Below are 72,089 nucleotides of genomic sequence, written 5' to 3'. Positions count from 1 at the left end.
TATATGGTGAACCAGAACCCAATGCTCAGTAGAGAAGAGATATGGAGATGGAGGGATCACATTGGTATCACCATAAAACTGTGTAATGTGTGAACTATCTGACTGGGAGCGGCCTGGCCAATTTCTACTGTATAGAATTATTAAAGGCAAAAGAATGTTGAAACTCCAAATATTCAGCCCCAGGCATAGTACAAAGCTCAAGGGCATTCTATGACTATGCTGTCAGAATCTGTCTTTCAGCTGGCAGCAATAGCAAAACAAATGAACAAACAAGAAATAACAACAAAACTCTCTGAGACTGTTCTGCAGAATTCTGAATTACAGCATCAGTTGAATTCACATGTTAGGGTTTGTTGTTGTTGTTGTCGTTGAGTCACTAAGTCACGTCTGACTCTGCAACCCCACAGACTGCAACATGCCAGGCTCCTCTGGCCTCCACCATCTCCTGAGTTTGCTCAGATTCATGGCCATTGAGTCAGTGATGCTACCTATCCATCTCATCTTTTGCTGCTTCCTTCTCATTTTGCCTTCAATCTTTCCAAGCATCAGATCTTTCCCAATGAGCTAGCTCTTTGCATCAAGTGGCCAAAGTATTGGAGCTTCAGCTTCAGCATTAGTCATTCTAATGAATATTCAGGGTTGATTTCCTTTAGGATTGACTGGTTTGATCTCCTGGAGAAGGCAATGGCACCCCACTCCAGTACTCTTGCTTGGAAAATCCCATGGACGGAGGAGCCTGGTGGGCTGCAGTCCATGGGGTCTCAAAGAGCTGGACACGACTGAGCGACTTCACTTTCACTTTTCACTTTCCTGCATTGGAGAAGGAAATGGCAACCCACTCCAGTGTTCTTTCCTGGAGAATCCCAGGGACGGGGGAGCCTGGTGGGCTGCCATCTATGGGGTCGCACAGAGTCAGACACAACTGAAGCAACTTAGCAGCAGCAGCAGCAGGTTTGATCTCCTTGCTGTCAAGAGTCTTCTCCAGCACTACAATTTGAAAGCATCAATTCTTTGGGTGCTTAGCCTTCTTTATGGTCCAACTCTCACATCCAAACATGACTACTGGAAAAAGCCACAGCTTTGATGATACAGTTTCCCTAAGTCTTGTATATAAAACACAGGACACTGATCTGAAAGAATGGAAACCTAGAAACTAGACTACAAATATGTGGAAGGATTTGCAGTCTTTTGATTAGCATGAAGTCCATTCTTTCGTTGGAGCTATCCTGAGGATGCAGCCTCGGTCCTTGTCTGATGAAGTTATTCTGTTCTTACTGGAGAATACCACCCCACGTGACACAGAAAGAGCCTCCCCGGGAAAGAAAGGGATCACCCTTGATTCTCTGCGTGGTCCTCAGATTACTAGACCTTGGCATGTCCCAGAGGATCAACTGCAAAATGAAATGGTAGTGGAAGGCTTGTACTGCAAAAGAACTGTAGGAGTTTTCTAATTTCTATCATAAAAAGTCTGGAGGCACATCTGTGGGGATGGATGTTTAGGATACTAACCCAAGAAGGAAGCACATGATTAATGTCAGGTTCAACTGATAACTGTAGGTACAGGTATGGTGAGGTTTGAAGGTAAACATGAAAGTGTTAGTCGCTCAGTCATGTCTGACTCTTTGTGACCCCATGGACTGTAGCCTTCCAGGCTTCTCTGTCCATGGAATTCTTCAGGCAAAAATACTGGAGTGGTTTGCCATTCCCTTCTCCAGGGAATCTTCCTAACCTAGGGGCTGAACCCAGATCTCCTGCATTGCAGGCGGATTTACAGTCTGAGCTACCAGGGAAACCCTGGTGTTAGTTTCCCATAAATGCTGTAAAAAAAAGTATCACAAACCAGTTGACTTAGAAAAACAGAAATATTCTCTCAAAATCTGGAGGCTTAGATATCCAAAACGAGGGTGCTGGCAGGGCTGTGCTCTCTCTGGATATTCTAGAGAAGGAGCCATCCTTGCTTCTTCCTAGTTTTTGGTGGTTGCAGACAGTCCTTGGCTTGTAGACACATCCCTCCAATCCTTGCCTCTCTTCTTCCTGTGTGTTCCTGCTCCCTCCTTAACTCTCTCTTAAAGACCCCCTTCTGTAAGGACAACAGTCATTGCATCGGGATCTGCTCCAATCCAGGATGACCTCACCTGAACTTGGTTACATCTGTAGCATTCAATTTCCAAATAAGCTTCATTCATCAGTACTCAGGAGACATCTTTTGTGAAGACATCATTTAACACAATATAGAAGTAGTGTAACGCACCAGCCTGAACAGCTGAGAAGGAATCTAATATTTTTCTTGTTGGTTGACACTAGCCTGGGCTCAGAATGCAAAAGGATGTCCCCTATCACTGAAAGCACACTGTTTAATTTGTAAAACTGCTAACCAGAGTGGCGGTGGGAAATGTCCCTGGAGATTAGAAGCCGGAAGCCACACGCAGCAGTCAGAGGAGGAAGAGAAGTGGACACAGTAAGCAGAAGGGTCAGTTTGCTCATCAGAGGTCTTTGCTGTGGTTAATTGATCGTGGGGTTCTTGAAATGAAAACCAGATGGCAGTCCACTGAGGCCTATTTGACTTGTAAACTGACATAAATATGTAAGTGAGTAGTAAAGGTCTAGGTCTGAATCATGACTTGAATTCTGTGGTTGAGAGTTCCCACACTTGAGTCAATTTATGACTCAAAGTCCTTGGGCAGAGGAGGGGGCTTAGGAAGAACCTGTAATGGTGTCATAAGTGCGTGACATGGACCTTCCTCCCAGTTTTACCCAGGGGACCCTCCCTGTTCACAGGCTTATTATGCACAAGGTAAGGGAGGGGGCCAAGGTCTGGTCTCCTGGGCACTGGCTCTGATCTGACACCTTGCCTTGGTCCATGGGTTAGAGGGGATTGGTTGGATGGGGGCCCTCACATGGTGGTGGGGAGGGTCCAAGTGAAACCTGTTAGCCCTCCTGTGGGCCCCATGCTGGGACCATTTATTGATCATTGCCCAGTTCCAGGGAGAACACTTAGTATCCTTGGCAAGAGGTAGGATCCACTTACAGTTCATTGACCCATGGAATCAGGGAAGACCCATGGAGCTGGAGAGAACTCATGGACCCAGGAGAGCCTGTGAAACTCGGGACAACTGATGGATGGGATCAGGTGGAAGTCATGGGCTCAGAGTGAGCCTGTGGACCTAGGGGGAGCTGCAGAACTAGAGCTCTAATGGAGGGGAGGCTGAGTGAGAGGACTTCAGCCTCCCTCTTTGCCTCCAGGTGATGTCTTCACTTCCTGGAGCCTGGGGAGGTGGGTGTGGCTACCGGAGACCTGGAAGAGGCTGCCTTGGTGATCCTCATCATGTCCACCTAAGCACCTCCAGCAGCACTCAAGGACCGGGTGGGGAGAGTGGACACTTCACCATTGCATTAAATCCTCTGAGGGCAGTATATTATCATTATTATCATTTGATGCTGGGAAAGATTGAGGGCAAGAGGAAAAGGGGACGACAGTGGACAAGATGGTTGGATGGCATCACCGACTCAATGGACATGGATTTGGGTGGACTCCGGGAGTTGGTGATGGACAGGGAGGCCTGGAGTGCTGCAATTCATGGGGTCGCAAAGAGTCGGACACGACTGAGTGACTGAACTGAACTTTACAGATGAGAAAATCCAGGCTTAGGATGTTTCAGAAACAGCCCAAGTTCCCAGAACTGGAAAGGCTGGGCTCTGAACCCAGTGGTGTGACTTCAGTGCCCCAATCCTACCCATCTCTGAAATGAAGAAATGAATGTATTTCCAGGATTCATCCATCTCACCCTCCTGCTTAGGTAAAACCCTGGGGGATACTTCAGCAGCCTCTAGGACCTGAAATTGGAACAGGGGCTTTTGTTCTGAGGCCTCAGATCTGCCCAAAAGCAATCTAACTCCAGCTTGGCGCTCCATTGGATTTCTTTTCCCTTGAGAGCAAATCTGACTTGATGCCGACGCTCACCCTCCCAGGTCCAGGGATGTTCTCTTTGTTATATTCTGTGCTCCTGGGAATATAAGTGTCACCTAAATGGGTCAGGTTCTACTTGGGATAACTTATTTTGCTTCTTCTAAAGATTTTCTTGTCACTGAACCCCAGTGAAAATTTGGATTGGTACGTGAAGTAGATGTTGATAAGCTGAGGAGAGTTGGAGAGAGAGGAAGTGGATAGAAAGAGATGATGAGAGAGGGAGGAAGAGAGGAGAGGAAAAGGGAAGGTGGAGAAGGAGGGAGAACCAGCTCCAAGCAGCAAATGGCCTCAGGTGGCAACTCAACACAATTCTCAACCCACCAGCCCACCAGGCTGGCTAGAAAAACTAGGGGTAAAGTCTAGAGAAACAGGGAACTGAGTTTCTAGCAGGTCAGGATTCAAGACCCCTACTTTCCCCACCGGAAAATGGATTTTAATGTTACTCAGTCCATTGTCTTGCTTTGTTTCTTGATGCAAGTCACTTACTGTTTGGGGAACAGAAGCAAGAACTATTTACTGAGAGTTTTCTATGTGCCAGACACAGGGCTTTAGGTGGACATCTTGGTATATGAAGACAGAATTTCTTGTCCTGTCTTGGCTTACGGACAATGGTGAGGGAGACATGATAAAAAATCAAAGCAAATGAGATGCAAAAATGCTAAAACCTTCACAGCCTGAAGATAAAATCAGGATACTTGTCCAGCCTCTTACAGGTGATGCGGGCAAATTTTCCCAAGTATCTTTGGTGGGTTGGCTAGACACAAGGATGTTCCCCTTACCCCACCCAATCTATCCCATTTTCCCAAAGTCTGGTTTGAAAGCTTGGAGTGTACAAAAAGAATTGGTCACCAAGTTCTGGACATCAACAGACCTTCACCTGTGCAGGGCAAGTAACACCTGCTGCCTACCACCAACTCAGCATCCATTCCCACAACTTCCAGTAAGCTCAACTCTGCTTTGTAGAATGAGCTCACACTACTTGCACGCAGTCTTGTCAATCAAGATGTCCCTCCCTCACCTGGCCAAAGGGTGGGCACAGGACCCAGGCTCAGCCAATCAGACTCTCTCTCCAAGAATTCTGATTCTTACCAAAATGGAAGATGGTTGCTGTCACCCTAGGGAGCCTGCTCCTGGCTGCCTAGGTGACAGGAAGTGATCTGGTTCCTGTCCTTCATAATATCTGGTGCTTCACTTTTCCTTTTCATTAAAAAAAAAAGTGTCTCTGTTTTCTCTCAATAAATGCTTAAATTGTCCAGAGTCAGACTCCATATTTTATATCCAAATGACCATAAATTATACAGATGGAGTATCTTAATTATTTCACAGGATAGCCTTAGGAGCTAGACATTGCATTGGCAGGTGGGTGATGCAGCTCTGCTCCTCACAGCTCCACTCGCCTTCTAGTAGCTATAATCAAGATGGACAGCGAGCCTCTTCCCCACCTCCCAGCTCAGCCAGCCTCCTTTGGGGGGGGTGCTCCACCTGCATATCCCAGAAAATAGTGGGGCAGCTTGAGGAGGGACTGTCTCCCCTGATTATTCCAACAAAGGCAGGATGAGGTTTCTGATCACCCTCTGGAAAGACCGGCCAGTTCCTGAAGAACAAATGACCTGCAACACCTGAAGGGTCCAAGGACTTGGCCTCCCTCATGGAGCCTTGGTGTTGGTACCTCCACTGGGTGATGGAGCTGATGACTCTGCATGAGTTAGGGGGTTGAGGTGGGAGGCAGGAATGGGCTGGCCATTCAGGGGACTTGGATGGATTACATCTGAACGATGTTTTTCAAGATGTTACATCCATCCATGTTGCAGCTCCCATCACTGAGTTTTATCACCAGGAAGTTAAGAATGATAGAGCCACTTATCCAGACAGCTCCCCAAAAATCTATGGCAACTCAGCTTTCCATCAACAAGTTTCTTGAGACTGTTGGGTCAGGGAGGGAAAAAGTGCATCTTCTTCCCATCTGGGCAGGAGATGCCTGAGAGAGGGCCCTGGGGTTGACGGTCAGTGTGGGGAAACCTCTGTGCTTGGAGCAGAGGAAAGTTGAATGATCCTCTCTCTCTTAGGGTCTAAGACTTCCTGATGGGCTATTCTGAAGCTGGAATGTGGGACTCTTACTGTGTGGGATGCAATGCTGTGAGTGAACAAGAGCTGGGAGAAGGGTCAGTCACCTTGGAAAGGGCTTCAGGGCCAACCAACAAAGGCGCTTCCTCTATCACCTGCCTCCCCGGCCCCGCAGCAGCCGGCTGGGGCGGGGCTTTGCTCCCTTGCAGAAGCTGTGTCTGCACCTGGCAGCCTGCAAAGCCTTTCCTATTGAGTTTTGGTGGTGGCTGCATCCAAAAGTGAGGTTCTGGATGTGGGGTGGAGGCTTCAAGGACCTGCTTTCAGCCTCAGCTGATTGGGAGGTCCAAGGCTTTCTCTGGGGAGAGTTCATTAGTTCTAAAAGTGAAAGTGACAGTCACTCAGTCTTGTCCAACTCTTTGCAACCCCATGGACTATACAGTCCATGGAATTCTCCAGGCCAGAATAGTGGAGTGAGTAACTGCTCTCTTCTCAAGGGGATCTTCCCAACCCAGCGATTGAACCCAGGTCTCCTTCACTGCAGGCAGATTCTTTACCAGCTGCTCCACCAGGGAAGATCAAGAGTACTGGAGTGGGTAGCCTATCCCTTCTTCAGTGGATCTTCCCGACCCAGAAATTGTACCGGGGTCTCCTGCATCACAGGTGGGTTCTTTACAGCTGAGCTACTATGGAAGTCCTCGTTGATTCTAACAGGAATTGAAAGTCTGCCATGGGGCAGGCACTGTGGGCTCTGGGGGTTCACATGTGAACAAAGTAGACCAATGTCCTGCCTCTTAGAGCCCACATCTCACAAGGGCAGAGGTCGCTAACTGCTAGTGACCCGAACAAGGGTGCTGTGGTTGAGGAGGTGGGGAGGGCTGGCACCTGCATGCCTGTGGGGTGTGTGTGTGTGTGTGTGCATGCCTACAGTATGTGTGTGTAGGCATATCTGTGGGGTGTATACCTGTGTGTACCTGCCTGTGGTGTGTGTGTGTATACATGTGTGGTGTGTGTATAGGCAAACTTGGGGGTGTGTGTGTGTGTGCATACCCATAGTGTGTGTATATAGGCATGCCTATGGGTGTGTGTGTGGGGGGTATACCTGTGGTATGAGTGTGTGTATGTGTGTGGGGGAAGGGACAAGGAGGCAGTGTCAAATGCAGTGGTCACAGCAGCAGACTTTACTGAGAAGGTGATAACTGAAGGAGAAGGAGGAGGAGGTGAGAGAATTAGCCCGGCAGCCTCTGTCCAGCTCAAGGAACATCACATACTAATCCCCCAGTGGGGAGTAGCTTTGGTGAAGCTGGGAGAGCAGGGGAGCCAGTGGGTCTGGCGGGGATGGAGGATGGGAAGGTGAGGTCAGACAGGTGGTGAGGTCACACAGGAGAGCTTGGAAGTATAAGACTGGTTTTTACCCTGATGGCAGCAGGGAACCATGTCAGGTTTGCAAAGATAGGTGCCACGGGGGGCTTTGGTCAAGGATCTCCAGGCATCAGGTGTGAACACAGTGCAGGAAAAGCAGAAACAGGAGGGTCAGGTGAGAGGTTGGTGGTCTGGACCAGGGGTAGTGAGCCCTGGTGAGATTCTGGACATGGTCTGAAGGTTGGATTTCCTATTACATGAGATTGGGAGGGGTGCAGAAGAATTTGGGACAACTCCCAAACTTCACCGGAGAGGGAGGCCCCACCATCTGAGATGGGGAGGGACATGGATGGAGCCAACATCTGGCAGGAAAGAACGAGTTCAATTTTGGATATACTGAGTTTTAAATGCCTAAAGATATCCAAGAGGAGTCAGTAGTGTGTCCTACCCATGAGGGGAGGTGAGGGACCTTCAGCTACCTTCACTTTGATTGTAGTGAGGGGCCTTCAAGTTGGTCACTTAGAGAGCTTGCCATGTACCCCATGACCATGACCACCAATAACGAGGGGAAGGGTGTCTCAGTGTTTCTCCCAGATCAGACATAGACACTACAGAGACATTTAAAAACTGGTCCAGAATGTCTCCCTGAGACACAATGAGAGCCCAAGGTGGTGTGGACATCCGAGTTTGGGGGGATGGGAGTCAACAGAAATGGCCAAATGGAAGGAAATGCATCTCCTGAACCATGAAAATTACGTGAATTACATCAGCACTTGTTCGCTTGGGGGCGTTGGAAGGACCTGCCATGAGTCCTAGTGGTGGGCACTGCTTTGATCAAATGAGGTGGTCCGTGACTGGAAGAGACCAATGCCTGATGACATTGGTCCTAGATGTGTGAGAGGCTTCCTGCCCCCCACCTGCCTCCCTGCTCCAGTCAGAGGGTTGTCTGAAGGCATGGATAGGATTCGGGGAGAGGAGTGTGATAGAAGAGTCTGGGCCATCAAGTGGATCTTGGCTGGAAATGTGAGCCTTTCACCTCAAATGATGCTCGGGGTTTTGACTGTGAAATCATATTGGACATTTTCATTATTAAAGTGACAGGTTTTTGTGACCAAAAGTGGCTGGAAGCCTTTTTATTATCTCAGAATAAACAGGCTAGATCTAGAGCTCTCATGAGATTCAAAGCAAGATCAGGGAAGGCACTTGCCCCACAGGCAGATCCGGCCAATGGGGAGATGATGGGGAGGGAAAATGTAGGAGTGCCTTTGCTCAAGGTAAAGTATCCTTTGGTCAATGAGGGAGGCCAGGGCAATGGGACAGCCAACAGGAGAGTGTTGGAGAAATAAGGGGAAGAGCCAGAGGATGGCGTATGGCCTGTGGTTGAGAGTCAAGTCCAGACAGAGAGGGAGGCTGAACAAATACTGTCTAGTAATAATCCAGCTTTACTTTTCTGTAATAATCTTATCGTTTTTTGGGGGAACAAATCATTTGTGTGTTGTTTCTCTGGTTTTAAAAGCAGTACATGTTTATTATGGAAAATTGGAAAATATAAAAATTGATAAAGGAGGAAACAAAAATCATTAATAAATCAGAAGCCAAATCATTAATAAATCAGGAGTAATTACTCAGCAATAAATACTCCTATATTTTTGGTGTGTAATTTGATATATTTCACAGACTTTTTGACCACTTTATTCCCTAATATATCATATATTGGGATAGATATTCATGAATAACTTTAAGCCAGTAAATTTGAAAACATACAATATGAACAAAATCCTTAGAAAATATGAATTCCCAAACTGAAGAAAAATGAAAAATCTAAATATTCCACTAAGGAAAATAAACTTAGTTCTTTATCTCCCTATAAAAAACACATCAGACACAGACAATTTTACATTTGGGTTTTACATTAAGAAATAAATATTGTTATTCTTACACAACTATTTTTCATGGAATAGTTTTACAGAATTAAGGTGAGAAGTATATAATCTTGATTTCAAAACAAGGATAGTTTGAGAAAGAAAAATTATAGGCTAATCTCAAACATGAACATGGATGCAAAAGTCCTGAAAATATGCTAACCAAATACAGAAGCATAGTATAACACAGATAACCTATGTGGCTAAGCTGATTTTATTCCAAAAAGTAAAAATAGAAAATGTATTAATTTATTTCTTCCACATAAACTGCTTAAGGGAAAAAAGGATATGTTCAGTTTAATACATATATAGAAAGCATTTACTTAAATTCAATGTTCTTTTATGATAGAAACTCATTTTACTCAAACTCCAGGACACCAATGCATATTCTAGAAAACTTTAGCAAGCATCATATACAATAACAAAATACTTGAAGCATTTCTTCAAGCCACAGATGCTCACTGTCTTTCTGCTATTCAGTACAGTATTGGAGGAGCTAAACAGTGCAGCAGAGCAAGAAAAAGGAATAAAAATATCCAGATCAGAAAGAATAGCTAGAACTGTCCGTGTGCCCAGAATGATATGCTTGTCTTAGAAAAATCCAAAATAATGTAGAGAAAATTCTTATGAATTAATTAGACAGTTTATTAAGATTACATGATATATTATAAATACACAAGTTAACTCCATTTCTACACACCAGTATCAATGAATTAAACATTTAAACTAAATAAGTACAATTTACAAATAGCAATGTCAATAAAGGGAAACTGAGAATAAAACTGATGGAAGTGATGTAAGATCTTTGTACTAAAAGTTTAAAAACTTTGTTGAAGATATTCTTAAATTACTTAAAGAAATTAAGGTATATTTTATAGCTTTGGGTAATTCAAGACAATATTATAAAGATGTTTATTCTCTCCAAGTTGGCCTATAGATGCAGTACAATTTCAACCAAAATTCCAGTAGGTGCCTCGTGGAACTTGACCTGTGATTTCAAAATTTATATGAAAGAGTAAAAGTCAAAAATAGCCAAAATGCCCTTGAAGAAGAAATATAGACTGTGAGAAGCTTCCCATTCTGATACAAAGATTTATTATAAAGCCATAGAAATCAAGATATTATGGTCTTATCAAAGCAACAGACAAAAGGATATATTTGAAGAGGCAGCCGTGTTGATCAGAGGAGAATGGAAGGGTTAATCTATCAATCAGTGAATAATGCTGCAACAATGGCTATTTCTTGTGAAAAAATGATATCATATGCTCACACCTTCAAGACACTCACAGGAATAATGAGTGCACGCTAGACTGAGCATTTGAAAGTGAAAAAACGGTAAGACTTTTAGAAGAGCAGAGCGGAGAATACATACAAACCCAGTACACAAAACTACATACACATCACTAAATGAATCATCAGGGAAAAAGTCAGTGCAGTTGACCATGTTAAAATCTAAATCTGTCTCTTTATCCAAAGATACCAGAAAGAGGGCAAAAAGCACACAGCCAACTGGAGAAAATATTTACTACTTCTTCACTGATAAAGGATTAATACCTTCAAGACGCAAAGAAATCCTGCAGATCAATAGGAAAAGTAGGCAAATGTCACAAACAGGCATTTTATAGAAAAATATTTATAAATTTCTAAGAAGATTTATGAAAAGATGACCACTCTTATTAGTAACCTTGGAAGTAAATTGAAATCAAAATGAGAAACCAACACATAGGTACAAATATAAGGGTATGATGGACTGGCTGTCTTCCTGCCCTACTCTGTGCCTTTCTGATAGGCCCCTGCAGGCTCCATCACTGCTGGCTTCTGATTGGCCCAGGCTGGCAGATGGGAGAGAGAGCGCAGGGGATTTCTCTGACTCCTCCCTGCTGTAGCTGCCCCTCTCCATACCCAGAGCTCCTATAGCCAGCCTTTCTTCCTGCTCTTATGTTGCTGGGCTCTGGCTATGCCTTGCCCCTTTATCCCTAGGGGTGGTACCAGCTTCCTGCTCTGCCAGTCCCCAGGTGTCTCACCACTTCCCTTCCTTCACTTATCCCTGCCCACTCTTTCTGAAGTAGTCTGTTCATTAACACCTCTTCATGGAACAGTCTGCTTTTTTTCTGGGACTCTGACCAAGACATACAACAATGCCAGAAACTGGGAAGCCATGAAAAAAAATAGTGGTCTTTATTCACTGCTGGTGAGGATGCAGATGGTACCTGCCCCATGGGATATAGTTTGCCCTTCACTGCATTTGAAGATGCACTTATCTTACAAACCAACAATCATATCCTTACATCTAACCCCAGAGAAACTTCAGGACACATGAATGTTAACAGGTGAAATGAAGATGGCGATAGTCACAGTCCTATGATCCTCTGTTGCTGGGAGGATTGGCTGAAACCATCTCACATAGAAGCGCTCATCTGGTAGATGCTGAGTGAAGATCAGCTGTTGTTACTCGGGGGTTGGGCAATGGGAGGACCAGCTTTGGACATCCTTTCATGGATCCATGGCCCCTGACCTTTCTGCACAGGAGACCCCTCCCTGGATGCAGGACAAGCCCTGGGAGAAATCTGTGGGCTGTGTCCCCTTGTCATTCCTGGGCAGGCTGGTTCTAGCTCCCTGCTCAGCTGAGCTCAGCATATGAAGGAACCCATGGCTTGTTCTGAATTCAAAAAGGAAGCTGGATCAGACTGTAGCAATAGTCTGAAATCCCAAGGGAACAAAATTAAAGTATAAGGGCAAATTCTTCAAAAGAAGGGAATGGCAGACCACTTTACCTGTCTCCTGAGAAACCTGTATGCAGGTCAAGAGGCAACAGTTAGAACCAGACATAGAACAATAGACTGGTTCAAAACTGGGGAAGGAGTACCACCTCAAGAGTGTATATTGTCACCCTGCTTATTTAACTTCTATGCAAAGTACATCATGCAAAAAGCTGGACTGGATGAATCACAAGCTGGAATCAAAATTGCTGGGAGAAATATCAACAACCTCAGACATGCAGATGATACCACTCTAATGGCAGAAAATGAAGAGGAACTAAAGAACCTTTTCGTGAAGGTGAAAGAGGAGAGTGAAAAAGCTGGCTTAAAACTCAACATGCAAAAAACTAAGATCATGGCATCTAGTCCCATCACTTCATGGCAAATAGATAGGGAAAAATGGAAACAGTGGCAGATTTTATTTTCTTGGGCTCCAAAATCACTGTGGACAGTGACCACAGCCATGAAATTAAAAGATGTTTGCTTCTTGAAAGAAAAGCTATGACAAACCTAGACAGCATATTAAAAAGCAGAGACATCACTTTGTCCAAAAGTCTGTATAGTCAAAGTTATGGTTTTTCCAGCAGTCATGTGTGCATATGAGTTGGACAACGAAGAAGGCTGAGTGCCAAAGAATTGATGCTTTTGAACTGTAGTGTTGGAGAAAACTCTTGAGAGTCCCTTGGACTGCAAGGAAATCAATTTTAAAGGCAATAAACCCTGAATATTCATTTGAAGGGCTGATGTTGAAGCTGGAGCTCCAATACTTTGGCCACCTGATGCAGAGGGCCAACTCATTGAAAAAGACCCTGGTGCTGGGAAAGACTGAGGGCAGGAAGAGAAGGGGATGACAGAGGATTAGATGGTTTGATAGCATCACCGAGTCAATGGGCATGAGTTTGAGCAGACTCCAGGAGATAGTGAAGGACAGGGAAGCTTGATGTGCTGCAGTCCATGGGGTTTCAAAGAGTCGGACACAACTTAGTGACTGAGCAACAAAGGGCAAATGGAGAAGGGGACAGCAGAGGATTTGATGGTTCGATAGCATCACCGAGTCAATGGACATTAATTTGAGCAAACTCCAGGAGACACTGGAGGACAGAGGATGCTAATGTCACAGAGCCATGGAGTCACAAAGAGTCGGATGCTACTTAGTGACTGAACAACAACAGTAAGCACTTCATCTTGGACGCCAGCGAAGGTAAGTATCAGTTTTAGATCTGTTTATAGCACTGAAATTCAATACACACAGTGCCTCTTATGGCTTGCCAACTTTGATGAAACACAATAATTGGGGCCCAAGTACGGCTGTTTGACACCCCATTAACCCCTACATGGAAAGGTTGGATTTAATAGGATTGCAGCAGTTGTACACAAGTGTCTCACTTCATCAACCTCCCTCTGCCTCAGGCCCCCAGCTAAATTTGTTTTTAGGGCAAAATCTCATTTACTCGTCCTCCCTGGGGGTGCTGTGGGTCTCTCCCCTGCAGTCTGACCTCTCTGATATTTTCTCAGGGTTTCACTGATGGACACCCTGGCAAAAGTGCTGGGGACAATGCCTGGCCCAGGGTGAACCCTTATTATTGTTGTTATTGTTATCCTTACCTTTTCTTATACACATGTAAAGTTATATGTTTTGAATGTCATTGAGAACTGGGATGCTAGATTATTATCTTCATGCTTTTCATGATATTATTCTCTTGGCTTGTAGAAATTCCTAAGACCCAGAAGACATGGCCAGTTCATAAGGAGTTCACAAGGCACCAGATAGGACCAGCTTGCACAAGTTCTCCCATCTTCCTGCTGCTGGGTGTGGCCCTCTTTTACCAACACACCTCTACACCTGTCACACACCTGTGACAATGCCCTCCTCCCACAAAGTGTCTGGAACTTCATCCCTGGAGCCTGTGAATATGTGATCCTACTTGCAAAAGGGGCTGAAGGTTTCAGATGGGATTAAGGTTGCCAATCACCTGACCTTGAAATGGGGAGACTGTGTGATCCAGGTGAGTCCTGTGTCATCAAAGGGCAGGAAAGGAAGTCAGAGTGATGCTGTGCAAGGACTTAACTCACCTTCTACCAGCTTTGAAGGTGGAGGATGGGGCCATGGGCCAAGGAAAGTAGACACCTGTAGAAACTGGAAAAGGTGAGGAAACAGATTCTCCTCTAGAGCCCCAGCAGGAAGGCAGCCCTACCCACACCTTGGTTTTTGCCCAGCGAGACCCATGTTGGACCTCTGACCTCTGGAATTGTCAGTCATAGACTTGTTTAGTTTCAAATCACCAACTATGTCACATCAGCAATAGAAAACAAATGCAATAGCCCAGCCCACTGACTAGTTTTCCTTATTAATCTTCATGCTCCAACGGGGGGCTTAAGTTCCTCCCCAGGAAGCCCCCCTGCCTTCTGCTGCCCACAGGGACCCATCTGCCCTCAGAGTAGAGAGGAGGTGTTCCTGCTGGTCACCCTGATGCCGCCGATCACTGTCTCTGTGCCCTGTCTCTTGGATGATGAGCACCTGGAGGGCAAGGCCAGGCCTCTGTCCTAAACAGCAGCCTGTGGTATCATTGCTGATCCTAGTTTAAAAAATAAAAGAAAAAGATGTCTCTGCCTCAAAGTGTGTGCTGCTGCCTGCCATGACCCTGGACGCCGGAGCCCAGTCTGGAGAGGTGAGCTAAGTGGACTCAGTCTGAATTCGTAGCCGAGACCTGGAGGCTCAAAAGGGTCAGAGATTAAAGATCTGTTCAGTTTGGTTACAGGCAGACGCTCTGATTTTGCTTTCAGTCAGTCCATGGTTGGATGACAAAGTTCAGTGTAGTATGCTGCTTCTGGAGCCAGAAACAAATATTAAAGAAAAATTTAAAAATCAAAGGATAGTTGATTCTGTTGTATAGCAAAGTGACTCAGTTATACATTCATACACACACACACACACACACACACAAAAGTGTTAGTCACTCAGTTGTGTCTCATGTCTTGTGACTTCATGGACTGTAGCCCACCAGGCTCCTCTGTCCATGGGATTCTCCAGGCAAGAATACTGGAGTAGATAGCCATTTCTATATCCAGGGAATCTTCCTGACCCAGGGATCAAACCTGGGTCTCCTGCATTGCAGGCAGCTTCTTTATCATTTGAGCGACCAGGGAAGCCCTATATATTCTTTTTTAAAGATCTTCTTTCCCACTGTGGCCCTTTCCCCTTTTAGCCAGTGGCTGCACTGTGTCTACCAGGTTGCCTTACCATCTTGCATGGAGAAAGCACCTGGTGAGATCTAGAGAATGAATTACTAGAGGAATATGCCAACTACAAAGTGCCATCTATCTCTATAAGGATTAAATCAAGTGCTGCTGTAGCTGCTGATTTTCAACACCCCTTGAAAGGAGTTCAGGAATGAGTCACTTTTTTGCTCTGAGAAAAACTGGCAGGACAGTCTTCAGACAGTTAGATATTTTCAGGAGTTGATTTTATGAGCCCAATGCTTGTATCTCCTCATATCTAGAAAAGCATTAAAATCCTTCACGGTGATGACTGCTCTTCATGACTAACACAGACTTCATGAGACTAGTAGGAATCTTCTGGGACAAATGTGTGCTTGATTGCATGTACTCTCCCTTCACCAAAATCACATATATATTGACTGTTCCGCCTGCCTCTTTGGAGCAGTTTCCCAGAGCTACCTGAGGTGCTATCTCCCGGACTATAGTCTTCATTTTGCCCCAAATAAGCCTTAACTAGAAACTCACATTGTGCATTTTTTAAGTTGACATATAGATGGGTAGATCTGGGGATTCGCACATATTGTGGGTTCAGGTCTGGTTTAGACAAAGCAGGAGGTGGAGAGGAAGTGGTCTGGACTGGGGTTGAGGACTCCAGCGTCTGTTTAATCCTTGGTCGCAGTCCCCCAGGATGAGAGGGGCTGGTTGCTTCCTTCTCTACACTGGAAGGTGCTGACCTGCCAAACAGTCAGAAGACTTCCTGCTTTCCAGGTCAGAGAACCCTAACCAAATATTGGGAGATTAGGGCTGGAACAGTTCCAGGTCATCGGAATGCCTGATTCGTGGGCAAACTCTCAGGTGTAGGTGACTGCAAGGAGCACCCAGTTAGCAGAGCGGCTGGAAGGGGAACCCGCTCTTGGCTGCTGAAGATCCCCTGGCTGGCTTTAAGCTCACACGCCTCACTTGACCCTGTGTGCCTGTCTTTACCTGGCTCTCTGGGCTCAGGAGCACCTGGCCCTGGAAATGTCTGGAAGAATACTTCCCCTCTCCCCCTCACTCCCTCGCCTCCAGCTGAGTGGCCTCTTGATGTATAATTTCCACACCTCTGATCTTCCTGATAGGATCACTGGAGGGAGGTTGGGTCCTGCTGGGCTGGCCCCCTTCCTGTGCTCCCTGCCCCACCCCACTTCCCTGAAGCTTACAGAGCCTTCTCCTACTTGCAGGAAGACATCCCTCCTCCTGGGGTCTCTGAGGGGCTTTGTCAGAACCTCCAGGGAGACTTAGAACCTTTGGACACTCCCTGAAGGCCCAGCTGGCTTCCTGGCTTGGCTAAGGTACCATCCTCGGCCACACGGCTCGCAGAGAGCAGGGGCTTAGGATGCAGAGCAGAAACCAGCTCGAGCCTGGAAAGCCCAGCCCATTTGGACAGTGTCCTGGGATCTGGTGAGGAGGTTTCCAAAGCAGAATTCTGTCCAGGTCTGTCCCCATGCCTGCTCCCTGCAATGCCCCTGACACCCATTTCTTGGCCAAGTCTCTGGCCCGCAGAGACCATACCAGGGTGCCTCTCTGAGTAGAGAGCAAAGTGTCCCAGCCCCTTGGTCTCTGTTCTCCAAGGATCACGTCCCTGGTCCCCACAGGTGACTGTCCCTTAGGCCTTTGCTCCCAGTGGGGCGTGCTGCTTCTCACACCAAGAGGTGAGCACCCCCTCTTGATCTGGGTTGGCCCTGGGGATTTGCGGACCAGTGGGAGGTGGGCTACTTCTCAGAACCAGCCTCCACTCTGAGGCCACTTCTGTCCTAGCTGCCCGTCTGTAAGTGAGTCATCTCTGTGTGCAAAGCCTGAGTCTCCCAGTGTCAGCAATCCTGGGGCTGTCTGAAGCTGGCACAGGAGATACCCCAAGTAAGACCCCTGAGCCAGGTCCACTCAGCCCACAGCAAGGTGAAAGCTAATAGTAAACCCTGCTTTAAGCCACTACGTTGTAGACAGCAGAACAAAGTTGGAACTGGGAAGAGGAGAGTGGTCGCCACAAAAATCAAAAACAGGTGCCACCACCTTTGGGACCGAGGGACTTGGAGGATGAGGAGGTGCTGCTTTCAGGAACTGGGGAGAGTTTGACAACAGTGACACCTTGAAAATAGAAAATACACCTCATGAACCAGTGGACCTGGCTCCAGACACTCCAGACAACATGTTGAAAGCACAGACTGGTTGACTGTTGCCACAAATGATAAGGTGTAAATACAGAGAAGCAAACACCCTCCCAAGCAGTAAGACTCGGGGTAAGATTCTCAAAGTAAGAGATGGCCTTGGGGTTGTTCAAGAGTATGGTTCCCTGTTGACACCTCAGGGATGCTGGAGGGCTCCTCGCAGACCCCAAGGTGTCTTCTGAGTGTGTGGAGGACTCTCATTCCTTGATGCCCTGAGGCATCAAGGAGGGGAGGGCAGGGGGACAGGCTCTCTGATCATCTTACCTGACCTACGCACAGCGTGGACGTCACTTGGATGCCACACTTTCCTGACTTTCTTCCTCCCACATTACTGGCTCCTCCATCCCCTTCACCTTGGCAGAATCCTGATGGAGCCCAGGGTTCACTCTTTGGGTCTCTGACTACTCTTGGCTAAGATATTCAGATTAATTGTTCCAAGTGACACCTACATGCAATAACACTCAAGCACATGGTCCTGCCCAGACTCGCTCTTGAACTTGGGCATGGCCCCATGACCACCTGCCCCACATGTCCACTTTGCATCCACTGGATGCCTCAAAGCAGTGCCCTTCTCTCTGGAGTCAGAGGGTGGGAGCAATCCCACTGGGGTGGGGGCAATGTGGATGGATTTGCATTTGCATGAGCAGAAATTGTAAAATAATAATAATGTGGAGAAAAGCCCGTCTGCTTGCTATTACTGCCAAGTGGCAGCATTTGAGACATGGTCAGAGCTCAAGGCCTCCTCACTGACCACAGGGCATGTGCTTCCCACTAACTGTTTTTCTGAACTTGATGTGTTTGCAAAAGCACTCTTGATGTTCCTTTCACACCTGCTGTCCTCACAGCTTATCCATCGTGGCAAATGGCTACTTTCTCATTAGATTGGGGCCAGCTCACCTCTGCTCCTTCCTCATACAGCCTGCGGCCGGCCACTCAGCAAATCTGGGAGTGCCACCTCCCACAGGTAGTCCTGCCTCCTAGGTCTCCCGCCTGCCCCTGCAGGAGGACTCTGCACCAACTCCTCCCTTGTCGTTCATTTGCTAAATCATGTCTGACTCTGCGACCCCATGGACGGCAGCACTCCAGGCTTCCCTGTCCTTCACCATCTCTCGGAGTTTGCTCAAACTCATGTCAATTGAGTCGGTGATGCCAGCCAACCATCTTATCCTCTGTTATGCCCTTCTCCTCCTGCCCTCAATCTTTCCCAGCATCAGGGTCTTTTCCAATGAGTTGGCTCTTCTCATCAGGTGGCCAAAGTATTGGAGCTTCAGCTTCAGCATTAGTCCTTCCAGTGAATATTCAGGGTTGATTTCCTTTAGGATTGACCAGTTTGATCTCCTTGCTGTCCAAGGGAGAGTCTTCTCCCACTCTGCAGTTTGAAAGCATCAGTTCTTTGGTGCTCAGCCGCCTCCATGGATCCCACCAAAGGTCCATTCTGAGAGCACTCAGAGGATCCTTTAAAACACACATCAGATCATGGCACTCCTTGAAAGCTTCCAGGGGCTCCCCACATCCTTAGGAGCAGAAGTCAGTCCTTGTCACAGCCTCACAGGCCCCTGTGGTCCCTTCCTCAGCTCTAGCCCTGCCGCTCCATCAGGCTTTCTCCTCTGTGCCCTCAGCTCCAGCCCAGCCTGCTCCTGGCTGCCCCAAGGATGTGCTGGTGTGTGTCCACCTATGCTCAATGAGCTGGACCTGAGTCCACAGCCCTGCCCCCAAGGGACACTGCCTCAGTGTCGGGAACAGCTAGAGAGCCCAGGGTGAGACAGGCCACCCCAGAGAAGCAGGGTCCAGGTGTCACGTCCAGCTCCAAGGGCCCCTGGTGGTGTAGCTCTGTGCCCAGCCTCCTCATGTGCTGTGGGGGAGTGGCATCTGTGAGCTGTTCATTGCTGGGCATCCGAGCCTGATGGAGGGCAGACCACGGGTGAGGCACTCGGCAGCGGGTGATGGATGCCCTTGAGGGAGCCTCAGCATCCGTCCATTCACATTCTCCTCCTGTGAATTAGTGCCAGCTTCACCTGCACAGTGCTGCTTGGCTGATGGATGGGACCAACCAGCGGAGCCCAGGATGCAGAGACCCACTCATCTTCATAGAGGAATTAAAAGGGATTCTGCCTAGGAAATAAATCTCAGCTATAGTCTGGGCACCTGGCTTCTGTTTCTCCTTGAACTCCTGGGAGGGAGTCTTGCCCTCACCGGCGGTCCTGCTGGTGGGGGTCAGGACAGGACCACAGGAGACGACCCCACCCCCGCCCACAGTGCCCACTCAAAGTGCCCACCTGCCCCATCGAGGGCTGCTATCTCCTGGAGACTGAAGGTTCACACATCTTGGAAGAGCAGCGAGATGTTTCCAAGTGCAGCTTCCTAGTCTCTGTTGGGGTGTCCCCAGGGGAATGTGGTTATTGCCTTAGCATCTCTCTCCTGCTTCTTGTCCTGCATGGTGGGGATGGGGGCTCCTGTGAGGGACTCCTGCTGGCCTTGGGCCTTGATGGCCCAGCAGGCAGAGAATGGGGCTGGGGTTTCCCTGGCTCCCCTTGCCCCTGTCCTCTAGCCCACCTCAAGAGGCGGTGCAGACCACAGATTTCCCAGAGGGTCCAAATGCAAGGTCTCCCCCTCCCACCATAAATACTCCCATGGCTGAGAGACTGGGAGGCTGACCCATGTGCCGGGTTGCCATGGAGAGTGGGATTCCTCACCTGAGTTAGAACCTCAGGGATCTTACTCCTGTCACTCATACCGTGACATACCCTGTAGCGAAGTGGCCTTCATTCTACCAGCAGGCTGGGGGTCTGCTCAGGGCGGGCACAGAGGGTGCCAGTCAGGGCCAGCCCTCATTAGCAGGGATTTATGTCCTGCAGCATCCAGTGGGCCAGCTTCCAGGCAAGGGCACAGGGTGTTTACAATGCCCACATCGTCTCTGAGAGCAAGAAACTTCATCATCACCATTTCAATTAAAATTGTTCTTTGAAGCGGCAGGTCTCAAGGTGTGGCTATGAATTCCAGGTCTTGGTGCAAGCCTCTCCCCTCACAGTCCTGTGTTGGAAGGGTCTGTCTGGCTGTTCTGGGAGGAAGCAGACGCTGACCAGACAGCGGGTTCCTTGTGGCAGTGGTGTCAGTTATTAATACAATCGGCAAAGTGTGGAGGGTCGGGATGCAGGCTTGTAATGTCATCAGCTGTCACTTTTACAGATTGTCCAGAGGAAGGAGAACAGGAGACCAGGAAAGAGGCAGCCCTGGCCACCCAGGCCTGCCCAGCTGCTCCTGGCAGTCATTGACAATAACTTCCTTCTAACTGTAAAGCCCTCGGAGTTCATTACGGAGACTTGGAGACTTCAGAGGGGTAGAAACACAACATCACAACTAGTCCTCCATCCAAGGGGTCTCGAGGGATGGCTGCTGTTTTTCATCTTTTGCATTGCCTTCTCCAAATATTAATTCTGTGTGCTATGTGCTAAGTCATTTCAGTTGTGTCTGACTCTGCGACCCTATGGGCTGTCGCCTGCCAGGCTCCTGTCCATGGGATTCTCCAGGCAAGAATACTGGAGTAGGTTGCCATGCCCTCCTCAAGGGGATCTTCCCAAGCCAGGGATCAAACCCCTGTCTCTTACCTCTGCTGCACTGGCAAGCAGGTTACTAACTCTAAATATCACAAAATCGAAATGATATTGGATTCTTGGGTTTGCAACCTGAATTGTGCTGTAACCTAAACTATGGATAAACATTTTCCTGTGTTTTGAAATATTCTTTGAAATAATATTTCTATGGCTAGATAAGATGCTAATTTACAAGCATGCCATAAATTACGTATAATTTTCACATTTTGAACTTCCTGTGAGAGTCCTTGGGGCCACCTGAATAGTAATAACCCATTTCTCATTCCTCATGGGGCACCTGCTGTGTGTTTATTTGGCATCTACTGTGTGCTAGGCTTTGAACGTGGAGCCTGCAATCTAGTGAGTTCTGTCCTGGTTTGCTCCCCTCCCCTCACCAGGACCCCTTGCATTCCTGGAAGATGGTCTTCAGGTAACAGCCCATCTGCCCACCTGCCCTCCCAAGGGAGCCCAGCCACTTCCTCTGCTGAGAACAATGCCAGCTGCTGCCAGCTCCTTCTTTCTGGCATCCATGAAGAGGGTCCAGGTGACCCCTGCCTTGCCCCATCAGGGTGCAGAAAGACCACACGTGGCTCCATGTGCTTTGCAGGGAAGCAGGTTTTAGGGGAGTAAGAGGAGTCTGCGATGGCTGTGGGGTCAGACACCCCTGGGTTCAACCCCAGCCCCACTTCTCCACAGTTGTCTCTGATCAGGACTGTCAGTCCTCTAGCCCTGGTCTTCCCCTCTGTGAAATGGGACAACAGCAATGCCTGCATCCCTTGGTCGCCTTGGGGATTCAATGAGAGTTGGCTGTGGCAGCAACACATTCAGCTTTTCCCTGAGCTCCTGCACTGGGCAGCGTGGGCAGGGTCAGGCCAGCTTCCTCCCGATGGCAGAGGCTTGGCTACAGTGTCCAGACTGTTGATTTTCTCCCTCACATAGGCCATGAGAGACCCAGCAGGGGAGCCAGCCCAAGACAGGTGGTAACACAGAAATGAAAAACAGAGCCTAATCCATGGTGGTCTGACAATAGGGACTCATTTTCTCCTAAAGAATAGTGTGGAGGCTGGAAACAGCTGGAATCCATTATAGTGCCCAAAGCTTCTGCCAAAGACCCAGGATCTGTCTGGCTCTTTTCTCAGTTTCCTTAGAGTGTTCTTCCCTTGCCCCCAGCCCACTATGTTTTTTCCCTCATGGTCCCAAAATAGCTGCCACAGCTCCAGGCAGTGCATTGGTATCCACAGGGAAAAAAATGGCAAAGGAATAGAACCAGTGAACGCCCCTTTTATGTCTGACCTTAAAACAGGGAGGATAGGCTCCCCAAAACTCGAGGCCATGCATTCACTCACGGTTTCTCTGTCACGAACAGGTCACCTGGCTATGGGCGCATGCTGAGTCACTCCAGTCGTGTCTGTCTGACTCTGTGACGCTGTGGACTGTAGCCCTCCAGGGTCCTCTGTCCATGGAGATTCTCCAGGCAAGAATACTGGAGTGGGTTGTCATGCCCTCCTCCAGGGGATCTTCCCTACCCAGGGATTGAACCTGCGTCTCTACTGTCTCCTGGCAGGTAGGTTCTTTATCATTAGCACCACCTGGGAAGCCCAGGTCACTTGGTTACCCTTAGCTAAAGGGATGCTGGGGAAGTGAGTGCCTTTGAAGTGGGAGGTGAGCAGGCAGGAATGGTTTGGGAACAGGTGCAGGCTGGCTGACTCACCACAGATACTCTGGTCTGTGATCTGACTTCTCCTACTATTGGATAAGTAGGCTGCTTCCAATCCTTTATTGTAAGTAGCAGTTTAATGAGCCATATTTGTAATATTTTCCTAAGTTTATGGTAATTCTCTTACAATAAATTCCTTTAAGTGGAATTATTAGGTCAACAGCACACGCTCCTTGCGGCTCCTAACATACATGAATGTAACTGAACTCATTCAGTCACTGGCAGCTCAGTCTGTCCAGCTCCTCAGGCTGTTGCCCCCAGGTCCCCTGGGCTCCTCGCCTTCTCACAAGGCACTCAGTCCTCCAGCTCCCAGACTGCCTCCCCCGTCGCCCTTCTCACCATCTCTGCGGTGGTGCCTCCTGCATTCAGAGCCTCCTGGGTCACCCTGCTTTTAATATTTGGTTTCAGCACCTGGAATTTTATGATGCTATTAACACAGCTCCTCCACTGGGGACCTTCAGGGCCTCATTTTGTGCCCAGTAAAGGTCAAAGTCATAACAGGGGCTTACAAGGCCCTACTGGATCTGACCCCCATTATCCCCTGATCTGGTGTCTTACTGCCTCCCCCGGCCACCCCATGGCCTCTGGCAGCTTCTCAAACCCACCAGGCACACCCCTCCTCCCTCAGCCATACCTCTCTCATGCTGTCCCCCCTGCTGGAACTTTCTCCTGGAATCTGCATGGCTCATTCCCCTGCCACCCAGTTTTGCTCCAGTGTCACCGTCTAACTGTCCCTTCCTTGGAATGTGCAGCCCCCAAGGGTGAGCATGTTCACCTCAGCCTAACATGTAGCAGCACAACCCAGAGTGGCTTGTGAGTGATCCTGGCAATTTCACCCCTGTCCCCGAAGGGTCGTTTAAATTTTTATAGCTTCATTTCTTCTTTGTAAGTGGAAGCCATTCCTTTATTTTTCTCTTGGCCCCTCCTAAGCTAATTTGTGTGAAAACCTTTGCAGACAGTCCCATAAAGTTAATTTGATCTACTGTGAATGTGTGTCATTGTTGGATATTCAGTTTTGTTTGTTGGCTTTTTAGTCTATGTGTGTTGTTGGCTTTTGATGTCTATGTGTGTTAGGATTTTGGTTTTCAAGTCCATTCCAGATCAGAGGTCTTTGATCTTCTCTGGCTCCTGATGCCCTGAGCACTTCCACCCTGTCAACTGGTCATCTGGTTGACCCCATGGGGCAGGGGCTCCTCGCTCAGTCTTGGGCAGAGCCAGGGCTCCCGTTACCCAGTGTCTGGGGAGGCGTTGCAGATTCCTAGTTCCTGGTTGCTAGGCTGTACTGTGGCTTCCTGCACCCTTTGATGCACTCCTTGTTGATGCTGTGGGGCGAAGCCGTGTCTGGTTCCCATGTCCTGGATTCTGCAGGGAGCTGAGTCCCTTTCCTCCCAGGGCTGGACTTCCACCACTGCTAGTCCCTGGAGTCCACAGCCCTAGGGCTTGGTTGTGCCGTGTCTGCATGGCAGTTAGTTTTCTGGTCCCTGTGCTCATTTATTCACTGTTTGATTGTTTGTTTTAGCCCAACTACATCTTTCTTTACTTTCTATTCTTATTCCTATTCTCACTCTAATCTTATTTCTTTTTTTATCTTACATTTTATCCATCATTGCTCTGTATTCAGAGCCAAGATTATTAAGGTGCGAGCTCAGTGCTTGATCTGTCTCAGAAGCTGGCCGTCTCGGCAGCACTGATCCAAATACCTCCCCCTGCTCCCCTTTCAGGTCAAACCTCTCCAACTCAGATCCTGGGGAGAAGATGGGTGCTCACCCCATCCTCAGGACCCTGTATGGACGAGGCCTGCACTGCGTACACGTTCACATTTGCAGGATCAGGAGGGAAGCCCCATCTGGCACAGCAGAGAAATGATGAGCTTTGCACAGAGATGTTGTTGTTGCTCAGTAGCTCAGTGGTCGATTTTTTGTGACACCATGCACTGTGACACGCCAGGCCTCCCAGTCCTTCATCGTTTCCCAGAGTTTGCTCAGATTCACATCCATCGAGTCAGTGATGCCATCCACCCATCTGATCCTCTGTTGTCCTCTTTTCCTCCTGACTTCAATCTTTCCCAGCATCAGGGTCTTTCCAACGAGTATGCTCTTTGCATCAGGTGGCCAAAGTATTGGAGTTTCAGCTTCAGCATCAGTCCTTTCAATGAGTATTCAGGTTTAATAGCCCATAGGATCGACTGGTTTGATCTCCCTGCTGTCCAAGGGCCTCTCCAGAGTCTTCTCCAACATCACAGTTTGAAAGGTGACTCGCCACTTTCTAGCTGAGACATCTTGCAACATATTTTACCTCCTCTGACTCTGGGCTTAGCCATCACCCATGGGGGCAATAGCTCCAGATTGTTGTGAGGGTCAGAGCTGGGAGTGCTCTTTGTGGGGTGCCTGGCTGTTGTTACCGGTAGCCCTGAATTTCACCACCACTGGGACCATGAAGGGTGACAGGGTAACAGAAGGCTGAATTGATGGGTCTTTCCATTATAGAGCACGTCTTAAAAGGGTTATATGTGGAGGAAAGAAGTTCATAATGAAAAACACTTGGCATTTGCATGGCAGGTGTGTGTGGAAGGGGAGGGGGATGAACACTCAGAGAACAGAGCCTGGACACCACTGTGAAAGCAGAAACTGGAAACAGGTAATTAGAGCTGACCGGTGTGCAGCCGAGCTTAGGAGGAAGTAGAGAAGCCAACGGAGGTAATTTATGCGTCTCTGTGTCACACTCTGTCCTTATGAATACAAATACCCGCGGATGTGGATTGTCCTTGATAATTGCTTGCAATGTCATCTTTTTAATGAAAATTAAGTGCTTCAGTAGCACTAAGTAGGAGCTTTGCTGGCACATTTAATTGCTGCACGGGGAGTTGATAACCTCGTTTAAAAGCAAGCAAAAACCTGGGAGAATAGGCTGCGGCTCCATTAAAAGCCATGGGGCCCATTAACTTAAAAGAAGAAAATATTTTCTGAGTTACTGTTGCCTGATTGTTCTTCCCTTTATTTTACCTCAAAGGGATGTGATGAATTAATTATCACACAATCTGTTTTCTAATCCAGACTTCCACGTGACGCGTTATCTGGAGCCGGTTTGCTCTCCGAGTCTCTCTGGAAGGCGATTAGACCGCGTGCCAGCGAGAGAAAATCAAAGTGGAGTGTTTAGGTGTCTACCTTCCTTTTGACTGCAGATGGGACCGAGGGTTAACTTCATTCCGCCAGGCTCGCTAAAACCAGCACGTGGAGGAATGCAGACGAGAAGCAGCAGCCTGATGGGTAATCGGGCCAGGGGAATAATTAGTCCAGAACACGAGCAAGCTCTCTGCACTCGAATGTACTATTAATTGCAAATGATTCTTATCTGTTTATTAAAACAGGTTTCCTCAGCTCGACAAGGATAAAGCAATTAGTTACAAGGAAACTTCTGAAGTCGTCTTCTGTTGAAAGCCTTTGGTAGCCTAGAATATTTTCCTACAGTAAGCCTGAATTAATGAGATTTGCCTGTATTCAAACTCGGAGATTTAAGTTGACTTGTTTTCCTAGTTTTCTTTCTTAAACCTTCTAAAATGAATAGGCTTTGCCAAAAAAAAAAAAAAAAAAAGCAAAAAAAAGAAAGAAGGAAAGAGCTCTTGAGATGTAAATGAGAAAGGAAATGTCATTCAACTGGTAAGTAATGTGTGTGGAGATGGAGATTGTTCCAGACCAAAAAAAAAAAAAAAAGCATGACTCTGACATCTGGTTGGAGCAGAATAGTATGGGCTAAGAGTCCAGTGTCCATCACGTCCTACTCCTTGAGACCCCATGGACTGTAGCCCACCAGCATCTCTGTCCATGGGATTCTCCAGGCTTGAATACTGGAGTGGGTTGCCATTTCCTACTGCAGGGGGATCTTCCTGACCCAGGGATGGAACCCACGTCTCCTGACTTGGCAGGTGGCTTCTTCACCCCAGCTGGGAAGGCCCACTTTGCCGTGTCTTGGAGAATGTGAACATCTCTGGGGGGACATAATCAGTTTAGAGCATAATCCGAGGCAGCTTTATTCATTCATTGTGTGAACGTTTCCAGCACCTACTATGCTCTGAGTTCACACCACACTGGAAAGGACAATCTGTCTTCCTGTCCCACTCAGCCAGCACCAGGGTGGTGGGGGAGGGGACGGAGAAGTGCTTCGCAGGTGGGCACACCAGCAGAAGCACCCACGGCGTGGCTGAGCAGGCACCTGCCGGAGCAGGTTGGGACCGGTGACAAAGGTGGGGATCCAATTGCCCTGTGGCTGAATGGTGGAATGTTCAGGACCTGCTGTGTCGCCCAGGGGTGTTTTCACAGACGTCACATGCCTTCAGCCTCTTCTGCCTGACATCAGAGCCAGAAGATGCTTCAGAGTTTCTTCAAATTCTCAGTGCTTTCAGAAGAAATCTCCTTCAGGAGATATAAAGCAGATTTTTAAAAAAGAGAGGAAAAGAGAGAAGAGCTTTGGTTCAAGGTGGGGTCACAGACAAGGTAGGGAATGGAAGAGGGGAGGAAGACCCTGTCTGCCAAAGCCCATGGGTCTCCTGGGCAGAACCCCACACCCCTCAGAACTCAGCTTGGAAACAAAGGGAAATGACGCCTGAGAAGAGCATCTACGGGAGCTCATTCGGCCAATAGCAATCGGGATGCCTCGTCAGTGCTTCCCCTACACGGAGGGTGCTGGTGACTTCAGGCTATAACTTTTAAGCCAGGCTGGCATTGGAAGTCCAATTTATCTTGGAAAGCCTGCTCTGAGGCATGCAGAAATTCCGTCTATAATGAGACACCCCTGGCCTGCTGCCGATGTTAATTCTGTTCCCCTTCTGCCTCCATCCCAAGATCTGAGGATGTGCAGACCAGTAAGCCTCTTGCAGAATATCTCAAAGCTTTCTTAAGAGCCTGGCTCAGCTCTGTCTCACACGCAGGGCTGCTGCCTCCTTGCCTGGGCCGCGTGTGAAGGAGGGTGATGTCAGGTTGGTGCCCTGCGGGGGCGTGCAGCCTCACGCCGAGATGCTGACTCGATCTCTGCAATGTGTTTCTGTTTGAAGCTTGGTAGACTCACTCCCTTCATGGCCCATCGGTGGCCCATCAGCTCAGTGTTTCCTGCCTCTCAGCTCTCCCTGTTTGCCTGAGAGACTCAATTACATCCCAGTCTCCACACAGGCAGATTTATGGGGCCTTTAAGGCTGCCTGAGGCACAAAGGAGCAGCCCTGCCCGGAAAACAAGCCTTGGGCAACAGACAGATGTTCGGCCTGGGGGCACAGCCTGCTGCCTTCTGGACCCTCTCCCTACCCACTCTGCATCTGGGTGCTTCTCAAATGCTCTAAGTTCCTGGCACTATGGTGGCCTGCGGGGTGGGGCTCTCTGGATAGGTCTTTGGGAGCTAGAATGACCAGCCTTTGCTGGTAGGCTTGCTCTATTTTCTGGAAGTTCAGCTTAAATATCACCATTGGCTGTGGTCACTGGACAACATCTCTGGTCAGCTCTGCACAGAAATTTCATCCCCCAACCTCCTCTTTGAAGCCACAGCAGTCACTAAACTAACACTAGCTTAAATTAGGTCCTGTGACCCTCTCCACAAGCAATTCTGTAGGATCAGAGAGCCCCCTCACCCCAGTTCCAGTTGGAGGAAGGTAAAGGGGAAACATGGGGAAAGCATGAATGGGGTTTTTGAGAAGCCAGAGGGAATGGTATGGTCCCAAGGTTAGGAGGTGAGCAGGTTGCAGTCCATAGGGTCACGAAGAGTCAGAAGCGATTGAGCACGCAGTCATATTTTTATTTCTGTGAGTCTAAAATATCCTTTCCAGCTCAAAAGATGAAACTTTTACCAGGGAGAATCATTTTCTTACATTTTACCTTTTCTTAGTCATTATGACTGAAATGTAAGAAAATGATTCTCCCTGGTAAAAGTTTCGTCTTTTGAGCTGGAAGGGATATTTTAGACTCGCTGAAATAAAAACGTGAGTGTGTGCGCAGTCGCTTCCGACTCTTCGTGACTCCATGGACTGCCGCCCGCCAGGCTTCCCTACTTATGGGGTTTCTCAGGCAAGAATACTGGAGTGGTTGCCATTTCCTCCAGGTGCTGAGCATCCTTGTCTGGTTTAGGGCGCCGGAATTCTCCGTTGTGCCCTGACTTGGTTCATCGGGCGCATCCTACTCTGCGAGCTCTCGAGGTGGGGGGCTCCTTTCCCACCCGCTCACCTCCACCTCCAGAAAGTTGCCACAGCTGGGCCACGAGGCGGTGGTGCTGCCACCTGGTGGCCGACCCTGCGCACTGCAGATTGCCCGCGCCTGGCCCACTCGGGGTCCAGGACTGCAACGCGGCCCCCACCTGGCAGGAACCCGGCATGGCACGGCGCCTTTAGGGGCACGCATCGCCGTAGATGGGGAATGGGTCCCTTTCCATGAATGCATGCACCACCAGGGCGCTGCGTTTGGCAGGGTCCTTCCGCCCAGGATGCCCAGGCTGGTGCCGATCTTCCCTTCTCCATCTGCCTCCTCCAGGCAGATCCCCCCAGGCTGGGGGTCCTCCCAGGAGTCAGTCCCTGATGGACGGGCAGAAGCAAGGGCCGAGGTCTCCGAGACCCGGCGAACTGCCCTCTCCCTGATTCCTGTGCAAAGCCCTGCCCCGTCCCCCGTCCTGCTCCAGAAGCAAAACAGAGCGGGTTCTGAATCTTGGCTGCTGCTGTCTCCTACTAACGCAGGCCTCACACCCAGGAACACGTTGAGCCGTGAAGCCAAGGCTGGAGGACTCCCGGAATGGATGCCCTGCCACTCTGCCTGGCCTGGAATGAGCTGGGGAAGACCCTCAGGACTTAGATGATGGAGCCCCACAAACTCTAGGTAGTGTGGGAATCCAGGGAGGGCCCCGACCCAGAGTTTCTGATTTGTGGCTTCAGGTGGGAGCCTGAGAATATGTATTTCTAGCAAGTTCCCTTGTGGCTGCTGTCCCGAGGATCCCACTTTGAGAACCATGGATACAGGCCAGTGGTTCTCACCTTTGGCTGCAATTATAAAAAAGGCAGGTGCCTGAGTTCCCCACCAGAGTTGCCCTTTGATCAGGCAGGGCCGACCTCAGGCCCTGCAGAGTTTAAGGACCCCTTGGGAGAGTCTAATGTGCAACCAAGGTTAACAACCAAGGATGTAGTTCCCCCTTCATTCGGGGGAAACTGAGGCCCCAAGAGTGGAAGAGATTTACCTGTGGGTCATAGGGCCAGTCAGTCCTTCTGGGGCAAGGTCTTCAGCTGGTGTGGCTGCACCTGGCTTTTGTTGGGAGTACATCTCTGCCCGGCCGCACAGGGATTCTAAGTGAGTGGGGAGCTGGGCTCAGGGGTAGGAGTCAGTGGAGGGAGGGGGCAGCTTCAAGGGCAAAGCTGTGTCCCACTGTGTCCTCCAACTCTGCCTCACCCAGATCCAGCCCAGGAACGCACACAAGGCAGAGCTCCAGACAGCATTCCCTGATTAGATGCCAGGTGGAAATCAGAGCTGCCCGGAGAGGGGGATGGGCAGGCAGCTTGTTGGACGCAGACAGGGGCTGAGCTGCAGAGCAAGATGGCCAGGGGTTGGTAGCATCGGTGGGAATGAAGGAGGGAAGGAATCAGGATTGAGTCCGCCCATGCTGGGGCTAGGGTGGACCACTGTGTGGTCTTAAGTTGACCTTGACCTCCTCCACCACCTTGGCCAAATTCCTCTGCAGGAGCCTCAGATGCCCCACTGTTACCATGAGAGTGCTGGACCCCATGGACTCTGTGATGGAGAGACAGTGCTACCTGGATGTCAGGAATTGCTACAATCCTTACACACTCTCCACCTGAACTGGGTGGGCGCAGGATCACACACATCCTGTATCAACTGTGTGGGGTCTCAGTTATACCTGATGTCAAGGCCCCACCTGCCACCTGCTCTGGGCACCTGACCACAGGCCATTCCTGCCACCTGCTCTGAGCCAATTAGCCACTTCCTTGGTTGGCACACTCGAATATTCTCCATGGAAATGTGGCGTGTCGGCAAAGCAGGGCTATAAATTCTCTAGTGAGCCATCTCCTCATTAGTTAAAAAGAGGAAGGGCTTCCAAAAGGAATGAGATAAGTGGCCCAGTGCCGGAATGTTCCTCTCAGCATAAGTGTAAATATTATAAATAAGCGTCTCCAGCGGTCCATCTGTCAACCGAGGCGAATTAACCTCATGTCTGCACTCCTGGGGGGACTCTTGCAGCCACTCACTGCCCAGCCCCCTCTTCCCTGACCCTGGACTTGCGAAGAAAGCTAGCAACCTTTTCATTGACCTTGACATTGGAAGCAGCGAGTCTAAGGAAATGAGAGGGGTGACAGTGAGGGTTTTTCCCAGAGTACATCTCTGGGAGGAGTACCAAGCGAAGAGTGATATCACTGTTTCTCCCCTACCTTAAATGAGGTCAGGAGTGCTGTGCTTGTCAGGGGAAGAGTAAAATTCTTTTTATGGGGCGGAGGTGTGAATAATGAATGAGATGGTTGCTGACAACACAAGGATTCTATGGGCACCTGTGCCAGCCAGTTCTTTCATCTGCTATCTGTCTCCTAGTCCCTGCCGTTGGGCTCTCAGATGAGGTCGGGCGTTCTTAGTGACGCCACGGGACAAGGCAGCATCATAAAGAGGGGAGGATGGGACCAGACTCTCAGGATGGTGGAGAATCCTTACATCACAGCCGTGCATCTGTCTCTCTCCACATCTGTGCTCTCAGGAAGGGGAGACGTGTCCCTCGGGAAGGGTTTTCCCCTCCCTCTCAATGTCCTGCCTTTCTCAGTTCAGGTCCCCTGAGTGCTGTCTCTGCTACCCCCACTGGAGGTAAGCAGTGCCCGGCCAGATCTTCAGGGGGTGAAGAATGCCACTGGCCAGTCGGTCCTTCTCTCACTTGGCCAGTCATTGTCCAGTTTCTCTGGCCAGCCTCTTCCTTCTTGTTCCTCCAGCGGGAGCAGGCACAGCGCTGCAGGCTCTATGAAGCCTTGCTGATGACCCTAGGGTGACGGTCAGTCTCCAGCTTGCTGGGGATCAGCAGCTGGCAACCTCACCCCCAGCCTTGGACTTTAGTCTGTGTTAGCTGGTGGGGGACGCATGGTCCATTGTGGCCTGGTGATCAAGAGATGGGTTCATGTCCAGTGGCTCTCTCCACCACACTGATCTCCCTTGAAAAGTCTCCACTAACTCAGGTGGGTGTGTGAGTAGATTAGTGTCTTTGGCTTAACCCAAGATGGGTCGTTACTAGTTTCCTGGCAAGGAGGACGGAGGGCTGAATAGGAATCCAGCAGAGCAGGGCATGGATACTGCCACGGGTCCCAGGTATTGGAAAGGAGGCTGGTCTTCACCAATGACCCCAGCTGACCCCGTGCCCAGATCCTACAAGAGCACAGCTTAGTGCTGCCCTAATGACAGTGGTGGGTGTCCCATGGGGGTGAGGATGGTCAAGGGCTCAGCTCCCAGAGGGAGGGCACGGGGAATCCTTCCCAGAGCTATGGCCTGGGTCTGAGCATGTGGCCAAAGCCTCTGGGGCTAGCAGGGCTGCTGTGTCTTCTCTGTCGCTTCTATGACTTCCTGTAGGCTGGATGTGGTCCTGGGCCCCAAGGAGCCAATCACAGGGGGATGGAGGTCAGACAGATGGCCCTGCTTCCTTGGACTACTCTACACAAGGGGCAACACTCCCACTTGGGGGACACCTCTCTCACATATAGATGCAAAAACACATGCTTGGCAGAGAAGGTTATTTCCTGCAAGCATTGAGTTGGAGGTGGAGACTCTCAAACTAATTCATGTAACAGGTTTGCATTGGAGGGGTCCCCGTGGAATGAAGGGTGATAATGTTGGGGTCCTGCAAGCCCATCTGCACTTCCTCCTTCAACCATGAATGGCCCAAAGAAGGAAGGGTTATTATCCCCCTCATTTGTGTTATTCGCTCAGTTGTGTGTGACTCTTTGTGACCCCCATGGACTGTAGCCTGCCAGATTCCTCTGTCTGTGGGATTCTCCAGGCATGAATACTGGAGTGGGTTGCCATTTCCTTCTCCAGGGGATCTTCCCAATCCAGGGATTGAACCCAGGTCTCCTATATTGCAGACAGATTCTTCACCATCTGAGTCACTAGGGAAGCCCATCAGAAAACAGAGTCTCAGAGGGACCAGGCATCTGAGCAGACATGCTAGAGCTGGGAAGAGGCCGAGGTGAGTTTGGTGTGGCTGCAGTGTTCTAATTCCTGACATCAGATGGAGCCAGGGGGCAAGTCGCTACCTTTCCTAAGAAGTCTTTCCTGCTGGCTCATCAAGCGATTATTAGAATTCAGTGTGAGTCCCAAAGATTCATTTTGGTGCATTTAATCCTACTGCATCTATTACCAATGCCCTATCACATTCCAGAGTGTACACGACAAAATGCAAATGATAATTGGGTTAACACTCTATCCTTTAAAACAATAATAAATTAGCGCTCATTTAATAACCGACCTTAAAAGTGGAAATGGCTATGCTAATATATGATAAAATATCTCTCTGTATATACACAACACTCTGGAAAATACATTAAAAATTAATTATAGTAAAATCGATATGATTAGAAGCAAAAGTCCTTTATGCGAAGGCAGTAAATGTGCTCAAGATCTTACGGGAAAGAAAGAAAGAAAAGTAACGCCGTGTGATGAAAGAGCTGGGGAATGCTTATGGAAAACTTTTAATAAATGTTCTCCCCGAGAACATTTTACATGACAGATGCTGTAAATGACAATTTACATGACGGATGCTGAGAAGCTCCTTCTCTCTGATGCAGTGGCAGGAATGATCTCTGTCACTCTTGCTTCTTCAGCTGGAAGTGGTTTGGTCTGCTGTTGCCCCGCCTTATTGGAGGCCACCCTCCAGGAGTCCCATGTGGCCCTCTGCCTGCCTTGCATCAGTCAGGATGGCCTGGGTTGTGATGTGATAACAAATAGCCCCTGTGCAGGACCACCCGCCATGCTGTAATGCTTCTCCCTCACACGCGGGCGCTGCAGGGCTGAGAACTGTCCAGAATGACCATCGCTCCATGGCACGGCTCAGAGATGAACCTCCCTATAAAGGACTCTTCCTGAATCTCTTGCTGGAGAAGAACGTTCCGTATAGTCTCAAATCAGCAGTTTGATGTCTCTGCCTGGAAGCCGAAGAAAGTCACTCTACCATTCACTCATTACATCATAGACTGGGCGAGAACCAGCCCCACATTCCTGGATGGAGGAGGAGAGGGAGAAGTGGGGAGTCACATGCTGTCTTGGGAGTCCCTCCCCCAGGGGACAGGTGGTCTCCACTGAATGGAGAGTCTTGGAAGCCTCTGAGTGAAAGCACCCCTCTTGCTGCCCAAGTTCTGGAGATGCTGGGAAGTATAACAAAGTTGCCAGTTTCCTGCACAGGGAGGCCAGGTGAGGATGTGGCTTAGGTGTGCTGGTCAAGTGTGCTGGCTTGTCCGACCCCCAGATCTGACCAAACCTGCCCACATCCGCAGTGCCAGGCCTGTCTGGGCAGCCTGTCACAGTCTTCCTTAGGTAGAGAGTGACTACTCTGGGCCAGCCTGTCCACAAGAGGAGGGAGAAGGTGGAGATTTACCAAGCACACCTGGTTCCTCCTGTTCTCAGGGTAGACCTTATTATTATTCAGTGGTGTTGAGGTCAACAAGTCAGGAGATGATTGGCATTGAAAAGGTCATTTGTGCCTGATGGTTCCCAAGAGGGGGGACAAGCCACGCCACATAGGGCTGCACAGGGAAGCACCAGGTCAGCCAGGAGGGAGAGGAACGAGGGGGAAACACGAGCAAGCGCCTGCACTGTGTTTCCTGCGGGAAAGAATGGATGAAGCAGGGTGAGTCTCAGGACTGGGGAGTCTGAATAATTCTAGTGGACTCTAGGGCACTGGGATTGTCCCTGGCTGTGTGGCTGCTTAGATCAGGGGAATAGTGGCTGGAGGGTGACACCCAAGAGAGGAAGGAGGGGCGCGGCTCTGCAGGGGTTGGTTTACGTAAGAAAAGTGTGTTTACGGCCAGGTCTTCTACCATCTCTAGGAACCAGCTGGTCCAGCGAGGGGTGGCCTCTCCAGGACTGGTGAGGCCCCAGATGTGATTGCATCAGAAATTCAGAAAATGAAAGCATGGTGAACACCTGTCCTCAATACTTACCAGAGCAAGCCCAGGGCAGAGAGAGGCCACAGTGCTTGTCAGGGAGCAGGGGAGATGGACCTCTCAGTTACCCCTACCTCAAGGAAGACATGGTTGTCCCCCAAACCTGGTCCTGTGTCTCTCCCTAAATGTAGAGACTACACTATTCCATACAGCAGAGCTGGGGTCTGGACCCTCTTTACCTGCTACTGTTAGGAGGAATCGCTTCCGAGTCTGAGTTTGTTGACTGGCTCCTTATGTAACCTGCATGGTCACCCGGCAAGGAAGGCTCTTATTCCCATTTCACAGGTGAGTAAGCTCAGGAAGCATCCGGCCAAGAGTCTCTGCTGAGGACTCTGTCATTTGGGAGACTTTATGCAGCATTTCTGTCCCTGGGGCCTTCAGGGAGGATGCTGCAGTGGGTGGACCCCTTGTCCCGGGGACAAACATTCCCCGGCACTGGGCAGAGAAGAGGGGGTTTCCTCCCTGGAATGGACTCCAGCCCTGACTGCCAGTGTCATCCTGGCTGAGCGTACAAGCTTGTGGGCCTGTGTCTTCTGACGTCACTCGGTCATTTGTCCCTTTGTTCATTCCACCCACATTCTAGCAAGGGCTGGTGGCATCTCTGAGTTACCCCTACATGGCCAGGTGTGCTGCCCTTGGCCTGCACAGCCTCCAGGGGATGCCCACAAAAGCCTCTGCCCAGTCAGGGGCACTGTGCAGGAAGCTGGAAAGTGCCACGAGGTGTTCATGCCTCACAGCACTTCCCCCTCAGGCCCGGGATTGGTCTTGATAAATCTCTTAATTTTGCACCAAAGTTCCGAGTCATCCTGCTTTTGTGCTTTATTCCCTGGCTCTCTCTGGACACTGCTCAAATTCTCCGCCTCTGATTTATGACAGGGCAGCCATCTGTGCCAACAAGAAATCTGAGTCTCTGGGTGAAGGAGCTTTTAGGAATAAATCCAAACAAAACTTTAAAAAAGTCACACTTAATCACACTTACTCTTTGTATCTGGGACCCAGCCCAAGCACTGATTTGCAGCCCTTTAGTACAACTTGGAATTTGCTGGATTATCCTTTGTATTTATGTAGCTCGTAAGTCTCCCTTGACTGGTGGGATGCCTCCATAAATACTCTGCGGCAGGAGCACAGTGGACGTGGGCTTGTGGGCAGTGACCACATTCATATTTCACCAATGACCGAATGGGAGGAGATAGACCTGGTCAGAGATGCCTCATTGGATTCCACAGTCTTCCTTGGCCTCTGCAGTGCATGTGATCTGTTTGCTCTTTTTCTTCTCATCTGTAACGCCCTTGACCTTCCCTGACCTCTGTGTGCTGTGCGTTCACTCTGTCTCCAGGGGGTACAGCTAGAAGATATCTGTTTATCCTCACTGGAATGCCTCACCATGGGTATAATATTCCCATTTTACACTGATGCCCGTAAGGTGGGGAAACGATCAACTGTTCAAGATCACCTGCTTGAGGGTTTGGGATTTGAACTTCTGTCTTTGGGCTCCCAAGCACATGTTCTAGCCCCCATGCCACATATTTAACTTGTAAAACCAAAAGGGAGACTTTCAGAGCCCAGGACGAAGCCAGAGCTGATGCTTGATGCCTCCTAGCACTTTCAAGGGTCAACCTGAGGCACGTAGGCGGGATTTCAGTTCCTTGATGTGTGTGTACCATTGCTACAAAGCTGACATACTGCCACATCCCTGTGTGCATCAGAGCAATTCCCTCAATGAGCTAACCTTCTCCAGAAAGTGGGCATGGCTTCCAGGAAGGAGATGGGTTCATCCAGAAGGCAGGGCCTGGGCTTGTTGGAAGAACTGGGAATTAAGAGCCCAGCCTTGGAAAGGGGACCATCAAGGGCCCCTGAGTGAGCGTGGGGGCAAGGTGTGGCTGGAGGGAGCTGACACACCATGAAAATGAAAACCTTGGATGTTAGCCAGGGGGCTGTGTGCTGTCAGCAGTGCCATTAAGAATAGATTGAGCCAGTAGACTGGGGACAAGTAAGTCATGGTAAATTCTTCATGAAAGATGCTGCTGAAGAAAGGGGGAATTAAGACTCAAACTGTCCATGTTCTTAGCTCTCTGCATCAGCTTTTTACAGTAAATCCTAGTTAATGCCACCCAAGCAAGAGCAGGCTCACTGTTGAAACCAATTTCTCCTCTCTTTGCAGGAAGAGGGCTGCAAGGGAATAGCTGGGGTCTATGCAGGGCCTTGGAGATGCTAGGCCTCAGAGAAAGACCACCCTGGTCTATGGCATCCTGATGGGGGAACATTTTAAACTGCTGCTGTTCCAATTTTTGGAAAAAATTTGAAATTATCCATAGTATCATTTCCAGAGTAACTTCTTTTATTTTTTGTCCAGAATATTCATTTAATCAGGATAATCCTGGCACAATCATTTTGAGGAAAACATGCTTGTTCTGGAGGAGTCATCTGCAATTATTTACTTATTTATTATGATTTCATAAGAACAAAATTGAGCAAAATATTTTTGGCTCTGGATAAATGTCTACAAAAATCCAAATGTGACCAAGAGCCTAATCACAGCTTCTGTTTCCATATTTTATACTCCTATCCACATTTATCTAATATACATATATATGCACACATATATCTAGGGTCACACAGAATCAGACACGACTGAAGTGACTGAGCTCTCATGCATGCATGTATATATATATAAGTTATGGTTTAGATAGGTGCATAGATAGATGCTTGGGTGCATAGCTAGATGGATGGATGGATGAATAGATGCATAGGTAGGTAGATAATAATGGATGGATAATTAGCTAGCTAGCTAGATGATAGAAGCATATATATATATATATACATAAACTGATGAGAGAGAGACACATGATAGTAAGAGATCAATGAATGATGGATAGATGGATAGATACATACATACTTAGATGTGCTGTGCTAAGTCACTTCGGTCATGTCTGACTCTTTGCGACCATGTGGACTGTAACTTGCCAGGATCCCCTGTTCTTGGGATTCTTCAGGCAAGAATACTGGAGTGGGTTGCCATGTCCTTCTCCAGTGCATCTTCCTGATGCAGGAATCGAACCCACATCTCTTACGTCTCCTGCACTGGCAGGTGGATTCCTTACCAATAGCGCCACCGAGGAAGCCCTAGATATATATATAGATGTAAAAATCATAGCTGAATAGATATTAGCAAATAGATAAATACATGGATGAATACGCAGGCAGATAGACAGACACAGAAACCAAAACAGAGAGAAAAGTTTTTCCATCAAAATCTTTGCTGCCACCTGGGAGCAGGGGTGAAGTTTCTCTGTGTAGCCCAGTTTTCTAGGACTCTTTCTTCTGGGTAGAAGTTAATGGTCTTCATTGCCTACCTCTTCTCTCAAATATACCTTGACGGTGACCTCAGCAGGTGGCCACATGGTCTATTTCTGAATGCCCCTGCTCACTGTCCCCCAGCCCTGCTCTGGCCTGTGCAGCACCTCGGCTCTCCATGGCCGCACTGCTCTCTTGTTAGCTTACACAGGCTCTGCTCTTGGTGAGGAGGGAGGGTCACTTTTTGCTCATGGCTGCATCCCAGCCCCAATACCATGTGGCACCTAAGAGAGGTGTTCCCTAAATGCTTTAGTTTATTACGGCTTTTTATTGAAGTATAGTTGTTTTAGTTTCAGGTGTACAGCAAAATGTTCCAGCTATGCATATTTATTTTGGGGGGCTCCAAAATCACTGCAGATGGTGATTGCAGGCACGAAATTAAAAGACACTTACTCCTTGGAAGGAAACTTATGACCAACCTAGATAGCATATTCAAAAGCAGAGACATTACTTTGCCAACAAAGGTCCGTCTAGTCAAGGCTATGGTTTTTCCAGCGGTCATGTATGGATGTGAGAGTTTGACTGTGAAGAAAGCTGAGTGCCGAAGAATTGATGCTTTTGAACTGTGGTGTTGGAGAAGACTCTTGAGAGTCCCCTGGACTGCAAGGAGATCCAACCAGTCCATCATGAAGGAGATCAGTCCTGGGTGTTCATTGGAAGGACTGATGCTGAAGCTGAAACTCCAGTACTTTGGCCACCTCATGCGAAGAGTTGACTCATTGGAAAAGACCCTGATGCTGGGAGGGATTTGGGGCAGGAGGAGAAGGGGACGACAGAGGATGAGATGGCTGGATGGCATCACCGACTCGATGGACATGAGTTTGAGTGAACTCCGGGAGTTGGTGATGGACAGGGAGGCCTGGCTGCTGCGATTCATGGGGTCGAAAAGAGTCGGACATGACTGAATGACTGAACTGACTGACTGATATATATCTATTCTTTTTCAGATTCTTTTCCATGATACGTTATTGCAAGGTACTGAATATGGTTCTGGGTGCTACACAATAGGTCCTTGTTGTTTATCTATTTCATATATAGTAGTGTGTATATGGAGAAGGCAATGGCACCCTACTCCAGTACTCTTGCCTGGAAAATCCCATGGGTGGAGGAGCCTGGTAGGCTGCAGTCCATGGGGTCGCTAAGAGTCAGACATGACTGAGCGACTTCACTTTCACTTTTCACTTTCATACATTGGAGAAGGAAATGGCCACCCACTCCAGTGTTCTTGCCTGGAGAATCCCAGGGATGGGAGAGCCTGGTGGGCTGTCGTCTATGGGGTCGCACATAGTCGGACACGACTGAAGCGACTTAGCAGCAGCAGCAGCAACAGCAGTGTGTCTATATCAATCTCTATCTCCTAATGTACCCCTCCCTCATCCCTTTTCCCTTGGGTAGCCAGAAGTTTGTTTCCTGTGAATCTGTTTCTGTCTTGGATATTCATTTGATCATTCTTATATTTTTTTTATTTTACCTTTTTAGGCATGGTTATTTATCTATTTAGGCTGTATCAGGTCCTAGCTGTGGCCCAGGAGCTCTTTGTTGGAGCTCGTGGGCTCTCTAGTTGTGGCTCCAGAGCCTGCAGGCTCAGTAGTTGTGGTGCATGGGCTTCGTTGTGCCACAGCACGTGAAATCTTAGTTTCCCAACCAAGGATCAAACTCATGTCCCCTGCATTGCAAGGTGGATTCTTAAGCACTGGACCATCAGGGAAGTCCCTGTATCACTTTGTTTTAGACTCCATAGAAGTGATATCATATGATATTTGTCTTTGTCTGATTTACTTCACTTAGTATAATAGTCTCTAGGGTCATTCATATTGCTGCAAATGGTATTATTTCATTCTTTTTTGTGGCTGAGTAATATCCCACCGTTTGTATGTGTATATATGCCACATATGCATCTATGCCACACTTTCTTTGTCCATTCCTTTGTCAGTGGACACCTATGCTGCTTCCATATCTTGGCTGCTCTGAATGGTGCTGCTGTGAACACTGAATGGAGAGATGAGTGAATAGAACTACATGTCAGGTCCACGTTCCCAGTTGGGTAGCCCCACCCACACCAGCCCAACCAGCGTGCTTGTGAGTCCTGACTCCCTGCACACTGGGGTCTGCTGATCATTCTGAAAAAGTGTCCTTTGTCCCTCAGACACTCGACCAGAGGCCCTGGATCTACCCTGGCAGAAGGAGAACACCGGTTTGTGTCAAGAGGGATGCTCTGCTCCTGCCTTGGGTCTCAGGAGGGGAAGTGTGTGTCCCCTAGACACCTGTGCTGAAAAGCATGTAGGGCCTAGGCTTCCATTTTGGGGACCAGCTGTGTGACTCTGGGCCAGTGCCTCTGCTTGGCTGAGCCTCCTGTTCTCATCTGCTGCAAGGATGGAGGAATCTTCTGGATGGGGCAGGGATATGTGTGACTTCAGTGCCTTGACCACCTTGTCTGGCTCCTGACTGAAGCCCAGAAACTGCAGTCTCCTTCACCACCCCTTCCCAAGTGCCCTGGACACCTGGAGACTCCAGCAGGGACAGGGAAGGAGTGTGGGCATGACCCCAAACCAGAGGGTCTTCCTTGCTGCTGATGTTAAGAAAACAGTTTTCTTTTTTAAGACAATGGCCCTCCATAGCTGGAAGACAGATTTGCTTGCATCCAGGCTCCATTAGAAACGAGTATCTTATGGCTTTTATGTTAACCGGCCCCATTTATGTCTCATAATTTTTAGCACTAATACTCTGACAAGACTGAAAATCACAGGCCCGAAGAGAATACAAGTCTCCTGGTGATGTTTCCTAATTATGGCCATGTAATTAAATATACAAACAAACCCACACACACAGCACACACACCTGCACATACATGCATACACTTGCATACTTAGACACACCACACATACATGCCTGCACACACATGCATATGCCTGCACATATGTGGACACACACACAGCTACACATGTGTGCACTGCCCACGCTTGTTGAGCAACATCCTCCCCAGAGATGGCGGAGGGGGGCCTCAGGATCGGTGTTACAGGGGTTTGGCTCAGGGGCCACAGGAAGGAACCCTGGTTTGAGGTGGTCCTGTGATGTGAGACAGCTGGGCCTGCAGCCTGAACCTGGAGCTGGATAGATGGTGCCTTCCTGGCTGGGACGTCCAGGCCTTAGACCCACCTGCATCCACACTGGGACCTGGAGTTGCCCCTTAGCCAGTCTTCCCTTAGCTTGTGGACTGCTGTCAGAGAAGGCAATGGCACCCCACTCCAGTACTCTTGCCTTGAAAATCCCATGGATGGAGGAGCCTGGTAGGTTGCAGTCCATGGGGTCGCTAAGAGTCAGACATGACTGAGCGACTTCACTTTCTCTTTTAACTTTCATGCACTGGAGAAGGAAATGGCCACCCACTCCAGTGTTCTTGTCTGGAGAATCCCAAGGATGGGGGAACCTGGTGGGCTGCCATCTATGGGGTCACACAGAGTCGGACACGACTGAAGTGACTTAGCAGCAGCAGCTGTCCATGGTAGCAACTGCTTGTTCATTCATTCATTCATTCATTCTGCCAATGGAATTAGGCATCTATTTTGGTGCTGGGCATGTGATAGGATAAAAAAGGATGGGGGGCTGAATGGTGGCCCCTCAAAGGAATATGTCCATATCCCTGGAAATGGTGAGTAGGGTTTATCTGAGCAGGGTCTTTAAAGGTGTTACTGAGGATCTTGAGTTCATTCTAGATTGTCCAAAAAAAAAAAAAATTTAATTGCTCAGTCGTGTCTGACTCTTTGTGACCCCATGGACTGTAGCCCATCAGGCTCCTCTGTCTGTGGGATTCTCCAGGCAAGAATACTGGAGTGGGTTGCCATTCACTTCTCCAGGGGATCGTTCCAACCCAGGGATTGAACCTGGATCTCCTGCATTGCAGGCAGATTCTTTACCATCTGAGCCACCAGGGAAGCCTCCAAAAGAGCCAGGATGCTTAGTTGAGGTACTTCTGGGATTTGAGCCCATGACCTCCTGTTTATTAGACAGACGCTTTAACCAACTAAGCCTTGGTGCTGCCCACACAGTCCAGGTGGGTCCTAATTCCAATGACACATGTCCTTGTAAGAGAATGAGATGCAGACAGAGAAGAGGAGGGTGTCCTGTGCAGATGGAGGCAGAGATGCAGCCCCCAGTCAAGGAGGGGCTGGACTCCAGGGGCTGAGGGAGGAAAGAAGTGGATGCTTATCTGGGGTCTCTGGAGGGAGCACAGCCTGGCTGATACCTTGATTTCAGATTTCTGGGCTCCAGAACTGGGAGATAATATATATCTGCTGATTTAAACCACTAAATTAGGGATAATTTGTTACAGCAGCTGCAAGAAACAAGTACAGTCATAATACAGTAGGGCCAGGGTGGTGACTTGTTGGTGGACTTGCTGGTGCCGGGGTCCCAGGGAGCCCTTGTCTAGTTGGGGGCGAGCAGTCAGTTTCAAGATGTGCATGCGTGCTAAGTCATTTCAGTCGAGTCTGACTCTTTGCGACCCCATGGACCATAGCCCACCAGACTACCCTGTCCATGGGGTTCCCCAGGCAAGAATACTGGAGGGGGTTGCCATTTCCTCCTCCAGAGGATCTTCTTAACCCAGGGATGGAATTCATATCTCTTACATCTTTGGCATTGGCAGGCAGGTTCTTTACCACAGGTGCCACTTGGGAAGCCTCTGAACAAACACAGCTGGGTAGAGACAAAGGCCCAGGCTGAAGCAAGAGCTCTTTCCCATTCACTTGCCCAGTGCTTAGTGGGTGTCTGGGAAATGGCTGCCCATCCCTTCTTTTGGGTCCTGAGCCACAGTGACCAGCATGAGAGGGGCAGATGTTCAGGAAGACTTTGTGGTCAGCCAAGAAAGCCCACAAACCACATCAGCATTTTGAGCCAGTACCTATCTGAATCATCTGTCACCTTCATCTAAATGGAAACAGAAGGGGAACATGCTTCCTTGCTCTGCCTCAAATGTTGCTACCTGTTCCCACCTGGAACCAGCAAAGGAGGGTCCTGATCACCTTCTGCCTCAGGTCTCCCAGTGACAGTGTGCAAGGACTCTGTCCAAATGGCCATCATTCTGGGTCTCTTCAGGGTTGTACGAGCACTGGACTGTCTCCAAGTCTCTGACACATCCCTCTCCAGTGGTTGTAGTGGCAGTAACTCCACCGTATCTCCTGGAACTGCTGACCAAGAGCAGCGGGCTTCCCGAGGTCTCCCTTGAATCTTCACACATGGGGCCAGCATCCATACTTACATGTAGGAAGCAAGGGCTCCTGGTCTGACACTGGAAAATTCCAGGTATAAAAGAATGTCCAAAGTGAAATCTTCCCAGTGAGAGAGGCTTTTCTGGGGCTTCCTGCAGAATCATGGGCAATGCTGGCTGTGATTGGATGTACATGGTCAACTTCCAGCTTTGCCGGGACCCTGACTCCCTCGGGTCTGGCTGGCTGTGGGTGCTTCCCTGGCAGCTCTCATGCTTTGGGGATGGAGGCAGCCCCACTAGCTGTTGTCCTGCTGGTCACCTCCTTTGACTAATAACCATGTGCCCTCTCTGTGCTAGACCCATACCTGGTCTTGCTTTTTAAAAAAAATAATTTTGGGCTGATCTGGGTCTTTGTTGATGCACAGGCTTTTCTCGAGTTGTGGCAAGCAGAGGCTACTCTCGAGTTGTGGTGTGAAGGCTTCTCATTGTGGTGCCTTCTCTCATTGCGGAGCATGGGTTTAGGGTGTGTGGGCTTCAGTACTTGCAGCTCCTGGGCTCTAGAGCACAGGCTCAGCAGTTGTGGCCCACGGGCTTAGTTGCACAGCATGTGGGATCTTCCTGGACCAGGGGTTGAACTGGTGTCTCCTGAATTGATAGGTGGATTCTTTACCACCGAGCCACCAGGGAAGTCCCTCTGGTCTCTCAAGTATTTTATTTTGTTTAATGTCACAGCAACATTGGAGGTGGCAATGATGAATGCCGTTTCTGCTTTGTGGATGAAGAGTTGTGCATGATTTATCCACACTCAACCAGGTTGCCTGGGACAGAGCAAGGCTTGCGGTTTACTTGTGCTCTAAGCTCTGATCATCACCTTGCCAGACGGAACATGGTGGGTGCTGGAGAGCAAGTATAGCAATATTTTTTCCAAGGTGGTCTTTCCTTGAAAGGAGCCCAGAGTTCTCTGTGCTGGATCCCTCTCACCTCACAAGTGTCCAACCACAAATCTCTGAAGGACCACAGACACAGTCTTTTAACCACATCACTTGATTTTCAGGTAAATAAACAAAAGTGCGGTTGTCAGCTCATGACAGTGCCTCCCACGTCATGCAATCACACAGGGAATTTTATACACATTAGTTTGTTTAGTTTGGGGCTATTTGGGAATCTTGCTTTAATCTAATTTGCTGAGATTTGACTCGATTAAAGGGTATCGATCTAGGGTGTCTAAAATTGCTGCCATTCATCAATAGTGACTTGTTTGTAAAATCTCATTGTTAATAAATCATGTCCTGGCTGTTCAATATGTAGTTATTACAGTTGGAATACAGATGCTGCTTCCCCTCTGGCGGACTGTGACAGATTCATGCTATTAGATGTTGTCGACACGCCTTTCAGTGAGTCTACTCTTGGCTTTTATTTGAACTTTTCCTCCCCTATATCTTGGGCCTCCAGAGGAGCATTTAAAGAACTTAGAAAAGCTGTGAAGTTTCCGGAAGGAAGGCCAGGCTGGTGTTAGTGGGAGTAATTCCATATTGGGGTACAATGTATCATCACTTTGTTGTTTTGTTGGACAAGTAAGAGCCGATCTGGTGCACCACGTCTGCCTTGGGAGCCCCATCTTGACAGAACCTCAGAGAATGTTACTGGGTGCAGGTTGAGGATAGGACCCCACAGAGCGGGTGGTCTCTTAGAGCCAATCATGGCAGAATTCATGGCATTATTGAAAGAAATGAAGAGGTTTCCCGGATGGCTCAGTGGTAAAGAATCCACTTGCCAAAGCAGGAAACACTGGTTTGATCCCTGATCTGGGAAGATTCTACATGCCTTGGAGCAACGAAGCCCTCGGGCCACATCTATTGAGCCTGTACTCTAGAGTCCAGGAGCCTAACAACTGAACCTAAATGCTCCAGCTACTGAAGCCCACATTCCTCGAGTCCATGCTCTGCAACAGGAGAAGCCTGCATATCGCAGCAGGAGAGTACGTCCCACTCACTGCAACTAGAGAAAAGCCTGTGCAGCAAGGAAGACCCAGCACAGCCATAAGTAAATAAACAAAAGTACATTTTTAACAAGGAATGAAATCGGATCATTTGCAGAGATGTGGATGGACCTAGAGACTATCAAACAGAGTGAAGTAAGTCAGAAAGAGAAAAACAAATATCGTATATTAATGCATATATATGTGACATCTGAAAAAATTGATATAGATGATCTTATTTGCAAAACAGAAATAGAGACAGAGACACAGACATTAAGAACAAAGTTGTGGGCACCAAGTGGGGAAGCGGGGGTGATTGGGATTGACATATATACACTGTGTGTGCCCTCAGTTGCTCAGGCATGTCTGACACTTTGCAACCCAATACACTGTAGCCCACCAGGGTCCTCTGTCCTTGGGGATTCTACAGGCAAGAATATTGGAGTGGATTGCCATGCCCTCCTCCGGGGGATCTTACCAACCCAGCAATCGAACCCAGGTTTCCTGGGTCTTCTCCATTGGCAGGCAGATTCTTTACCACTGCACCACCTGGGAAGCCCATATATATGTACACTACTTGTAGATAACTAGATATTCCGTTTATATCTCAGGGAACTCTACTTAGTGCTCTGAGGTGATCTAAAAGGGCAGGAAATCCAAAAAAGAGGGATATATGTATATGTAGAGCTGATTCACTTTGCTGTGCAGCAGAAACTAATACAGCAGTATAAAGCAACTATATGCCAATAAAAATTAAAAGAGAGAGAAAGAATGACATAAATTAATAAATGATCCAACATCTATGAATTCTCTCCTTTGTGGGAACTGCTCGGCTAGAGGCACAATAAATATTTGTTAACAAGCGTTTTTGTGTTTCAGATAAGAAAGGTTCTTGATGGAGGGCTGAAATTCAAAAGAACCTGCTGATTCATCCACTTGGGGATCCTGTTTAGAGAAGAAATAGAGGGTCTTCCTGCCAGATCAGCATGACTCTGACCAAGGAGACCCGGGACCTCAGGAGGGAAGTGACTGGCCATTTGCCCTGCTTCCCAGTCTGGGTAAGTGGGCACCGGTGCTCCTAGGTGTTCCTGGGGTGAAACCCACAGAGGCAGGAGACCTTGCAGAGCCTCCTTGGTGCCCTTGCCCTGCAGGGTTGTGGAGCATGTAGTCCCAGCCGGCCTGTCTCTTCCCAGGACACCTACCAAACCAGCAGCCTTCACAGCTATCCAATCCATCTGCCCGTTGCAATGAAAAGGACAAAAAGAGGAATGAGTTTTTTTCTTTCCCTTTTCTGAGAACAAAGAAGATAAAGAGAACAGTGAGCAGGTCTGGACAGTCCTAATTTTTTTTTTTTTTAACTTTAAATGCTCCTAACTCTGCATGGCTGTAACTAAGTATGCTTTTCTGCCACTAACTTTGCAGGAGCTACGCTTCACACCTATTTCCTTCTGACTCCATGCTAAATACATCCTGAAGAGCCAGCTCACTGGAGAAGACCCTAATGCTGGGAAAGACTGAGGGTAGGAGGAGAAGGAGACGACAGAAGATGTGATGATTGGATGGCATCATTGACTCAGTGTACGTGAGTCTGAGCAAGCTCCGGGAGATAGTGAAGGACAGGGAAACCTGGTGTGCTGCAGTCCATGGGGTCCCAAAGATGTGACTGAGTGACTGAACAACAGCAACAATCTGGTGTTTACTCTTACAACATCCTTCCCCTTGTAGTTACATATCAGGAAAAAGGCCACAGAGCGACCAAACTGCCAGACTCAATTACCGGGTTAGTGACGCCAGCCTATGACTGTTTTTGACAAGATCCCACACCTTTATTCCTCATCTCTGACTCCTGACCGTGATGTCTCATCTTATATAAGCCCCTAGACTTCTCCTGGAGCACGGGCACAGTTCTTGAGACACGAGCTTACTGTGTTCCCCTCTCTGCCGGCTGAGAATTAAAACCACCATTCTATTTCCTCCAAACTCTATCTCCGTATTTTTTATCCAACTTCAGTGGGCAGAGAAAGCCAAGATTTTGGCCAGCAACATGCCCAGATTTCCATCTCTTCTGAGTATCTCAAACTGTGCTGGCACCGGATGAAAACTTCTCTGAAAAGCCTCTTTCTTTCCCAGGCATTTCATCTTCTTGTTTTGAATCCTGAGAGATATTTTCCCCTCTTCTCTGCTTTGTTCTCTCTTTAATGCGCCTTTGCTGGAGTCCTGCCCTGGAGCAGGGGTTCCTCTGCAGGTTCCTTGGCATGTGGGGGTTGTCACACTGAACCCCTGTTCTAGAGCTGGGCCCCCAGAAATTATGGACACAATTTCTGCAGAGGGCTGATTTTTGAATGGAGGCAGTAGTTCCAGCAGCCTTGGCCAGCAGCACAGGAGGCCTGACGGAGGGCACTAGACATGTATTGCGTCACTGGTCTGTATGTCTTCTGGCCTCCAGGGGTCCCCAGTAGTTGTGGGGCAGGAGCGGGCTTGGACGCTTGAAACATCAGGCTTCCTGCATTTCCATCAGGCTTGCCTGTTCTTGGGGAACTCATCTTCCAGGAGAGCCCTGGGCTGGGCTGAATGGCTGGGCTGAGGGCACAGCGAGGATGTGCTCTGAGCTGTTTGCAATGCATAAAAATTTCCGGGGCCTGTTTTTGAGCATTGTTCTTTTATTCATAAGCTTGCCTTCGAGGCTTATAAATGACATTACCCATTTTGCATTAAGCAGGCCTGGTAAGGCTGGTTGGCTTCCACACTGGAGACTTCATTTGGAGGGCCAGATTGACTTACGGGCCGATTGCTTTATTAAGCATCTTAAGAATATGCCAGTATCTGGGCTTTTTAATCTAAAATTCATTAAGGGGCTTTGTGCTGGGGGGAGTCAGGGGCCCAGCACCCTGTTTCTGTGTCCTTAGAAGCAGAGCTGGTCCCTGAGTCCTTAGTCTTGTTCTCTCCTTCACCTCCAGGGAGGATGCTCACATCTCTGGGAGAAGGACTGTGTATGCGTGTGTGTGTGTTAAGTTGTGTCTGACTCTTTGCGACCCCATGGACTGTAGCCTGCCAGGCTCCTCTGTTCATTGAATTTTCCAGGCAAGAATACTGGAGTGGGTTGTCTTGCCCTTCTCCAGGGGATCTTCCCAACCCAGGGATGAAACCCACGTCTCCCACATTGCAGGCAGATTCTTTACCAGCTGAGCTACCAGGGAAGCCCCAAGGCCTGTAAAGAAGGAGATGGTTATGTATCTGCCGGTGCAGCACAGAGCGGGGCATGGTAAGGGCACATCACATGTTTGTTGAATGACTTCATGAGTGACTTAGCATTGACTCCCAGTTTCTGGAACCAGGAACACTGAAAAGAGGCATTAAAACAAAGCCCCTTTTGGGTAGCTTTCAAAGCCTGAATGACATCATCGGTCTTGCAGACACAGACTTTTGGAATCATCTGTGGGGTGTTGATGAGTGCTGTATACATCCACACAGAAAAGAGAGAGTGTGGTCAAATAAATTTGTCAAACAATAGGGTGAACAAAATATAATTGCTGTAGGACTTCTCAGGAACTTTAATCAGCTCCTGAGAACTCAGGAGCCGTCTGTAAAGGGGCATATAGAAATCAGGATTTCCTAGTCACGTTTGAATAAATGATTTTTTTTCCTTCAAAATGAGAAATTCTGGAAATGATTGAAGCTATTGAACATGACAGCTGCTAGTTACTTTGTAAATTTAAATTTATTAAAATGCACATAAACTAAAAATTCACTTCCTTGGTCACAATCATCATGTCTTAGGTGGTGGATCTTGAGACAGTGTAGAAAGGGACTTTCTAATCATTCCAGAAAGTTCTCTTGGACAGCACTGGTCTAGGGAGATGTTGGTATTGAGAAGATAGCTTAGAGAGACCTTGAGGGGAGTTCCTTGGTCCCGGGAGCCATTGCTCTCTGAGCACCTCTGTGAATGTCTTTCCTGAATAGTGAGGATAAAAAATAGGCAGTATATATCGGGCTTCCCAGGTGGCTCACACAGTAAAGAATCCACCTGCAGGAGATCCAGGTTCGATCTCTGGGTTGGGAAGATCCCCTGAAGAAAAGAATGGCAACCCATTCCAGTATTCTTGCCTGGCGAATCCCATGGACAGAGGAACTTGGCAGTCTACCGTCATGGGATTGCAGAGTCAGATACAATTGAGCCACTAACATTTTCTTTCATTTTACATGTATTAATACAAAGTGTTTACCGTGCATTAGAGAGTGTTCTCAGTACATCACATACTTATTTAATCCTCAGAAGAATTCTCTGCAGTAAGAACTCTTATATTCAACCTCCACAGACAGAGATTCCAAAGCACAGAGAGGTGGAGTGACTGGCCCAGTGTCACACAGATAACATATTGATGAGGTCAGGATTAAAACCCAGGCAGTCTGAAACCAGAGGTTGTGCACTTAACCACCAAAGTAAGCTCCACTGATCACCTTGGAGAAACTTAGCTGTGGGTCCCCCATCCACACCCCTGAGACCTCAGTCTTCATTCCAGGTAACCTGCAGAGGTTTCTGAAAACAGTTGTTGTTCAGTTGCTCAGTTATATCCAACTCTTTGAAACCCCATGAACTGCAGCATGCCAGGCTCCTCTGTCTTTCACTATCTCCTGGAGCTTGCTCAAACTCATGTCCACTGAGTCAATGATTCCATCCAACCATCTCATCCCCTGTCAACAATGTCCAGCTTCAGTGTCCAGATGAACACGGTCCACTCTTGAGGATCTTGAGAATAATGTGTCCCAGCTCTGAGGATGCTTTCCAAAGAGGAGTCAAGGAGGGCACTCCTGGCCCCGACTGCATGGTATAGGTTGTTGTGCATGGTGGTGCAAGGGTGAGTGCATCTTGAGAACAGAGTATATATTTCATGTGGCGTTGGAAGGATTGAACACGTGGGCATGAGTGGGCATCCCCCTGCACACTTATTTGTGGGCTGTGGCGGGGGAACTTGCTTCTGTAGTCATAGAGGCGAAACCCTTCCAGGGCCCAAAAAGGATTTTAATAATAGCTCAAAGAGTTGAAAGCAAGACAGGAGAGGCAGTTCCACTGAATTTGATGCCTTCAGCCGCCCCGATGCTGGGAACATCATTCGGTCCTGTTGAACCAGGTGAGTGCTCTCTGGGTCACATGTGCAGATTCATACACAGAAATGGGAGTCTTTGGTGGGGGCCTGTTGAGCTGAGCTGTCTCCACGTTTGCTGTCTTGCTGGGCACAGAGGGTGAGGGGCCTGGGAGGGCTGGGGTCAGCCTGACACCACGTGCATGTGCATGAGGGTTTGTGTGTGAGCTGAGGCAACAAGGGGCTCATCCTCTGAGACTCCCTCCTTTACCCTCGTCCAGGTCTACAGAAGGGGGTAGAACCACCTGGAAGAGGAGGCAGGTGCTTCCTGGGGAAACTGTCCTCACACCAGCAGCCTTACCCTGAGGGAACTCGATGGGCACGAGAGCTGTGTGGCCATGGAACCCCCCCAGTCAATGTGGTCCATGCTTGGTTTCATTCTGTACTGTTTCCATCTTGAATTCTTAATGTTTTCTTAACTTTGAACTTGGGTTTTCTGAGCAAAGTCCTACAGCAATGACATGTGTGTGAGCTACTATGGTAAAGACATGTATGTGAGTGGAACAGACACATGGGGTGTGTGTCCACTGTTCTTCAAAATCCCACTGGCACTTGGCATTCATGGTTCCCCACAAGCACAGAATTCTGGGAGACCCATGGTGAAACCAGCACGACTTGGCGTGGTCCAAGGGAAGTGAATCAGGTCCACGGCAAAGGGCGGCACTGACCATCCCGAGCAGCCAGCCCTCCCATTTGAACCAGAACTTGCTCTGAAAGCAGAAAGAAGGCTCTGGCCTCCTAAGAAACATGAATGATCAAGGAGCCCTGTATCCTTTCTATTCCTTTCACTGCCCTGTGTCAGCAACCAACCATTTCTGTGGGAAAAAAAATGATGCAGAAGTAAAGGGGATCAAGGATGATGCGCCCCCCTTCCCTTTGAAACCTTCCTTAATCCATGTGCCAAAGGCAGAGAGCGCTGGGAAAGTGTGCCTGATCTGAGAGTGAATTAAAGACATTTGTGTTGGTTTTGTGCAGACTTTCTGCTGCTCTGGGAAGAAAGAAATACATCTTCATATACGAGCTACAAAATATGAATTGTACAATTTCAGTTATTCTGCATAGGAGTTAAATGCTCTTATGTTTGCATGTAAAATTGGCATTGCACAATATAAAGATGAATGGTAAAAATCTATGCTAATAATTTGAAATTTAAATTTTTCTTTACTTAGAATGGTACTGTACAGCAAATATAAATCACCATGATAAGTCAAAACAGTGACAGTGGAAGAAAGGAAAGTGGTTTATAGTTCCTTACCTTTAGCACTTTTTTTTTGCTGCCTTTTGAACAAGGAGTGCCACATTTTCATTTTGCACCGGGCCTTGAAAATTACGTGACTGGCTGTGGGTAGACTTTCCTATCCAAAGTTCTCTAGCTGGAGTTTCAGGTGAGTGGTCCCCACCAGGGTCTTGGAGATCCCCTTCCTCTGACCTTTGTGGATGTGTTTCTTTGCTGTCTGAGGATAGACTGTGGAGGGTCCCTCCTTCCTGCCAGAGCCCTTCTGTCTTCTGTGACAGTCTGACAGGGCTCCTGCTTCTGGGCTCTTGCCCTCACAAGCACGCAGGTTTTCTGTGTGCAGAGTCAATAAGGACATGCTGAGCCCTTGCTCAGCCTTTGGCCAAGCTCCATATGCCACATGGAAGCTTCTGAGACACTGACAACAAAGGTCCCTCTAAGGATTTCTGTTTCTGTGGACCCACCCTCCTCTGATAGGGTCTGCCCAAGAGCCACTCAGATAATTTTCAGTGCATATGTGTATGTATGCATACAAGAGGGGCAGATGGATGGATAGATGTACAGATGGTTGGATGTACAGATGGGTGGATGGATGGATGGATGGAGGTACAGATGAATGGATAGATGTACAGATGGATGGATGGATAGATGTCCAGATGGATGGATGTACAGATGGGTGAATGGATGGATGGATGGTGAATGGACAGATGATGGATGGGTGGCTGGTGGCTGGTGGTTGGCTGGCTGGCTGTACAGATGGGTGGAGGGATGGATGGATGATGGATGAATAGGATAAGGCACTGAATGAAATGCAGTCCCAGCCCAGAGGCATTTCTCTGTGGGCAGGAAGGCATTCAGGCAGGTGTGACCTAAGTCCACCAGTGGACCCTATGTGTTGGCCTTCCCTTCACCATCATGGTCCCTGGAAGCTTTGCTCCTTACTCAGTGAGCTCAGTGCTGGACCCTGGAATAGAGACCTGGGGACTGTGCCTGGACCCAGGAGGCAGAGGTAACCATCTGCTGCTGCAGCAACCTGGACATCCCAAATGGGGGCCTGGAGCTTCCTGGGAAAACAGAATAGCCACCCTGAGGACTCTTCACTCTCAGCTTCATGGGGGGTGTTTCCAGAATCAAATTAGACCTGGGCAGTGCAAGCATGATACACCTATGTGTTACTGAACTAATGGTCCCTGGTGGTCCTCTCCTGGGGGAACATTTAGTCCGAGGGGAGGGTTGGAAGTGGAGGGTGGGGGCTACAGTGTAAAGAGGGGGCCCATGGCCTTGACCCCAATCCAGGGGAGCTGCTTGCTGCCATCCCCTTGCAGGGCCCAAGTCAAAGTTCCCGCCAACCTGCTCCGCCCTTTCCCAAGCCGCCTCCCTCCTTCCCTCCACAGCCCTGGACCAGCTATTAATGTCCTGATGACTCTGGGTGGGCCCCTAGAGAGGCTGGGTGGTTGCCTGGCAACCCATCAAGGTCTGATGGATGGCCTGGGTGTCCAATGGCTGCTTCCCTGGGCCGCAGGCGTGGGCCGGGCCTCTCTGCCTGCTCTGTAGTTCCGCCATTGGGCTTGGGCAATGGAGCTCATATTTTCCTAGAAATCCAACGTTGGATACCAGCCTGGATTTATTTAATAGTTTTCAAAAGTGCCTAATGTGTTGTAATCAAGGCCCTGTGCAGACTTTCCAGCGATACAGTGACCCTGGTATTTTATTCCTCGCTAACCTTCAATTTTGGTCCCTGACCTTTCTCCGTGAAATATTTCAATATAAATAATGCAGTTTTGCAAACACATTGCCCTGATTACTTTGTAGGGCCCTGATTCTCCATGTGTGAAAGTCTCTGAAGTAAGTAGTAATTTGTTCTCCTTTCTGGTAATTGCTGTTTTAGAAATAGCTTCTTCAGACGTCTGCCACAAATTGGCATATCCCCGACTCTGCTCGCTCACCAGAAGCAGCTGCTGGGTGCGCATTTCCTGCAGTCAGGGTGTGGATCTCAGCAACAGAGGCCCCCTGGCTGAGGAAGCAGGTGGGGGGCTGGCTTCTGGCTGCCCTTGGTCCACAGACCTCCATGTAACCACTGCTCAGGCTCCCAGGAGAGAGGAGAGGGGGTGCTGTTCCCTTCACCTGCTGCTCTGGACTGTGAGACCTGCGGGGGCGGTGTGTGTGGGGGAGTGGGGGTCAGCAGGGGCGAGCTGGGCCCTGACCACATGCTGGGTGACAGGCATGGGCAGGCAGAGGGGCACAGCTCTGGTCTTGTCCTGGGAGATGCTCACAAACTGATGTGAGACTGGAACTTGCCTCTTACCAAGTTGCCCTTCTCTTTAATGTCTGAAATGAAGCCACACTCTCCGTACCCCTTCCAGGCTGTGCTGAACCCCCTGGGATTGTGCCATCAGTGCTTCTTCTGGAGGCAGCCCCGACTTGTCCTCTGTGGAGCACAATTGTGGTCACTTGTTACGGCAGGAAACTGTGATGGGAATAAAGAGTGGAATGACACAGGGGTGGAAGTCCCCATGGAAGATGTTGGTGTTTGGAGGGGTGACCTGGCAGGGACTGAATGAGGGCCTTCCGGGTCCTCAAGAGTCAAGCCAGAGTGATGGACAAAGATGTTGGCCAGGAGGAGGGCTGGAAAGGATTCTGTGGATCGTGCCGCCTGCAGCACACCTCTCCAGGTCTGTGTGTCTGAGCCAGCAGCTGGGGGTCACTTGCAGGTCCTCCCAGAATCCTAGGACAAAACCCTTCAATGTGGCAGTGATCATTCTTGATCCTTTTATTCACTTTTTGTTCATGCATGCATGCATTCACTCATTCGTCTCTCTGCCTACCACTCTTCACCAACTTCTATCTTCTGTGTTTCTCCAGCCTCACAGCCTGAGCTCCAGCAGCCCTAGGGCTCCAGCTCTTGGAACCTGTAATAATAGGGGCACCAGCAGCTGTAGTAATAACAGTAACCATTTCTATATGTGGGCTTCCCTGGTGGTTCAGATGGCAAAGAATCTGCTGCAATGCAGGAGACCTGGGTTTGATCCCTGGGTCAGGAAGATCCCCCAGAGAAGGGAAGGCTACCCATTCCAGTATTATTGCCTGGAGAATCCCATGGACATAGGAGCCTGGCGGGCTGGAGTCCATGGGGTTGCAAAGAGTTGGGCATGAATGAACGACAAACAACATGTGTAGCTTCTTACCTGCAAGTAAGACTTCCTAGGCCAGAAGACTGGTGCTCGAGAGGGCAAATGACTACAGAGTGACAACTTCATCACACAGCTGGTTGTTGGAGGCAGAGGCTTCATTGCGCTCTGAACCTGGGTCTGGCTGCTTCCAGGCCTAACAGGTTGCTCCTTCCTGGAGAAGCCCTCCCATGGCAGACGCCTGCCCCTGCTTAAGATGAAGCTCAGAGCATCTTCTCCTCCATGAAGCCCCCCTGGCTTCCCCAGGAACCTCTTGCACCTCCTTTCTTGGGTTCCCAGGGTCCCTGTGGTCCCCTCTGGCCACACTGTTGGGATCATGTGGTTCCATGGTTGGGGTCACTGCTCTGAGGTCTGACTCTTTGTGACCCTATGAACTGTAGCCTGCCAAGCTCCTCTGTCCATGGGATTCTCTAGGTAAGAATACTGGAATGGGTTGCCATTTCCTCCTCCAAGGGATCTTCCTGACCTAGGGATCGACCCAGGGATCAAACCCGGGTCTCCTGCATTTCAGGCAGATTCTTTACTGCTGAGCCACTAGGGACGCCCCAGTATATCATAGATGCTCAATAAATGCTCATATGGTGACTACTAATGACTGCATGAACTCACAAGGCACAGAAACCTGCTTTTCTTCCCTCTCTTGTTGGGGCCAAAGTCCTTCTCTTTGGAGCATGTGAGGCTGACATGTCTGTCCCATGGGGTGGGACCTGCCTTGGGTAACAGCTGTGGAGGAGGAAGCAAGTGGTCAGGGCCTTCGAGCTGGCCCCAAGATAGTCATGTCTGAGTCAATGGCGGGCTTCTGGGGAGGGGGAGATGAAGTGAAGATGGCGGGGGGAGGGGTCCCTCTAGTCTATGTGCCTAGGGCATGCCAACCTTTGGTGGCTTCTTTGAGCCATTTGGTGATTAATTTCCACAGAAGGTTAAGATCCAACAGGAGGGAAAAAGTCGATGACTAATCTATTAAGCTCCTGGGGTAACTTAATTTACATGTTTTTAATGATTACTTCCTCCTCGGGCTTTCCAGAAACAAAGTGTACTTGAATCGTTGAGCACCTCAGAGACGGGCTCAAAGGGATAAGGACCACGGCTGTGAGCAAGTACAGGAGCCCCTTGTTTAGCAAAAGATCATCAGACAGAGAATGAGATGGTTGGATGGCGTCACCGACTCAATGGAGTTGAGTTTGAGCAAGCTCTGGGAGATGGTGGGGGACAGGAAAGCCTGGCATGCTGCAGTCCGTGGGGTCTTAGGGAGCTGGACACGACTGAGTAACTGAACAACAGATCACCAGTGAGTGAGCTCTGGGGTCTGGCTCACTGCTTCTCATCGGATGGTTGTGCTAGCTCATCTTTGGATGGTTTCTCTGGCAATAACCTGTGGGCCTGTCTGCTGCTTCGAGGTCAGAGGTTCTCAGTCCGTCCAGAGTTGAGAAACTAGCACACGTCAGCCGTGCTGGCTGCCAACACCCACGTCTTTAACTCCAGCCTCAAATTTGACAAGCCATGCCCTCCAGGGACTGTTCCTCCAGAGCGGGTGATATCCCAGAGAGCAGCTCGGGCTTGCATCTGGATCCAGTACTAACAAGGCAGCTGTGACCTTCTCTGGCAGCAGGTTTGGGGCTGAATTAGGAGACCAGATAACTGATAATGCCTTGTGCTGCAAATGGCGTGCAAACTGCTTGAGAATATTGGGTCCATTGGTCCTTGCACTGGGTTGAATGATGTCCCCCCAAATTCATGCCCACTGAGGACTCCAGAATGTGAGGATGGGGTTCTTTGCAGGTGTCATTAGATAAGGTAAGGTCACACTGAACCCTGGGGTAGAACAGAGCTGTTAGGAGCAGGCTTGCTAGGGTCCAGCTGTCCAATTTCAAATCCCAGATCCAGTCCTTACTGATGCTGCAGACCTGGACAATGATATCATTCCTTGAGCCTTGGTTTCCTTTCTGTAAAAATCAGGATGTTTATAACAGCACCAGCCTCCTGAATAACAGCGCTGGTGCAGAGTGGGATTCAGGGACAGTCAGCCTTTTCAGCCCCTGCACCTGCAGTGATAAGCACCCACCATCCACAGGTGGGCTCTGGGGACACACAACCCTGTTTCACACGTATAAGTCACATAATCCTTTTGTCAGTTCAGTTCAGTTCAGTCGCTCAGTCGAGTCCGACTCTTTTTTACCCCATGAATGGCAGTATACCAGGCCTCCCTGTCCATCACCAACTCCCGGAGTTTACTCAGACTCATGTCCATTGAGTCGGTGATGCCATCCAGCCATCTCATCCTCTGTCGTCCCCTTCTCCTCCTGCCCCAAATCCCTCCCAGCATCAGGGTCTTTTCCAGTGAGTCAACTCTTTGCATGAGGTGGCCAAACTACTGGAGTTTCACCTTTAGCATCAGTCCCTCCAGTGAACACCCAGGACTGATCTCCTTTAGAATGGACTGGTTGGATCTCCTTGCAGTCCAAGGGACTCTCAAGAGTCTTCTCCAACACCACAGTTCAAAAACATCAATTCTTCAGCACTCAGCTTTCTTCACAGTCCAACTCTCACATCCATACATAACTACTGGAAAAACCAGAGCCTTGACTAGATGGACCTTTGTTGGCAAAGTGTGGTCTCTGCTTTGGAATATGCTATCTAGGTTGGTCATAACTTTCCTTCTAAGGGGTAAGAGTCTTTTAATTTCATGGCTGCAGTCACCATCTGCAGTGATTTTGGAGCCCCCCAAAATAAAGTCTGACACTGTTTCCACTGTTTCCCCATCTATTTGCCATGAAGTGATGGGACCAGATGCCATGATCTTCGTTTTCTGAATGTTGAGCTTTAGGCCAACTTTTTCGCTCTCCTCTTTCACTTTCATCAAGAGGCTCTTCAGTTCCTCTTCACTTTCTGCCATAAGGGTGGTGTCATCTGCATATCTGAGGTGATTGATATTTCTCCCGGCAATCTTGATTCCAGCTTGTGTTTCTTCCAGCCCAGCATTTCTCATGATGTACTCTTGCATATAAGTTAAATAAGCAGACTGACAATATACAGACTTGACGTACTCCTTTTCCTATTTGGAACCAGTCTGTTGTTCTATGTCCAGTACTAACTGTTGCTTCCTGACCTGCATATAGGTTTCTCAAGAGGCAGGTTAGGTGGTCTGGTATTCCCATCTCTTTCAGAATTTTCCACAGTTTATTGTGATCCACACAGTCAAAGGCTTTGGCATAGTCAATAAAGCAGAAATAGATGTTTTTCTGGAACTCTCTTGCTTTTTCAATGATCCAGCATGGATATTGGCAATTTGATCTCTGGTTCCTCTGCTTTTTCTAAAACCAGTTTGAACATCTGGAAGTTCACGGTTCACGTATTGCTGAAGCCTGGCTTGGAGAATTTTGAGCATTACTTTACTAGCATGTGGGATGAGTGCAATTGTGAGGTAGTTTGAGCATTCTTTGGCATTGCCTTTCTTTGAGATTGGAATGAAAACTGACCTTTTCCAGTCCTGTGGCCACTGCTGAGTTTTCCAAATTTGCTGGCATATTGAGTGCAGCACTTTCACAGCATCATCTTTCAGGATTTGAAACAGCTCAACTGGAATTCCATCACCTCCACTAGCTTTGTTCATAGTGATGCTTTCTAAGGCCCACTTGACTTCACATTCCAAGATGTCTGGCTCTAGGTGAGTGATCACACCATTATGATTATCTTGGTCGTGAAGATCTTTTTTGTACAGTTCTGTGTATTCTTGCCACCTCTTCTTAATATTTTCTGCTTCTGTTAGGTCCATACCATTTCTGTCCTTTTTGAGCACATCTTTGCATGAAATGTTCCCTTGGTATCCCTAATTTTCTTGAAGAGATCTCTAGTCTTTTCCATTCTGTTGTTTTCCTCTATTTCTTTGCATTGATCTCTGAGGAAGTCTTTCTTATTTCTCCTTGCTATTCTTTGGAACTCTGCATTCAGATGCTTATATCTTTCCTTTTCTCCTTTGCTTTTTGCTTCTCTTCTTTTCATAGATATTTGTAAGGCCTCCGCAGAGAGCCATTTTGGTTTTTTGCATTTCTTTTCCATGGGGATATAGTCTTGATCCCTGTCTCCTGTACCATTTCATGAACCGCCGTCCATAGTTCATCAGGCACTCTGTCTATTAGATCTAGTCCCTTAAATCTATTTCTTACTTCCCCTGTATAATCATAAAGAATTTGATTTAGGTCATACCTGAATGGTCTAGTACTTTTCCCTACTTTCTTCAATTTAAGTCTGAATTTGCCAATGAGGAGTTCATGATCTGAGCCACAGTCAGCTCCCGGTCTTGTTTTTGCTGACTGTATAGAACTTCTCCATCTTTGGCTGCAAAGAATATAATCAATATGATTTTGTTGTTGACCATCTGGTGATGTCCATGTGTAGTTTTCTCTTGTGTTGTTGGAAGAGGGTGTTTGCTATGACCAGTGTGTTCTCTTGGCAAAACTCTATTAGCCTTTGCCCTGCTTCATTCCACATTCCAAGGCCAAATTAGCCTGTTAGTCCAGGTGTTTCTTGACTTCCTACTTTTGCATTCCAGTCCCCTATAATGAAAAGGACATCTTTTTTGGGTGTTAGTTCTAAAAGGTCTTGTAGGTCTTCACAGAACTGTTCAACTTCAGCTTCTTCAGTGTTACTGGTTGGGGCATGGATTTGGATCACCGTGATATTGAATGGTTTGCCTTGGAAACGAACAGAGATCGTTCTGTCGTTTTTGAGATTGCATCCAAGTACTGCATTTCAGACTCTTTTGTTGACCATGATGGCTACTCCATTTCTTCTAAGGGATTCTTGCCACAGTAATAGATACAATAGTCATCTGAGTTAAATTCACCCATTCCAGTCCATTTTAGTTTGCTGATTCCTAGACTATTGATGTTCACTCTTGCCATCTCCTGTTTGACCACTTCCAATTTGCCTTGATTCATGGACCTAACATTCCAAATTCCTATGCAATATTGCTATTTACAGCATTAGACCTTGCTTCTATCACCAGTCACATCCACAACTAGATATTGTTTTTGCTTTGGCTCCATCCCTTCATTCTTTCTGGAGTTATTTCTACACTGATCTCCAGTAGCATATTGGGCACCTACCTGGGGAGTTCCTCTTTCAGTATCTTATCATTTTGCCTTTTCATACTGTTCTCATGGCCGCCCCTTCTGACCATGAATGTGGAATAGCTCCTCTTGGCCCTCCTGCGCCCAGGCAGCCACCACTCCTTGGACGTGGGGTTGCTCCTCTCGGTCGCCACCCCTGACCTTGGGCGAGGGGTAGCTCCTCTCAGCCACGTTTCTCTGCGGTCCGTCGCAGCCAGTGTGCTTCTGCGTGGTCTGTCGTTAAGGTAAATACCAAAAGGACTCTTTCAAGAGTGTTGTGCTAAGTCACTTCAGTCATGTCTGACTGTTTGCAAGCCCATGACTATAGCCCACCAGGCTCCTCTGTCCATGGGATTCTCCAGACAAGAATACTGGAGTGGGTTGCCATGACCTCCTCCAGGGGATCTTTCCCATCCAGGGATCTAAGACATATCTCTTAACTCTCCTGCATTGGCAGGTGAGTTCTTTACCACTAGCACCACAAGGGAAGCCCCTTGTGTTTAAATTACAAGGGGACTTAGAATAACAACAATATACAGAGTGATCACTTTCTAGGGGCGTGTTTTGGGTCCATGCACCATAATCTGTGTACCATGAACATCACTCATTCAATCCTTAAGAATGTGTAAGCCCTGAACCTTCTGATCAGGAGAGGTACTGAGACCCAAGGGCTGGAGTGATGCCCTGTGGATATTGTGGGTGACTGGCTGTGTCCTGTCCAGATCCCTGAAGTCACTCACTCACTCTCTGAGATGGAGCCCAAGGAATGCCCTGAACACCCCATGGGAAGTTTCCCTGCCTTCCTTCACCCCAGAGTCCCACTCAGATTAGCCAGGATTTTCTTGTCTCCCTTTCTCCACCCTGTTGTCAGCGTTCAGTGAAAACCCTTCCATCAACATTAGCCCTGATAATTTCAGACAAGCCATTAAGTAAATCTCGTGCCAATGGTTTCATTTCAAAAAATCAGGCTGAAATCGCTGGGAGCAATCTAGACAAATGAACAGATGTGGCCGAAGAGGTTTTGCAGGCATCTCCCTGTCCTCCTGCCCCACTGGCTGCTTGTCCCCTGCCATCTGGGGGACACCAGGACAGAGAGAACCAGTAAGAGTGACACTTCCCTCATGTGCACAGAGCAGAGTCAGAAAGATACTGTTTTCTCAACCCTGCAGGTTGAGCACCCAATAGAGCCTCTCTGTGAGGCTGGGGGTCACGTGGATGTCGGGTCCCCTTAGTGTCACGCAGGAGATGGACAGACTCATTCTCACAGCCAGACAGGGAGGGCCTGATTGTGTTGGTCTGTCTGATGATGTCTGCTTACTTGGCAGTTGTGGGTACCAGACAGTGCTAGAGCCAAATCCACTGTGAGGCTAGCCAGTGGTTTGAATCTGGCTCTGATGCTAACAGATGGAACACTTTCTAAGCCCAGTGTCTAAAATAGAAACAATAATTCCTGTCTTTGAGGACATCTGGGACAGAGTGAAGGGTGGAGGGCCATCTCTGGCTCCAAACCACCTGCAGAGGCTCCCTGGCCCATCATCTAGATGGCCGAGCTTCCATCCTTGGATGCTCTCGAGACTTTAGTGTGTGTTGTGGGGTGTGAGGCTGGGCTGAGGTAACACAGGGAAAGGGCTTCAGACAGTCCTGGGACATAGTAAGTACTTGATAAACTTATTTTTTAGTAGTAGTGTTATTTATGGAATTTGTGTCATAAACACAGTATATTCTGCATGGTTGTTGTTGCAAGAATGTCTTTATGTTCAAATATTGGGGAAATGCAGTAGGTTTCACCTAAGTGGGTTTCTCAATGAGTAGGAGAGGCCTAAGAAACACAAGGAAAGGCCCAGGTTCTGACTTTTGACTTTGCCAACCATTTTGAGCCGAGTGCCACCCACTCATGCTCAGATTTGCTCTAACTTTTATTCACACTGACAGGGAGGGGTCTCAGTGTCCACCCGGAGGCTCCTGTTTTGGAAACTTTCGAGGGTCCCCTCCATCCTCAGCCTCCCTCTCTGCTTTCACTCTCCCCTCCCCAACACTGCCTGCATCAGAGCAGCTGATGCTGATCAATTGTCTTGAGCAGGTCATCCATTGATCAGCTGCTTCCTCTCATGGACAGATGAGCCTGGTGGGCTACAGACCATGGGGGTCGCAAAAAAGTTGAACACAGCTTAGCGATTTAACATGCAACACATACATCCTGCGTCTCCCAGAGTCAGGCACACAGAGGGTGTTTGTGGAATGAAGGAAGGGACTCATCCTCTGGCCAGGAAGACTGGCTTGCAATGTGGTCACCATCAGAGAGCAGTGAAGATGCACAGATTCTGTCCACAGGGCCCAGAACATCACCCCTGTGCCAGGGTGGAGACACATGTGGAGGACTTAGGGAGCAGGGAAGGGCGTGGGAGGCACTGAGAGTAAAAGGAACAGCACCAGTGGAGACCCAGATGCCAACAGGGCAGAGCAGGGGCTGAGGCCCCGGACTTGCGGGAGCCGGGCCGAAGAAGATGGGAAAGTCAAGCCGTGTCTCCATGGGGCACACTGGGCTCAGTGCTCCCGGCCCACAGAACTTTCAGAGGCCATGCAATGTTTTTAACAGCTTTTAAAATCAGAAGGGGGAAAAGCAGTTTTTAGATTGAAGAAAAACATTTCAATACATAAATCAAGATATTAATCCGTATGCCAAAGCCATTGTAATGTTATTTTTGGTGTTTTTTATGGATGGAGCGACCCACGAATGTTGCAGTGTGGTCTTGCTTTTCCTTAGGCCATAGAGAGCTTCAGAGACCACAAACAAAAGTGGGACAATCCAGCCTGAAACTTAGGAAAGGCTGTTGGAGGCAGCCAAGGGGCTGAGGGGTTGGGATCCTGGAGGGAACATGCTCAAGGGCCAGGGGCATCAATGAGTCAGAGTTGACATTGGGAGAGGTTCAGTTCCCTGGGAGGATGTTTGCTGGGGGTGGGGGGGCGGGGAGGGAGGGCGGTGGCGAGAAGGAAAGTCCTGATTTTGCACCTGCTGGTCAGGGAAAGGGCAGAGGCTGTGGCTGAGGCCCATGGCTCTGTACTCATCACCTTACTACTGGTCCTCTCTCACCCCCAGACCATGAGAGTCTGGCTAGCTCTTGCTCTGAGGTTGGGCTACATTTTAGGGCTACAGCACACTGTTGTGCATCAGTGATCGAGTTATTCCCTTGACTTTTGATTTAAACACATCCCATGTCAATTTAATGGAATGCTGTCCATGGTCCTGAGATGCAGGGGGAGGAGCAGGTGCCTACCTCTTACCAAGTGAGATGATCTTGAAGGTAAAATGCTTCTGAGTTGGGAATTTGGGATGAACATGAGCACCACCCTTCTTGTTACTGCCCACCCCCTGTCTCTATGAACGGCTGTCCTCCAGAGTCTGTCCCTTTAGTCCATGCACTGATGTAACTGAGCAGGACCCTATAAGGCCTTCCCAGAACAGACCCCTCCCATGTCCTCCACCTGCCTTTTGTCTGTAGAAAAAACTTTAGTCAAAGAATAAATTTAATCAGAGTAGTGAGAAAATGCAGAAAGGAAAAGAGAACAGTCAAGCAAGACAAAATAATAATACTTTAGCAGTTAAACAAAGTCAAGGACCTTTAGTTCCTCCCCAAGGACTATAGGTAATATTCTGAGACATGTCCTTGGAGCTGTTTTGCAGACACTGAATCCCCCATCAGGTGGGAGAAGTTAACTCTATGCTGCTTGCAAGCATGCAGACTTCAGAAGGGCTGGAACCAGTAGGTTGATGATGCTGACTCCCCATTACCTCACCACCCACCAATCAGAAAAATATCCATGAGCTGACCACGCCCTGCTCCTTGAATACTATAATGCTTCTCACTACCCTCCTCAAGGGCAGGACACACAGTCTTGAGGGCATTAGCCCTCTGTGGCATCCTTTGCCTGGCAAAGCAATAAAGGTATCCTTTTTTACTCCACCCCAAACTCTGTCTCTATGTTTCTATTCAGTACCAGTTAACAGAGGTTGGGTTTTGGCAACACTGGGGGCTGCCAGGAGTGGGCAGGCCAATCATTCTTGGGGCCTGGGCATCAGTCATGAAAGGACTTTAATTAGTGCCTTTTAATCATCTGTCCTAAAATGGATGGATGCTTGCTGTTAAAATCCAAACACTTGCACACTTTATAAATGACTCAGGCCTAATATGGAAGACAGAGAAGCTTTGATCAAAATCGGCCAGGAACAAATGGCTTATTTACTTGCAACTTGGACATGGCCAGGGAGTGCTGGCTGCTTCTTGCTGGGTCCTTACTTGCCAGGCTAAGGGCTCTGGTTAGTGAGGCCAGTAAAGGTCAAAGCTGTAGGTACAGCAAAGTGAGGAAGAGGCGTGCCAGGCCCCTGTGCAGGGCAAGGAACTGTATTGTCCCAGGAGCTTTCACTGTCCCATCCTGAGGCCTCACTAAATAGCTCTGCCAGGTGAAGTCCTGTGCTGTGGACTGGATGTTTATGTCTCCCTAAATTTATAAGTTGAAGCCCCAATTCTCAGTGTGACTGCATTTGGATGGGGGGAGGGCTCTAGGAGGTGACTGGCTTTAGATGGGTTCTGACAGTGGTCCTAATTGATGGGATTAGTGGCCCTAATTGATGGGATTAGTGGCCCAGAGCTGCCCCCTCACCCCTGCTGTGTGAGGGCACAGCAAGAAGAAGGCTGTCTGTCAGCCAGGAGGTGGGCTCGCACCAGGTGCTGAATCTGCTGACCTTGATCTTAGAAGCTCCAGCCTCCAGAAAGGAGAGAGGCCAATGTCTGCTGTTTGAGCTGTCAGTCTCTGGTGTGTTGCAGCAGCCGAGCCGACCAAGACACATGGGTCATGAAGAACGTCTGAGGTCAGGGGAGACAATCATAGTTTTTAAACATAAGGAGAGGCTGAACTGAGCTTAAAAGGCAGAAGGAACTTAAATTACAAGAGGAAGAAAGACGCTCTACAGCAGAGAAGCCTGAGTTTCCAGGAGTGATTTTGATCAGGACAAACACTGGACTTCCTGGGATGGCTTGAATGGAATCTTGCTGTGAAATGAGACCTGGAGAACATGACCTTGTGAGGTCCTACTTTTCATAAAGATTCTAGGACTCAGTGGGTTCTGGGACCTTTTAAAGAGTGATCAGAAATGTAGCTCCATCAGGCCAGACAGCATCTCACATCTAGTGACAGATACCTGGATTTGCTCTAATGATGCCTTTGATTGGCAGTGTCCTGAAATGATGAATGCTCCCCAAGTAAGGCGGATCGAGGGTCCAGTGAGCACTGGGGTTATTTCTAAAATATCTATAGACCCTTCATCAAAGTCTGCATCATATAGAAAGCAGAGCCTGGAGCAAGGGTTAAGTGCTGATGCTGTGTTTGGAAGGTACACATTCAGTGTGGCAAGAGTGAGAAGGGAAGTGAGGTAAGGCAAGAAGAAAATGCAAGCAATGTGGTGGGACCCATTATCCTTCTCTTTGCTGCTCTGTGAAGAGCGGTGAAGAGACACAGCAGGTGGCAGTCATGCTCACGTAGTGAGGGGGCGTCTGTGGAAGGCTTGCAGAGAAACGGTACCTGGGTGCTGTCTATGAAGGGGAGGAAGGATGGGGATTTGTCTGTCCATCCTTGGTCCCCAGTCTCATTGGAAGGCTAGTTTCCCTGTGTTCGGGTTGCATTATCGGCCTCCCAGAGGTTATTGGTGATGTCAGACCCCTCCCTCCTCCCCACACTATGGCATCTCATCCAGCTTGGTAACAGAGTGGCACCTCTGTGTGCTGTGGGGTGCTGGCCAAGAGAGAGAAGGAATTGGAGGAGGTGCCCCCAAGCTTACACTCACAAACACTGCACATGAGCAGTCTTTTTATGTGAAAAAGACCTGTGATGGGTGTTTCATGGACCCACAGCCATGGTGAAAATGTCCCTGCCTGGCAAAATGCAAGGTGATCAAGAAGTAAATCATAGAAAAACAGCTCAGGGTAGAATCTGAAGGCTGCTCACAGGGCGATCATAAGCCCGGCCAAGTACTTAGACACCGAGAACCTACATTCTTTGTTTTCTTGCTGTTCCACTGGCTTGATTTTTCTCAACTAGCCTTTTGGGAAAGAGCTTGGATGTAGAGCAAAAATAACAGACATAATTGGGTTATCCAGTGAAGTGAAATTTGGATAAAGCGGAAAAGCATGAACATGCCACGTGTGTGCCATAAACGTTTTCATTTTTGCATAAAATATCTAACATGTATATTGTTTTGTTGATCATTTTGTGTAAGACAAAGCCTGTTTCTTTGAGCTCAGCTCCCCAGTGGAAATTCCAGTCCCTCTGCTTTCTCTCATAAACCACACTTACACATTCTGTCTTTGATTTCTGCTGTAGGATGGAGAAGTTGAAGTTGTATATAAAGCAACCTGAAGTTAGAATGCTTCTAGATTCATATGACTTATTTTCCAATCTCTTATGGTTGGCTTGCCCAGCCTAAATCAACAGCAATATATTGAAGAATTCACTTTTATCTATTCTTTCCAGGGAAGGCTAATTTTCAGAGCAGAAGCTTTCCTTTCACACTTATATAGATTGGCTTATATAATATTTAACTGAACTATCTGATTACAAGGATAACAAATGTGAGAGTTGGACTGCGAAGAAGGCTGAGTGCCGAAGAATTGATGCTTTTGAACTGTGGTGTTGGAGAAGACTCTTCAGAGTCCCTTGGACTGCAAGGAGATCTAACCAGTCCATTATAAAGGAGATCAGTCCTGGGATTTCTTTGGAAGGAATGATGCTAAAGGTGAAACTCCAGTACTTTGGCCACCTCATGTGAAGAACTTACTCATTGGAAAAGACCTGATGCTGGGAGGGATTGGGGGCAGGAGGAGAAGGGGACGACAAAGGATGAGATGGCTGGATGGCATCACTGACTCGATGGATGTGAGTCTGAGTGAACTCCAGGAGTTGGTGATGGACAGGGAGGCCTGGGGTGCTACGATTCATGGAGTCGCAAAGAGTTGGACATGACTGAGTGACTGAACTGAACTGAACTGAGTGTCAGCAGGCCTGGGGACAATGCTGTGGTCTCAGATAATGGTATCGGTTTCTATCTGCTGCTGTAACAAAATGACATACACTGGGTGGCTTTAAATGAGTTACTGTTTTATCTTTATGGGCTTCCCTGGTGGCTCAGTTGGTAAAATATCTACCTGCAATGCAAGAGACTTGGGTTCTCCTGGGTTGGGAAGATCTCCTAGAGAAGGGAATGGCAACCCACTCCAGTATTCCTGCCTGGGAAATCCCAAAGACAGAAGAGCCTGGAGGGCTACAGTCCATGGGTTGCAAAGAATTGGACACAATTGAGCAACTAGTATTTACTTAGTTTCAGTCCCATCCCCAGAGGCCAGAGATCTGAGATCAGGGTGTGGGCAGGGATGGTTCCTTCCAGAGCTTCTGAGGGAGGATCTGGTCCAGGCCTCCCCCCAACTGCTGGGGCTCTGCTGGTGGTGCTTGGTGTCCTAGACTCACAGGTGCAGAGTCCTAGACTCTGTCTCCATAGCAATAGGGGCTTCTCTGTGGAGGTGTGTGCCTGTGTCTTTCCTCTTACAAGGACACCATTCATACTGGATTTGGGGTCCACTGCATCTAGAATGGCCTTATAACAGTTTGAGAATGTCTGTAAGGACCCTATGTATTTCCAAAAGTCACCTTCACAGATTCCAAGGGTTAGGACATCACCACATCTTTGAAGGGGATCCAGTTTAACCTATAACAATAAAGTATAGCTCCTAGGCGGGGGAGCAGAAGGGCACAGAATACTGCCAAATGACTCCTTCCTGCAAGTCTTTAGTGGGTAGAGGATGATCCATGTTCCATAACTGGGCAGTCCCAGCTGAGGAAGTCCCTGAGCAGCAGTCTCATGAGGCTGGAGATCTTTTTGGCTTCCCCAGCATGTCTGTGTGTGTATGCACACATTCACATGTGTGTGTGGTTCGTGCAGAGGCATTGGGCATGCCTGTGCATTTGGCCTCTGTGCATTGGGCAATGTGTGGTGGTGGAAGCAGGCACCCCTGGGTCCACACCTTCCTCTGCCCTTCACTAATGTGAGCTCGTTAGTTCAAGGCACAGTTGTCCTAGCCTCTGGGCTATCTGCCCTGCAGGGTCACAAAAGCTGGAGAGCAAGTCTCCACAGTGCCCGTCCACTTGAGGCAAAGAGGAGGTCTCGGTTTAAAACCTGCCCTGACACCTGTTGGCTACATAATCCTTACCATCAATTTACTGAACCCACCTCTTCCTCAATTTTCTTGTCTTTTAAGACAAGGATAATGAGAACGTTTTTCAGAAGATCAAATCAGATAATGTAGGCTAATTAATAATACACATAGAACGGGCGGACAGCAAGATCCTGTTATATGGTACAGGGAACTATATTCAGTACTTTGTGATAAACCAACATGGAAAAGAATGTAAAAAAGAATGTACAGATGTGTAATCGAGTCACTTTGTTGCACAGCAGAAATTAACACGACATTGTTAATCAACTATACTTCCATAAAAGTACGTAGAATAGGATCTTCCCTGGTGGTCTAGTGGTTAAGAATCTGCCTGCCGTACAGGGGACATGAGTTCAATCCCTGGTCCGGGAAGGTTCCATATGCCACAGAGCAATCAAGCCCGTGCACTACAGCTGCTGGAGTCTGTGCTCTAGAGCTTGCGAGCCACAGCTGCTGAAGCCCTCATGCTCCAGAGCCCATGCTCTAAAACGAGAGAAGTTACTGAAAGGAGAAACCTGCACACCAGAACTAGAGAGTAGCCTCCACTTGCCACAACTAGTAAAAAAAAAACTTGTGTAGCAACAAAGACCCAGCACAGCCAAAAATAAATAAAAAAATCTTAAAAAAAATCTAAATTAGAAATAATTGTTAAAACGGCCTTAAAGGATCCTGGAAGCTCAGAGACACATATTAAATCATTTGTATCATTACTATTATTATTAGTTGACCAATAGGTAATTATTAGGTGAGCATCTACAGTAAAGAGACCTCCGTTTAAGAGAGGAGACTGAGCTGGCCCAGGGCACTCCCCTCACCCAATGCAGAAGAACAGGAAGAGCGTGGACACGCATGTGCACACATGCAAGGATGTGCATTGATGTCTAAGACTAAAAGGAGGACAGTAGAACCCACGGTTCCAGAAGCCAAGAGGAGACTGGAGTGGGTAAGGGGGTGAGGACCCAGTGGCCCCAGGATCTCTGGGCTGAAAGGGTCTGGCTGGGCTTAGTGCCCTTGCTGTGGGGACAGCTGGGACTTAGACCCCGGGTGAGAAACAGCAGAAGTAATGAAAGGGATGCATTACATGCTGGGAAGTACAGAAAATGGGACAACTTCAAAGGAACGTAAAAATAAGTGTGTTTCAAGTATTTTAAGAGATGAAGGGAAGAAAAGACACTCAAAAGCAAGAACATGACATTAGGTAAAAAAAAAAATATAGCAGGTGTGTCTGAAAAAGGAAGAAGCAGACCCTCAGAAATTAAACCCGAGAAAACTAAACAAGAAGAAATGAACATGTTGATAGCCCACCGGAGTTAGAGACTTAAGGGAACCTTCCAGAGCAGAGAGGTCTCAAGACCCAGCAAAAGGAGCAGATCAGGTATCTGTGCAGGGGCAGGAAAAGGCTGAGAATTGTACAGAAATTCTTTGATGAGAGGTATGAGACAGATGGAAAAAGCAAGTCTCTGGGCAGGATAAGTGAAATCGAATCCCTGCATAGACACATTTCTCTTCCTGTGAGGTGACTGTGATTCAAAGAGAAAAACCTTAGCTGCCATCAGAGAGAAAAATGAGCCTTTTCTGATAGCGCTTGTAGATGTGGATTGAGAAATCCTTTTCTGGGAGGTAATAAGAAGTACAAATTCTTAAAAAATTCACAAACCCATTCACTTGTCATTTTTGCTTCTAGAAATTTCTTCTCAGAAAAGAGAGATTAATGTATACAAATATTTGAACGCAGCAATGTTTACTTTGGCCAAAAATAAAGGGGGGTGAGTGGGTGGATCTAAATGGTTTCTAAACAAATAAACATATAAAGTATGGTGGTGGTTGTTGTTCAGTAGCTAAGTTATGCCTGACGCTTTGGGGCCCCATAGATAACAGCATGCCAGATTTCCCCGTCCTTCACTGTCTCTTAGAGTTTTCTCAAATTCATGTCCATTGAGTATTCTCAAGAGTCTTCTCCAGCACCACAATTGGAAAGCCTCAATTCTTTGGCACTCAGCCTTCTACTAACCGTAAACTTGAATGTGACCCAGCCATAAACATTGTGCTGAAAAGAGTATGTGATGATGTGGAATGAAGAGCATAATTAATTAATGATTGAATAATTAATAATAATTAATATTAAGAAAAAAGCAGATGAAAAACTTATGTTAGCATGTGCTTCCTTCCACTCTGCATGAGTCCCTGTGTGTCCATGCATGTGTGCACGTAATTAGAAGGATTTGACCAACATTACAGTAATTATCTCTGCATAGAGAACATACTGTGATTTCATTCTGTGTGTATGCATTTTCCATAGAGGTGTTGCCTGCATTAACTATAATAAATATCTATAACACAGGTGATTCAGGGGTGCTGCCACTCAAAGATGCCACTGAGCACGCAGGTGTGAGTCCTCCCAGCATCTGTATCAAGTGATCTACATCCTTTCCAGTCAGGCAGGGCTGGTGCTGAGGTACAGTGTCTGCTGTTTAGGCAGAAGAGAGAAGAAGGACAAGGAGCAAAAGGTATGAAGGAGGCTATGAAATGCTGATCCCTTTGGCTGACCCACTGTCTTTTTTTAATGAGAAGTGAAAAGTGTGAAAAGTGAAAGTGTTGTTCGTTCAATTGTGTCCAACTCTTTGTGACCCCATGAACTATAGACTGCAGATTCCTCTGTCCATGGAATTCTCCATGCAAAGATACTGGAGTAGGTTAGGTTCTTCAGGGCATCAGAGGGTTCTGTTAATAAGAGAGCAGGGCTTAATGGATTTGGAATTGGCAACCAGCAGAGTCTGTCCCAGGGCTGGGATCTAGAGAGAAAAGAAGAAAGAATCTGCAATCCTTACATTGGGAAAATCTGTTACAGGATCATTTTCCTGGCCTCCAGTTCCTGGCACATAGTAGGTGCTCAGATAATTTTGGGGAACAGTTGAACTGTGCTTGAAACTTGAAACTGACACCTTCTCATTGAATATTTCCTTTTTCTGGTGGTTCTCCACATTTAATCAGATTTTGGGATTTCAGAGGACTGCAGGGCGCCTCTCTTTGGATATATATAAACTCTGAGGGTGTGCATGAGGACAGCATGGCAGTGGTGGGCGCTGGTCATCAATTAGGATGGTAGGAGGAAAGAGTGAGGCTTGGTTCTGAAAGGAAAGAAAGTCCAGCAAACTGGGAAAAGCGGAACAGTCCAGGGATCAAGTACTAAGTGTAACCAGCCCTGTGCTGAGGTCTGGAGATGCCATGATCCCAGGAGGACCCCTGAGTTTGAGCAGCTTGGATTTGAAGTGGAAGAATCTGGCAAGGTCAGGAAGAGACTGATGGAGGTGAAGCCAGGGCATTAAAAGGCCATGGAAACTGGGTGGAGTGTGTGATGCTCCTAGAGCTGCTCCTCCATTGAGCAGTCATTGTTCCTTGTACTAGCAGTTACATGTCTAACACTGTTGATTCCAGAATGGACAGCCTCAGGATCCAGTCCAGGAAGCTGGGTGTTCATAATGGAGCCAAGAAAAGAACAGACATTTTGAAAAAAGGACCCTAAGTGTTTAATCTCCTATCACTACCACCTTCCTGAATGAGCTGGGTCCCTGGCCTGTCTCCTGTTTCCATGATGACCCCAGGAAAGTGCTACCTTATGAAACAGGAAAGAATGATGCTGGGGATATTGTGACAAAG

Source organism: Oryx dammah, unplaced genomic scaffold (genome assembly GCF_014754425.2).
Source record: "Oryx dammah isolate SB20612 unplaced genomic scaffold, SCBI_Odam_1.1 HiC_scaffold_21, whole genome shotgun sequence".
NCBI lineage: Eukaryota > Metazoa > Chordata > Mammalia > Artiodactyla > Bovidae > Oryx > Oryx dammah.
Note: the sequence above shows the minus strand (reverse complement) of the source record.